Source organism: Opisthocomus hoazin, chromosome 1, assembly GCF_030867145.1.
Source record: "Opisthocomus hoazin isolate bOpiHoa1 chromosome 1, bOpiHoa1.hap1, whole genome shotgun sequence".
Lineage (NCBI taxonomy): Eukaryota > Metazoa > Chordata > Aves > Opisthocomiformes > Opisthocomidae > Opisthocomus > Opisthocomus hoazin.
In genome coordinates, this window is record NC_134414.1 from 2747842 (window position 1) to 2819089 (window position 71248).

At 44.3% G+C, this 71248-nt stretch overlaps 1 protein-coding gene across 4 annotated transcripts; it reads left to right on the forward strand.

The window, feature by feature from the left end:
• The first annotated feature begins 13595 nt into the window (after window positions 1-13595).
• On the forward strand, window positions 13596-48593 carry LCMT2 (leucine carboxyl methyltransferase 2). Of its 4 annotated transcripts, none has more exons than XR_012763233.1 (14): window positions 13596-13685; window positions 13992-14119; window positions 15687-15768; window positions 16102-16282; window positions 19996-20152; window positions 20579-20768; window positions 21187-21294; window positions 23313-23403; window positions 25462-25716; window positions 27150-27380; window positions 31504-31601; window positions 34591-34686; window positions 42568-42657; window positions 43596-43685. XR_012763233.1 is itself a non-coding variant. In XM_075414465.1 (14 exons), the coding sequence occupies exons 1-14, from the start codon at window positions 13647-13649 to the stop codon at window positions 48370-48372; spliced, it is 2052 nt and encodes a 683-aa protein (XP_075270580.1). In that variant the 5' UTR covers window positions 13596-13646; the 3' UTR covers window positions 48373-48593. The 4 variants fall into 4 exon arrangements, 2 of the variants coding, with proteins under 2 accessions (XP_075270580.1, XP_075270597.1); XR_012763234.1 differs by lacking the exon at window positions 43596-43685 and adding an exon at window positions 43483-43580; XM_075414465.1 differs by lacking the exons at window positions 34591-34686; window positions 42568-42657 and adding exons at window positions 43874-44009; window positions 48205-48593 and having other exon boundaries at window positions 43596-43783.
• Window positions 48594-71248: the final 22655 nt, after the last annotated feature.

A 71248-nucleotide genomic window follows, 5' to 3' on the forward strand; every position in this document is an offset into this window, starting at 1 on the left:
TCCAAAGGTAGCTTTAGCTTGTTTTGCTACAGTACCAAGTTTTAACTTGCTTGTTTTCTACCAGTGCAAACCATTTCAGCCCTTATTTTTCTGGACAGTCCCATAATCATGGAAATGCTATGCATTTGGCTCTGTTAAGAGTAACGTTGTTTGAGATGTCCAGTTTACTAGTTCATTGTTCCTTACTTACCTGTTTATCTTTCAGCCAGGGTTAGTATCATCTGGGAACTTTATCAGCAATGACTCACTTTCTAATCACAAAAAATATTGAAGCAACACTGAGCTTCAAATACTCCTTCTGACAACTTTTCCCTTTGATACATCTTAATGTATTTAACATATGTTTAGACAGATGCACTACTTTTTAACAGAAATGTCGTAGGTGTTATGGAGTGTAATATAATTTGACCTAATCTCTTGTTGTCTGTCAGAGAACCAACTGCCTTCAAGTAGAGGCCTAGCCTGCTTGTAGTTGACTGCTTTTGGGTGCTCACCATAAGAAGTCAGCGACACCATTTCACCATGCTTCATTCATTATTTGCCATTATGTTCCATTATACTATGCTTTGAAGTTCAATGCAGTTGAGTAGTCTGGTTCCCAAAATGCAACTAATTTAAAAGCAAGTGCCTTGTCACCGGATCAATGTTTTCTGTGTTATGATTGTATCTAAATAGGCCATGGACAGCTGATGAAACACTGGTGTGGTGGGTTAACCTTGGCTGGCTGCCAGATGCCCACCAAGCCACTGTCTCATTCCTGTTCAACAGGACAGGGGGAAAAAATAAGATCAAAAAGCTCATAGGCTGAGATAAAAACAGGGAGATCACTTACCAGCTCCTGTCATGGGCAAAACAGATTCGACTTGTGGAAGATAAATTTAATTTATTGCTGATTAAAAATAGAGTAGGATGGTGAAAAACGAAGACAAAACTAAAACCACCTTCCATCGAGCCCCCCTTCTTCCCAGGCTCAACTTCATTCCTTCACTTTTGGCACTTCTACCTCCACCCCACCCCAGCAGCACAGGAGAATGGGCAATTGGGGTTGTGGTCAGCTCATAACACTTCATCTCCTTCACTCTTTCCTCCTTTTGCTGTTTCCTTGCCCCAGAGTGAGGTCCCTCCCAGGGGCAGCAGTTCTTCAGGAATTGCTCCAGCATGGGGACCTTACCACAGGGTACAGTCTTTCAGCAAAAGACTGCTCCAGAGTGAGTCCCCTGCATGCCAAAATTCCTGCCAGAAAACCTGTTCCTGCAGGGGCTCCTCTCCATAAGCTGCAGCTTCCTTCAGGGCATATCCACTGCTGTGGCATAGGATCCCCTACAGGCTGCAGGGTGGCTGTCTGCTCCACCGTGGTCCTCCGTGGCCTGCAGAAGGACAACCTGCATCACCACAGTCTTCTCCACAGGCTGTGGGGGAATCTCTGCTCCAGTGCCTGGAGCACCTCACTCCTCCCTCTCCTCCTTCTCTCACATTGGTGTCTGCAGGGCTGTTCTCTCACTCCTCGCCACCGCAGCTGCTGCCCAGTGTTTTTTACCCTTTCTTAATTAATATATCAGAGAAGTGCCAATAGCGTTGCTGACGGGCTCAGTTTTGGGCAGCAGCAGGTTCATTTTGTAGCTGGCTGGAACTGACTGGAACCACCTGTCTCCGGCATGGCGCAAACCCGGCCTCTTCTGACAAAGGCCACCCCTGCAGAAGAAATTTTTTACAGTGAGGGTGGTGAAACACTGAACAGGTAGTCCAGAGAGATGGTAGATGCCCCATCCCTGGAAACAGTCAAGGTCAGCCTGGACGAGGCTCTGAGCAAGCTGCTCTGGTTGAAGATGTCCTTGCTCTTTGCAGGGGGGTTGGACTAGATGACCTTTGAAGGTCCCTTCCAATCCAAAGTATTCTATGTCTCTATAATTCTAAGTTCTTACATCTACCTATTTGGTTCTAAAACTGAAGGCAAAAAAACCCTCCAGAAAATCAACAAAATGACCCAAAGAGCTGTCATGCTCCCCATCAGTATTGAAAAGAGAAAAAAAATGTCCTAGGAAAAGTACTTACAAAGCTAAGAGGTGTGTATGGGGTGGTGGTGTGTGTGTGTGTTTATATATAGCATTTATAAATATATGTATACAAATATACATTATTCTAATTTATATGTATTATAACATATACATTGGAACAATCATGGAATGTTAGACTAAGGACCCATCTAGCCTAGTGTCCTCTCTTTCACAGCATACACCTAGAAAAACATGACAAAAGAGGAAGCATATCAGGACACTTCCCCAGAATGCCACTAGCAGCTTTGTACACAGACTAGGACACCTTTTCTGGCTTTTATGAGAAAGTGAAATGTAGTTTCATTCTGCCTCCATTTTTGAAACAACAAAATTACTGAGGATTTGAGCATAAATTTGCTCACATTAAAACGCTTTCTTTCATTATTGTCATCAGTTTAAGAAATGCCCATCACATGTGTATAGAGGTACGTGAAATGCATACCCCATAAATGAAGACATCAGCCCAAAAGGTAAAACATCCAATGAGTCTATTATTGATCTGGAGGTTTTGAGCTGGTACTGGGCAGAGGGAGGGCTAGCTTTAATTTTGTGGGTATATCCTGATCATTAATGAGGGATGGTCAGCTAAACTCTGATGATGCTGCAGGTATTACAGTAGTTTCTTTGCAGCAGTTTACAGAAACATTTGCTAGAGACAGAAGAATACACACTGGCCAGTGAATGATACCTACTGTCAACGTAGGGTGCTCTGCTGTTGCCAGTTTAGATGCTTTTGAGCTGCATCACAGACTCCTGTAGCAAGTCGTCTTCTACTTCTCCACAGTCCTTCCCTTTGCAAGAGACTGTTCTCTAACACACCTTGATTCTCTCTCTGTTCTTATGACCTAATTCCTCGTTATAATTCCACTGTGAATCCTAATGGTGTAGGTATTTTTCTTACAACAGCAGCTCTCCAATAGTTGCCTGTTACCATGTTGCAGAGCAAGATTAATTTTTACACACTCAGGTATTGATCTACTAGGATGCACGGCACTTAAGAACTTTCCTGTTTCTTCTCTTACTAAGTCTGACTTGTGCAGCTGACTTGAATGTTATATGCCACAGTTACAATTGTGAGGCTCTTGATCTAATGTGAGTGTGGCTGAGAAAATAATAGAATCACAGAATGCTTTGGGTTGGAAGGGACCTTTAGAGGTCATCTAGCCCAACCTCCCTGCAGTGAGCAGAGATATCTTCAACTAGATCAGGTTGCTCAGAGCCCCATCCAACCTGACCTTGAATGTTTCCAGGGATGGGGCCTCCACTACCTCTCTGGGCAACCTGTTCCAGTGTTTCACTAGCCTTATGGTAAAAAAATGTCTTCCTTATATCCAGTCTCAATCTACCCTCCCTTAGTTTAAAGCCATTACTCCTTGTCCAATTGCAACAAGCCCTGCTGAAAATATTTTCCCCATCTTTCCCATGGGCCCCCTTCAGGTACTGAAAGGCTGCTAAAAGGTCTCCCGGCAGCCTTCTCTTCTCCAGGCTGAACAGTCCCAACTCTCTCAGACTCTCCTCACAGGAGAAGTGCTCCAGCCCTTGGATCATCTTTGTGGCCCTCCTCTGGACCTACTCCAACAGTTCCATGTCCTTCTTGTGCTGAGGGCTCCAGAGATGGATGCAGTACTGCAGGTGTGGTCTCAGCAGAGCAGAGTAGAGGGGCAGAATCACATCCCTCGACCTACTGCCCACACTGCTGGTGATGCAGCCCAGGATACGGTTGGCCTTCTGGGCTGCGAGCACACATTGCCAGCTCATGTCAAGGTTTTCATCCAACAGCACCCCCAAGTTCTTCTTGGCACGGCTGCTCTCAATCCCTTCATCCCCCAGCCTGTATTGATAGTGGGGGTTGTCCTGACCCATGTGCAGGACCTTGCACTTGGCCTTGTTGAACCTCATGAGGTTCACACAGGCCTGCTTCTCAAGCTTGCCCAGGTCCCTCTGGATGACATCCTGTCCTTCTGGTATGTCAACTGCACCACTCAGCTTGGTGTCATCTGCAGACTTGCTGAGGGTGTACTCGATCTTGCTGTCTATGTCATTGATGAAAATGTTAAACAGCACTGGTCCCAGTACGGACCCCTGAGGGAGACACCACTTGTCACCGGTGTCCACTTGGACCTTGAGCCGTTGACCGCTGCCCTCTGGCTTCAACCTTCTAACCAATCTCTTATCCACTGAACAGTCCACCCATCAAATCCATATATCTCCAATTTAGAGAGAAGGATTTTGTGAGGGACTGTGTACAAGGCTTTAAAGAAGCCTTGGCAGCCAAGAGGTCAAACTGCATCCTGGGGTGCATCAAACACAGTATAATCAGCCAGTCAAGAGAAGAGAGGTTATTATCCCGCTGTATTTAGTGATGGTGTGGCTTCACTGCAAGTACTGCGTGTGGTTCTGAGCCCCTCAATTTAAGAAGGATGTTAAGGTACTTGAATGCATCCAGAGGAGGGCAACAAAGCTGATGAAGGGGCTGGAAGGCGTGTCTTGTGAGAAGCAGCTAAGGACTCTGGGTTTGTCCAGTTTGGAGAAAAAGAGACTGAGGGGCAACCTCACTGCCCTCGACAGCTTCCTGAGGAGGGGACGTGGAGAGCAAGATGCTGATCTCTTCTTCCTGGTATCCACGGACAGGACACGTGGGAATGGTTCAGAGCTGCATCAGGAGAGGTTTAGACTGGACATTAGGAAGCATTTCTTTACAGAAACGGTGGTCAAACACTGGAACAGGCTTCCTAGAAAAGTGGTTGATGCTCCATGCCTGTCAGTATTTAAGGGGCATTTGGACAACGCCCTTAATGCCTTAATGCTTTAACTTTTGGTCAGCCACGAAGTCATCAGGCAGTTGGTCTAGATGATCACTGTAGGTCCCTTCCAAGTGGATCTTCTAATATAGGGCAAGTATAATATTTTCTGGTTTCACTACTGTCAAAGGTGAAAGACTCGTATTAGTACTTTCCCAGGTTTGTCCCATCCAACGTCCAGATGTGCACTTCAAGAGACAACATAACCAACATCACTCACCTAAGAAACATTGGGATGTGCAGTGGCTTTAGCATCCTCTGCCACAGCCATGTGACAGAATGAACAATATGCAGCTTTTAGAACCCCATAATTCTGAGAAACATTAGCCCTCACCTACATTACACACAACTACAGGTCTTCTGTTTTATGCTTACTATTGATTCTTTATTTCTCAAAAAGAGATGCAAAATACAAGATTTAAGTGTCATTTACAGAAAATTAACACATCTCACAGCACTTTCTTTGTACCTGAGGATTTTGTGTATCACAAGTTTTATGTCTCACTCACATTGCATCCTGTAGCCTTAGAGGCTGAAGTCCAGAGCCCACTGTGCCGCAAACTCACTATTTGTTGTAAAAATGCCATCTACAAACTTCATCTTCCATTCTGCAGCAAACAATGAGAGAGTCACATAAATTCTTTGAAATGCTGCACTTGAAATCCTCAGAATGCGTTACCTGGGATTACAATAACAGAACAAAGTAGGTAACAAATTTCTGCATTTGTGATGGGGAGAAGAAAGAGAAGAATGAAAGCAAGGCAAAGAGAAAGAAGAGGCTATTTCTTGTTCCTTTCCTGTGGGAGGAAGAAGAGAGCTCGTATAAAGAAAGAACTGAAAGCAGAAGGAGCAAAGAGTTTGAGGAATGAGCTAAAACAGGCTAAAGAAACCTGAAATTGAGGACAAGAGAGAAAGTAAAACTTTGAACCCGCCCATTTTAAACTAGGAAGATGGCAAAATGAAAGCAGGAGGAAAGGCAGTGAAGTGGCAGTGGCAGGATTCAGACTGTTTATGTGAGTTTGTTAATACCAGCACAGGAGTTGGAAGAGATCGCAGGAGTGTGTAAGGGCTGAGGACTTCCAGGGCTGAGCTTGTAATGGAAGAGAAAGGAAAATTAATCAAGAGTAGAGGACAACAGAGTGTGAAGAGAATTAGCCAGTGGAGAAGCATGAGCAACGACTGTGAGCAGAAGACATGAAAGAGGCAGAAACTGAAAGAAGAGAGAAAGGCAGGCAGGCTGGACCTGGTGACAGCAACACTGAAAAGCTGAACACAGCACTGCTCTGAAGAGGAAAAGAGGGAAGGAAGCAGGGTAGAGGAAGAGGCAGCAAAGGAAAAGCAGCAGTGCAGCATTCCCCTACAGCCTGACCCAATTCAAGCAACTTGATCCATCAGGAGTTTAGACCTTGAGAAATGTCAAACAAAGGCATCAAAGTCTCTGAAGGATGGAGGACCTAGACAGGAAGGCCATGAAGATGCCAGGGACAGATGCATTTTTTACAGAGCGCATTTCAAAAACTGCAGAAGGTGGCAAGGTGATGTTAAAATCAGCAACATGACCCAGTGAGTCAGCAGAAAAGATGGAAAGAAATATTAATCAAACTAAGGGAGAGGGAAGGAAGTAGCAGCTCTTGCAATAGGGATGCAGGATTTAGATTTATACTTATAATGGGAAAGCAAAAACAAGGCAGAGAAAAGGTATTGTGAACCACTAATAGATAAGGGTAACAAGATGGAGAATTAGCATCAGCAAGACAGGAGGAATAAAAAAGTGTGAATAGCACATAAACAAGAACCCTCCCTCACAGCATTTGAAAAATGCTGAGCAGATAATTCTCACAGGAGGACCCCAAAGTGCTGGACTGTACCAGGCTACTCTGGAGGAAAAGAGCATGATTGCAAGGCAAGGCATAGAAACAAAGACAAGAACATCTTCCACATGTTTGCAACATTCCCTGCAACATTCCCTGCTAGGTTATGAACAGCTGTAGCCCAAGCTCTACACTAGTCCTTAGTACAGGTTAAAAGGACAAGCCCAGTGTGCCATTCTTCACAGTACAATGTAACCTCAAGCAGAGTTGAGGTAGGACAAAGGTGAGAAAAGCCTGTTATGCTTCCCTTTCAATTCTAATTAGTGTTTGCTTTGCTCTGTTGCTCTGAGTCTGGCAGAAGAAGTTCTCTCCTCTTGCGAAGAGCTCCATTCTGGATCTAAGAATTGGTCTCATCCTCCAACATGGACTTTTTCCCATGGGGTGAACATGCTCCATTCCTGCAGCCCTCCTCACTGTAATAGTCTGGACTGGGACTGCACTGTTCATCAACTCCTGCAACTACAGGCAGCCTGGCTGCTCAGCACTGACGGGAGATAATTAAAACCTTCCTTGGTACTGCTTTCTCCACTCAGAATAGAAAGTGCCTCCCTCTCCATGATGAAACCCATTCCCAGCCCAGAATAAAGGCTAGAAGTTTCTGGCAAGTACAGATCTCACCACAAGAAAGCAGGGGCCAGCATAATTTATATTGTTTCCTCCCTTGCTATCTATGTGTGGGGCCCCAAAGTGATGACTTTGTGGCTCAGATGCTATAAACAAGGCCAAATTCATGGACCAGAAACACCCTGGAGACTGACTAGATGTCTGTGTTAGGTTATGAGTTCCTGGGAGCAGAGGTAACAGCAGGATGAAGCTGAGAGAATGGGAAGCTGCAGAACTGGGGGTGAGGACAATGAAAAGATACTTTCCCTTTGCTAGTCCTGTTCATCTGAGCCTCCTAGAAAGAAATTGGAGAATGTGATTCTGGTTTTAACATCATGTGGATGTGGAATTTTAATTTGGGGAAAACAGCACTATGTCTGCTGGCAAACATGGCAATATAATACTGCTGATCCTTGAAACATTGGGAAATTGGTAAGAAATAATGTCACCTGCCAGAGTAACATAGAAGGCATATGTATCTGGGACCCTGACAAAATTTGCTCACAGTCGAAATACAGATTGGACTTAATTTTCTGAAAGTCCTGTTGTAGTTCCGTACTTGTTAATTTTACAACCATTTTAAAACTGAAGAGACTGTGTGGCTTCAATCTTTGAATATAGGGGAGACCTCAAACCAGAACTCCACTCAACTTGTAACCAGAATGTGTTTGAAACTCTGATCCCAGAACACTGACCTTATGGCAGTAATCATTATACTAATGAAATATACATATGTAATACCAATCTTCTTTGCAGTTGGACTAGATGATTGTTGTAGGTCCCCTCCAAAGGAAGTATTGTATTGTATTGTATTCTATTCTATTCTGTGCTATTCTATTCTGTGCTATTCTATTCTGTGCTATTCTATTCTATGATATTTTCCTTTTTACATACTCTTCAAAAAACCTTTTGGTCTAGCTATTTCATCAAACTGAGAACTCATATTCTATTGGCCGTCTAATTCAATCAATAAATCCTTTAATTCCTGCTTTCCAGGACTCAGCCTCCAATCTGTAACTGTGAACTGCTCTGTGGGACTCTCCTAGAAACAACCCTGCTGGCTGACAATCATCCATTGTAAAATACAGCAACAGAGTTTAAGTCAAAAGTTGATGAATTACTGCCCAGTGTTTAATCATCTCTTCATGTATTACTGACAAATGCCTCACAGAAATCCCCTCTCTCTCTCTGATATGCCAAAATTCCTTTTTTTTCCTCATGCTTCCCCCCTTGGAGATACAAAATTTGGTCTTATGCCCACTTTACAGACAGGGAATTCAGACAGAGATCTGAGGAGGAAACAATATAAGAATCAGATTTCTGAAGGCTTTGAAGTCACCAAAGAAGCTATGAAAGAGTCCGTGTATAATTTTTACATTTGGAGAGAAGAACAAGGCAGAGTCTTTATCTCTAAAATACAAAGGGAGCTCTGAGAGGCTTGAGTCTGCTGATTAAAGCAGCTGGAGGAGCAGCACCCCCATACATCAGGACCATGAACACAGGCAGAAAGGTTACTTTTGAAACTTCCCTCAGTGGAAGTTAAAGGCTCCTATCTTGTTCATACCTCTTTGAAAATAGTCTGCACTGGACAGTAACTCAAACTGGAGTTTGACCTGTTCAGAGAGAAAAAGTAAATTGAGACACTGCTTTGAATTGCAGAAACAGAAGTGTAATGCAGCATAAAGTGCCATATCAGTTTATCAGAAGTACCACGGGTGCTTTACTCTAATCCGTGTTTATTCACAAACTGTAGAGAATCACTGAATGTAAATGCAACAGATACATTTGGTAATGTGCTACTTAAAATGGGGAAAACAGCAGGTAGTACAAGAACTCTGTGGTGGGTAAGGAGATGAAGAGTGCCTCCCACCAAGAAGATGAAAGGCAGAATGGCGGTCTGTATCACTTGATGTGAATTGTATGAGCATCCTCCTGCAAGGAAAAGACTTCAAGACATTTTTTGGAAAGCTCTGGTAGTTTTTCAGAAAGAGTTGATCATAGCAGTGCCTAAGGTCAAGTTCCTGTCCTTCAACGTGGAATTGACAAAATCATTTAATGAAGTTCTGAATTATTAACAAGGAGATTTTAAAACACCACAATATTACCTGGGAATAAAACAGGGAAGCAAACCTCCTAGGATATCAACATATCTATACTGGTGGTATTCCAAACAGACATATGATTATCTTGCTCAGAAATCTATGATGGTAGTATAGTTAACGGCAATCATCATTCCCTCTTATGATATGCAGTCCACCCTTCCTCTGTTTTGCCCAGGGCTGATAATGTATTAAGTGTCCAACAATTTCACAAGACATGTAATTTTCATCCTATAAATATCAGTGCACTGGCAATTAACCAAGATCCTTTTGTCCAAGATCTCTGCAAAACAAAAACAAAAGAACAACAAAACTCCACCTCAACATTGTCTTCACATCTCCTCAGCTGTTTCTTTTCACCCTCCTGTTGATTCACAAATCTAAATCCATTACAATACCAATGCAATTGTTATCCCTCCAGGCTAGTATTTTGGCCATATTCTTACCTCAGTTCCCCCTTCTCTACTGCATAGTCTCTACACGTCAATAAACCACTTTTTTTTTAATCTTTTAAAAGTACTCACAACTCTTTCCTGCACTTCTTAATTTCTGTGACAAGGCACAGGATGATTCTTTCTTCTCTCCACTTCCAACATCACTGCCATTAGTGTCTAAGGGTATCTTCTGAACTTCCTTTCCATCACTTGTTTTGAAAGAGAAGAGATTCCACTGAACACCAAAGAATGAGAAAATCACAATATCTTCCTCGACAGTGATGGATTTTTTTTGAGATGTTTACATTCTTAACAATGACTGGGAAGTTGGTTCCTGTGATTGTGTTCAAAGTCAAGTCGGATGTGGCTTTAAGCAACCTGATCTAGTGAAAGATGTTCCTGCCCATGGCAGGGGAGTGGACTAGATGATCTTTAAAGGTCTCCTCCAACCCAAACCATTCCATGATTCTATGATTTTATCTTGCTTTGTTAATCACAGCCTCTTTGATGGCATAGATGTATTTTGTGCAGTATTTAGGTTGTAGACTCAAGACTTCTGCACACACATAAGACTTAGCAGTTATGTTGTTTATCTCTACATTTTGCTGCACTGGCCTTAGCCTGACAAGGCCTTGCCCTGTCACTGAGGCCTCTCTGTGGTATTACATTACAATAAAATGATCGAGATCTGAGACTCATACCATATGTTCTCCTGGATCCAATTCTTACCACTTTGTCCTAGATTCGCAGATGAATCCAGCACTCCACTCTTGCAGTGACTGGGAGCAACAAGACAACATCAGTATCATTAGAACCAAATATTTTGAGTAGCAATATTTTTAACACACAGTCCTACTGCTTAGCACGACACAGATCTGTAACCTTCTTATCCTTCTTAGAGCTCTTTCCCAGGTGTAAGCTGATATAGAGACCGTGCTGCAACTGATAACCTTCAGCATGCATCCAAGTGATTAAGACAGCGTAACAGGTATGGGAATATGCTTGTAGCAGATCAAAAGCACAGATTTTGTGTTGCTGAGTCAGTCCATAGAAAGATCCAAACTTTTTGGCCCACCTTCAATGGACGCCAGAGTCTTGGTACTGTGGATACAGAGCATCCTTCTGTGGAAGCAATCATCTCTTCTCTTGTTTAGTGGTGTTGGTGTCTCACCTTCCATGCTGGGCAACCCGGCTGCGCTTCTCCCTCTGGAGCACTCCCTGTTATTCATTTGGGGTTCTCTGACGTCAAGTCTGAGGTCAGGCAAGCAGGGCCACGCCTGTCCGTTGCCTGCTCACAAACACAAAAGACTATAGATAGCTGCTGCAGCAAATGCTTTTCATTATGTACTCCCCTCTCCTCAGACCACCCGCCCAGTTGGGGGTAGGAGCAGCATGGGGCCCCTAGATGCCTGTGCTGCTCTGCTATGTGTTTTCTGTTATTTGGGGTGAGCTGTGCATTCCTCACAAGCTTTGAATGTCGTGCAGAGCCCCAGGGGAATCCTCAGAGGAGTGGGAGGAGATACCAGGCAGGGGAAGGTTGCCCGTGTACACCAGGGAAGAGACATCCGCTCCCCCATGTTAGCCTCTGAAGATGTCCAAACCAGAGGGAAGTGCCAGGTCTATGACAGCATACCCTGCACACACAGCATCCGTCCCCTCTCAGAAATGTTTTTAAAAGCTTTTCACTTCTCACTAGCAGAACTTGCTTAGGTAGCCTTAGTCTGGCAAAATACAGACCAAGAAGTGATAAATCTGTCCGCTTGTCCACTCGGAGTCAGTGTCAGAAAGGTAAAGGAACAATTTCACATTAAGACTAACTGTGAATCAAGAATAAATGGATATAAACTGGCCATTAATTCATGTGACAAGAAATCTGGAGATTTCTAGCTATTACAACAATCAGGCTCAAAAACATCCTTCCAAACTAAAAACGACACAGAAGCAAAAATCCTATCTGCTTCTAAGCTAGAGCCTCATAAAATTATGAGTGATTACAGGGTTTTACGTCTGTGACAGCTAGGGATTGGACATGCAGACGCAGGAATTGCTGCACACCACCTTCTCATCCAAGGTAACCTGACAGACTCCTTTCCTCGAGCACACATGCGGTGCCTCGTACTTAAGAATGGGAAACTAACCTCCTACTCCCCCCTCCCCTTAAAAAACCTATTTGGGCCTGTGTTCTTCTGTTAAAGCCAAGATGCCCAGTTGATGTTTCAGTGTCAGCTCACAGAGTTTGTGTAGATTGTCATGGATATAGAAATGTAGGACTGCAAAGAATTTTCTGGGATGGCTGGATGCAGTGAATTCAGTGGCCAATCCCCAACTTGCTGCCATGTGTTTTGTTCCATCATAATTCTCAGGATGCTAATATAATTGGAAATCCTGCAAGATCTGAAGTGCCAACAGGATGGGGAAGCATTCCCTGTAAATCTTAACCTGTAACTAAATCAAAACATCATTTCCAGATCCCAGAGATGTGACAAGAGCAACAAAATGATGAGCAGCTAGGAAAAGGGAGCCTTGATGAATAGGAAGCCTCGATTTCTGCAGAAACTGTGCACACACCTAGAACACAAATAGAAATATAGGAGCTACCATAACGTACTGTATCCTGCGCTATAACTGCAGCAGCTAGGACTAGCTACTTCAGGTATGCCAGGAATCACCTAAAAGACAACATTAATAAAATACACCAGAGAAAAATTTTCATGTGGTTGTTGATAAAAGACTAGCACTGGGCTGAGGACTGAGTTTTACGGGTCCCAGTTAGAAATATGCATGCTGACCATTCTCTATAAAAGTGACATTTCAAGTTTGTAACTTATTCAATGCACAATATAGCAATTGGTGGCATGCAAGATGTGTAGAGACACTTTATAGGACAGTAAGTATAGTACTCATGACATGTTACATAGCTCAGGCTACCATGGCTCCTCTACAACTCCTAATGCAAACCCTAAAGAGAAGTAACATGAAACATTCATCTCCTCTACCACAGACACTCCCACGTCCCTGCCTGTTTGTCCTCAACACTGCCAACCCGTGAACCCCCAGGAAGCCATGTCCCAAAACACATGGAGTCACCAGTGCCAGCTCTGCTCTGAACTGCAGCACAGGGAACAGATCATAGGCAGAATTACTGTGTGTCCTTCTGCACAGTTCTGCACCCCCCCGAGCTCTGCACCCTGCCAGGGAGCTCTGCACCATGCCCCAGGCAGCTCCGCACCCCGCCTGGGAGAAGGGCACCCGGCCCCAGGGAGCCCCGCACTCTCCGGGCAGCTCCGCACCCGGCCTGGGAGATGGGCACCACGCCCCGGGGAGCCACGCACCCTTCGGCGAGCTTCGCACCCTGCTTCTGACGCAGCGCTTCTCCCCCCGCCCCTCCGCTTACCGCGCAGAGGCCGCCCGTTGCCATGGCGACGCGCTCCTGGCCCTCCCTCGCCAGCGGGCCCAGATACGGGATTGCGCTCGCGGGTCCGCCGGCTGCCGCAGCAGAGGCGCTGGGAGCAGGGCGACCAGGCCGCGATGCCGGGGGCCAGGATCCCAGGGGCGGCCGGGCCGGGATCCCAAGCCAGGGGGATCCCGTCCAGGCCAGCCGCCCGGGGGCGGGACCGGCACCGGGGCCGCAGGCGGGGCGGGTCCGCCAGGGGGCGCGCTCCCCTGGCAGCTCCCCGCCCCCGACACTCCCCGGCCGGGCGCCGCGCGCGACGCGTCACTGGTTGCGCGCGGCGGTGCGCTCGCGGTTCTCGTCGCCGCCGCGCCGTGCCTCGGTGCGCGCAGGATGGGCCGCGGGCATCCGGGCGCCCCGCGCCCCGCCGCCGTGAGTGGTCCTCGGCCGGGCGCCGCTGCCCCTCCGCGCCGGGCGCCCGTCGGGGGTCTCTGCGCAAGCGGGACCCCGGCCCGGGTGGCGGGGCCTGGACCGGCTTCGGGGGACGAGGGGAGGCAAACGTGGCGGGTGGCAGCTGGGACGTGACCGGGTTTGGCGGCGCCGGCGGGAACTGCTCTTCCCTCCCCTCGGAGCCCCCTTGGCGTTGCCTGGCGCCGCTGTCCCGCCCCGGGAGGCCCGGGCGCTTCTCGGCCTGCGGTGTCGGTCGGAAGCGCCAGCGCTGTGTCCTTGTCCCGTCAGGTCCAGGGCACCGGCAGCAGCAGTGCCGTCAGCAAGTGCTCGGCGGCGGCGCGGGGCTACATCCAGGACCGGTTCGTGCGGCTCCTGGTGGGGCCACGGCGACGGCGGCGAGCCCCACTTGTCCACCGGTGAGGGGCGGGCGCTGCGCGGGGCCCTTGGCCTCCGTGGCTGCAGAGCCCTGGTGCCTGCGCCAGCGTGTTGCGCCCGGCACACGGGGCCCACAGTTTCCCACCTCTCAGGCTGCAGAAGGGCCCTGGTGACCCCCAGGCCCCTTGACTGGCACTTCTGTTTAGGGCACAGCTTTCTGAAAGGTGTTGAGGAAAGTAGTGCAGTGGCAGGCAGCGTGCAGAGCACTGTCAGTAATGTAACCTTTTTAGACTGTTAGTGTAATTTTACATGGCTCGTGGGCCAAAATTGAAAGCATTATCCTGTGTAGAATATGTCACTGCACTGGTTCCTAACTCCATTATTCAATGCTGCTGAAAACTACTTTAGATAAGATTTGAAAACTAACGTACTTAAAATGTTAGCACGTCAATAGTTTTCTCATTAATTCTCAATAATATTACAATTTTAGCAAGGTATATGGTAGCTCAGGGAAACAGTACTATCTTTTGAATCGGTCGTGTCTGAACAGTAGGTCTATTCTGGAGCTCTGCAGGACACAAGCATGAATATTTTAATGTGTATGTGTAGAGGGTTCTGTGCTGACATGGTAATGGAGCTTACATGATACGAGGGTAATAGTTTTATGCAATCAAAATGCCTATGAATTGCCATAGGAGTTTAATTCAGGGGAAAGAAAATGTATTCAAGCAGAAGCTTGCAGGCCTATGAAGATGAGTGTTGTTCGTCAGGTCAGGAAGCTGAGTTTGTGTTGACTTGTCACAGGACATCGCCAGGCCAGACTAAATTAATAGAAGGAGTTATGTATTGCTGTTGTCAACACAAGATGAATTTTGGGACATCTTAGAATATCTAGTGATATCTTTAGTACCTGTGAGGCATGGGGAGGATAACATGCTTGTTAAAAGGGCGAGATAGGAACTGGTAAGCCTGGTGGGGACACGTTGAAACTAATTAAAAGAGAATGACAGGGAAAAAGAGGCACCAGTCCCTGCCAGATTAGGCAAATGGTAAACATTTTCCAAGAGTTAGACTTCCTTAGTTCCATTCATTCAGAAAACAGAGAATGAAATTCCTTTCCTGACTTTGCTTCTCTTCCAATTTTTGTTTCCCTCTCACTGCATTTGCACATAGACATTTGCTTTGTTACACCCTATAGCCTCCTGTAAGTAAAGGAGTTAATTTCATATTGTTATGGTGTCTGATTTGGGGCAGGAACTCAGGTATTGGCCACCCACATTGCAGAGGAGCATCCTAGCTCTCTGGAATCATACTTTTTCACCCAGTGACTATTTATGCAAACCAGAACAGGACCAGCTAGGATATCTACACGTTTTTGCTGGGTTATCCATAGTTTTATTGGTTAATACCTTTACTGAATACAGGAGTTCTGTATTAACAAGCTCTAGACATGAGCAAATCATCAGACATCTCCCAGGGCAGGTCTATAAATGTGGGGTTATTGGGTAGAAGCTGAGAGAGAAAAAATCAGTTTTTTGAAATGGAGGATGCCAGTGCTGGAGAAATACAGTTCCTGGACAGTGATTACAACTGCATGTCATTCCACAGGGGTTATTACATCCGCACCCGTGCTGTAGATCACTGTGTTGAAGACTTCCTGCTGAAGACCCAAAGCCACCCTAGGACACAGGTGCATTTTCTTTGGATGTACTGGCAGTTTCCACCATAAGTGTCTAAAGTCTTTTTGGCATCTTGGCACTGCAGTGGCTTGTTAGTGCACCTGTTGTGATCCTTTCCCACAAGAGCACAGGGCTGGCACTACTGTGGCTGTCCATTTGTCACTTTGACAGAAATACCTGGGAGGGGGCAATACCTACACAAAATTCTTCTGCTGCTTGTAGGAGATTCCCTGATTTTGACACTCTGCAGGGGATGTTGTTGAATATGTTATGAATATTTCATACCTAGATGCTCAGGATGCTGCTAGAGTTGAGTATAAATTTTTCTGGTCCTTTCTCTGCAGATCCTGTCTTTGGGTGCTGGCTTTGACTCCTTATACTTCCGTTTGAAGGACATAGGTCTTCTGCATCACACTGTGGTATATGAGGTGGATTTCCCAAATGTGGCATGCCAAAAAGCTACTCTGATCAAAAGAATGAAAGAGTTGTCAGTACTGGTGGGAGATACTGGAGGGGAAGGATTAGGTATGATATTTGTGGAAGGTTTTCCAAGTACTAAATGTTGAGAAGAAGCAAACATAGCTTCAGCCTTTAAAAAGTGAGATATAATGGTAGAGGAACTACAGAGTTGTAGATGAAAAGCATGTTCATTTTCTGAAAAAATTTGGAACAAATTAATTTGTAAGCATTGGGAGATAACAAGAAGATGTATAGTTGCCAGAATGGATTTGTCAAGAGCAGGTTATATCAAACCAAGTTCAGTTTCTTTCTGTTAAAGTTTCTGAAGTACTATGTCCAGCTTTGGGCTCGCCAGTACAGTGGCAAACTGCAGAAAGTCCAGTGAGAGGTCACAAGAATGACAAAGTGGTAGAGTACATGCCATAGGAGGGGAGGCTGAGAGAACTGGGTTTGTTCAGCCTTAAGAAGAGGAGGTTGGGAGGGAGGTGAATCTTACTGCAGTCTTCAACTACTTGATGGGAGAGTGTAGAAAAAACGGAGCCAGACTTTTATTTCATGAAGCAAACAATCAAGGGGCAGTGGTTGCAAGTTGCAACAAAGGTAATTCCAGTTACGTGTAATGAAAATGTTGGGTTTTTTTCCTGCTATGTGAGTTGTTAAAAACGGCAACAGATTGCCCAGAAAGGTGGTGGAATCTCCAGCGTTGGAGATAGAGATTGACTGGAGAGTCTTGAGCAACCTGATAGCGGTAACTCTCCTGTGAGCAAGGACTTGTACTATATGACCTTCAAAGGCCCCTTTCAACCTGAATTACACTGTGATTTATGGACTTTATGGGTAGGAGAGAAGGTATGACTCTTAGGTGTCTTGACTATACTAAACATTAGTTGTTATGTTGCCTGACCTTTTTTTCCTCTCCAGGGCAGGAAACAGTGAGCCTTATGAAACTACTGTAGAATATAAGCAGAGGTGAAAGGATTATTATGCCAGCTAAATGTGAAGGGGCAGTTCAGTGGCACAACGGAGGAATGTAAAGTATGGGGTTTACTGGAGGTTTCTCCTGCGTCTGATTTCCTTCAAGGTTTCCATTAATGTTATGGATGATATGCTGTAGAAGGTGACAATGTAATAAACCAGCAGGAAACAGGGAGAGTTGCAATATGGTGGATGAGAGTGGAATTTTAACAGAGTACGTGAATGGTCTGGAAAATGTGGAATGAAATACAATAGGGACATACATAAACTGCTACATTTAGACTGTAATAATTGATTTAAATGCAGATGGAAGACAGCTACAGAGCTAGGTGCAGAGAAGAAGTTCCTGGCTGGCATGAGCAGTTTAACAAATCTTAGCGAGTAGCTCTTCCATGAGCTTGTTCAGTTTCTTCTTGAATCCATTCACATTTTTAATATTGGCAGCATCCTGTAGCAAAGAATTCTATCCATACCAATAATTTTCAAGTACTTCAACTATAAGGCAGGTGTCAAAAGAGCTGGGAATATCCTATTCTCTGTTTCCAGAGGGCAGGAAGTGATGGATAGACAAGTTAGTTGTTAGAAGAAATTAACAGGGAACACTGGGATGGGCTTCTGAAGAAGCCCATTTTTCCTCCAGTAGTGGATGCTTTTGAGAACAGTGTAGATTAACAGTTCTCAGGACAGGTGTAACTATTGTATTGCACTGGTACAGAGACATAGAGCAGGTGATTTCTAAAGGTACTTTACACTTTGCTTTGTTTATGATTTGGTTTTGGTTTAAACAGGTCAACAAGCTATAGCTTATGATATTTTTATGGAGTACAGAGGTATGCCGTGCTAATGTTTGCAGATCACAATTTGGGACTGATTTCTGAGAACAGTGATCTGTGAGACTAGTCCTGGTGTTTGCAGAGAGTTAGCATGTGCTGGTTGAGGATTCAATGCCATTTTACAGAACTGAAATCTAGTTAAAAAACCAAACAAATGAACAAACCCCCCAAAACTTGAGAATGGTTTTATGGTTGCAAGGCAAACCATTCAAATTCTATCCAAGCAACGGTATTTTCTTAGCTTAAACTGATAAGTCTATAAATGAGAGCCTTTGATTTGGAATTATAGTGGTTCTGTAAAAATGTTGTTAAAGTAAATATGCTAAAATTTTGTTGTTACAGTAAATGTGATAATTCTATGAGAAATCTGTATGTGAAAATTGCATTAGGAATAACGGAGTTTTAGATCTGCATTTAATGGATTGCATAGAATCATAGAATGCTTTGGGTTGGAAGGGACCTTTAGAGGTCATCTAGCCCAACCCCCTTGCAGTGAACAGGGACATCTTCAACTGGATCAGGTTGCTCAGAGCCCCATCCAACCTGACCTTGAATGTTTCCAGGGATGGGGCCTCCACTACCTCTCTGGGCCACCCATTCCAGTGTTTTACCACCCTCATTGTAAAAAATTTCTTCCTTATATCCAGCCTAAATCTACCCTGCCTTAGTTTAAAGCCATTACTCCTTGTCCTATCACAACAGGCCTTGCTAAAAATATTTTCTGCATCTTTCCTGTAGGTCCCCTTTAAGTACATAAAGGCTGCTATAAGGTCTCCCTGGAGCCTTCTCCTCTCCAGGCTAAACAGCCCCAACTCTCTCAGCCTTTCCTCACAGGAGAGGTGTTCCAGCTCTCTGACCGTTTTTGTGGCGCTCCTCTGGACCCACTCCAACAGTTCCATGTCCTTCTTGTGCTGAGGACTCCAGAGCTAGACACAGGACTCCCGGTGGGCTCTCAGCAGAGTGGAGTAGAGGTGCAGGATCCCCTCCCTCGACCTGCGGGCCATGCTGCTGGGGATGCAGCCCAGGGAGTAGTTGGCCTTTTGGGCTACAAGCGCACATTGCCGGCTCATGTCCAGCTTTTCATCCACCAGCATCCCCAAGTCCTTCTCTGCAGAGCTATTTTCAATCCCTTCATCCCCCAGCCTGTATTGATAGTGGGGGTTGTCCTGACCCATGTTCAGAACCTTGTGCTTGGCCTTGTTGAACCTCATGAGGCTCACACAGGCCTGCTTCTCAAGCTTGTCCAGGCCCCTCTGGATTGCATCCTGTCCTTCTGATATGTCAGCTGGACCACTCAGCTTGGTGTCATCTGCAGATTTGCTGAGGGTCCACTCGATCTTGCTGTCTGTGTCATTGATGAAAATGTTAAACAGCACTGGTCCCAGTACGGACCGCTGAGGGACACCACTTGGCACTGTTGTCCATTTGGACATTGAGCCATTCACCACTCTGGCTGTGACCATCCAACCAATCTGTTCTCCACCGAACAGTCCACCCATCAAATCCATATCTCTCTAATTTAGAGAGAAGGATGGTGTGGGGGACTGTGTCAAAGGCTTTACAGAAGTCCAGATAAATCACATCCATAGCTCTTCCCTTGTCCACTGATGTAGTCACTCCATCATAGAAAGCCACTAGATTGGTCACGCAGGACTTGGCCTTGGTGAAGCCGTGCTGGCTGTCTCTGATCACCTCCCTGTCCTCCAAGTGCCTTAGCATAGCTGCTAGGAGGATCTGTTCCATGATCTTCCCAGGCACGGAGGTGAGGCTGACCTCTGTGAAGCTTCTTGATGCTATGCCTTTATAGTTCATATAGTGATGGGGATTTTCTTGTACATATCCCAAAAGAAACGGAGTTGATGGGCACAGCCTAGTGAGCAATTGCCTGTTGGATTGATTTTCCTGTTTGTCCCTTTTGGTCTCAGTATTGCATCAGCACTGTAGTGAGTTTGTATCATTTTTGTCTTCCAGGAGTCATTACCTTTTCTGGAGAGGATTATAAATTACTGGGAGTGGATTTATCAGAGCTGTCTGAGCTGCAGAGAGCCCTGAAGGAAGCAGGACTGGACAATGAAATCCCCACCCTCTTCATAGCAGAGGTGGTGCTCACCTACATGGAAAGCAGCAGGTCAGTTGAGTTATATTCTGTTAGCTAGGTGGTAAAATGAAAAGAATAAGCTTCTTTGTATGTATGTCACCTGGGGCTGGGAGACCTGCTGTCTTACAACTAAAGCCTCAGGAATTCTGTGGAAGTTCCCAACAGCTGTTTACATCATAATTGTGGTAGGGTAATTGATGTCCACATGACATCTTAAGAGGGAGGAATAAAAGAAGAAGAAAAACGTCGAATGAGTGATTTTGAGTTTTTTGTTCTCATCCCCTGAGTTCTCTGCACAGACTGGGCAGGAGATGCACAGGATTCTCTTCTGTGTATTACCTCTGTCAGGATGTGTTAATAGTGTGCTTTATGGTGTTGCAGGGAGATATATTGCATCTACCATAAGATAGGTGGGCCCTCAACTATTTAATTTCTTATGCACAATTTGCCTGACAGGTCAGATGCCTTGATTCAGTGGGCAGCAGAGCATTTCTCTCAGGCATGCTTTCTGCTGTATGAGCAGATGCACCCAGAGGACCCCTTTGGACGTGTCATGCAGCACCACTTTAGCCAGCTGAACTCTGCACTTCATTCTTTGACACAGTACCCTGATTGTGAGGCACAGCAGAGGCGCTTTTTTGGAAAGGTAAGTACCTGCACCTCTAGGGCACACATGAAGCGTGATTTACCTGGGAAAGATTGTAACATTAAATAATTTTGGAAGTCATCATCTGTGTCAGTTAATGGGTTAAAGCAGACAGGGCCACGGCTGAGACGCTGCCTTCTCTAGTAGCATGACTAGTCATTTGAAGGTCCTTCCAGCCAACTTGCAGCCTAATTTCTGGTGTGGGATTAAGGCAAGATGGGTTCCTCTAAGATTTTTGATATAATAAATTAAATTCTTAAGAGCTTTACAGGTGAGGGATCTATCCTCACCAGATTCTGGGCTGCTGTTGTTCCTGCCAGACAGTCTTAAAGGCTCACGCAGGTGTTTAGTTTAGGGTCTTTGTTTTCTTATGGGAAGTCCTTCCAGAGGTAATAGTTTTGAGGTATTTTTGTTTTAGGGCTGGACTGAGTGCAGCGTCATGGATATGAATGAGTTTTTCAGCTGTTGTACTCCGGAAGATGAGCAGCAAAGAGTGCAGGCTCTGGAGCCTTTTGATGAATATGAGGTAAGCCTCGTTTATTCTGAACACCAGTGACCTGGCTTTGGTGTGATAAGGTGTCTGCAATTTCTTGTGGTCACAGTTCTGTACAAGAGCTGCTGAGGCATAAGCGTTCACGTAGGCAGAAAGGATCTTGAATCAGACTTAGTTAATGCAGAGCCCGCAGGAAGCTCCATGTGAAGCTGGGACAGGTATCACTGGAAGAAGACCCTCTTTGGTGTTAGAAAAGCTTCTTGTTCCTTCTTTAGTGAGTGTTCTCTCAAGGAGACAGTCTTAGCATTACAAACTAGCTGGTGCTATAAAAGATGGTGCAGATGCTAAAAGTTTGCATGAGTTCAAGGGGCAATTATTTTAATGAAAGAGAAATCCATTCAGGGTTACTGAGTACATAAAAATACACCTGACATGAGGTTCCTGACTGCAAATAGTTGGGAGCATTCCTGGGGGAAGCAGATGCACTTGTCATGCTCTCTTGCATTTCTGTAGGCTTTTACTGTTTGTTGTTGTTGGATACAGGTTACTAGTTTCAGATATTTTTTGGTCTAACTTAATACAGCCATTCCTACATTAACGATTTAACTATGACTCTGTTCTTTGCCATTTTTATGTTAACTGCTGGCAAAGTTTGTGACTATCTGAAGTGGAGAAGTCAAAGATACTGAGTAACTTAAGATAAATATCCTATAGGATACTTACTAGAAGTTTCCCTTTTGATTTTGTGGTTCTCTGTAATTCTCTCTAGAAATGTAACAGCCTGCAGTATGAAAAGAATTTAATGTGCTTGCATTTATTTTGCCAACATGCATGATCTGCTCTGCTACATGAATGCAAAAGCGATGACAAAGATGCTGGCAGATTTGCAAAGTGGTATAGGAATGTCTACAGGAATTATTGTGGATCAAGGCAATTGCTCATGCAGTGAGAAAGTAAAGACATCTATCATTTTACTTGTAGAGGAGGTTAACATGTACACAAGCCCAAGCTGAAAAATGTGCATAGGAGTAAGATATATGAACAGAGAGCTCTACAATTAGCTTTTGAGATAGAGATAAAGTAAGATCCAGGTCTTACTGGAAACAAGCTTGACTGAATTAGATAAAAAATGTAAAATACACACTTAGTGCTGAGGGCGACTCATTTTTACAATAATTTGCCTAGGGATGAATTCTTCCATTTTCAGTATTTGCATTAATTTTTGCATATCACTTTTCAAAAGACGCTTTTTATTTCTGGTAGAAGTTGGGGCAATGATGCTAATTTTGTGGTTTCTTGTGCCTCATGTTTATGCCTTCTAGTCATGTAGATGGCTGAATGTATCCCACCCACGGGAATGAACATACTTAATTCTCTAATGTCCGTAAAAGCCAGGGTGGACTCCAGTATTGCTACTGACTTCCGGTACAGTCCTTTTGCTTGTGCTTCTGCCTCTTAGTGATTCCAAGGCCAGGCTGGAAATCGTATTTATGTATTATCACCCAGCAGAGACCATGTTGCACCTTTGAACATTTGTGATTTCTTTGGGATCACTTATATTCCATGACCTGTAAAAAACCTTAATCCCTCTGGGTGTATAGCCCTCACTCTTTTCTATGATCAGAACTGGGAAGCTTAAAGGGCAGCTGATTCAAAAATAAAAAAAAGTTCCTCATGCAACATGTAATTAAGCTATGGAACTCCTCGCCACACCTTTTTGTGTTACAAAAGATAAATGCTGATGTGAGTTCAAAAGCAACTGGTAGGTTCATGAATCAGAAATCCATCAAGGACTGTTCAATAGAAAGACACAGCTTCTTGCTCTGAAAATCCCTGAGCTGTAAATTTTTGAAGTTGGGGTGAAGAAGGTATTTATGCACTTGTTCTTTCTCAGATTCAACTTCAGTCTTCTGACTTTGGCCACTGTTGGGAACAGTGCTAGACTAGGTTGATCTTTGATGTGATCACCCTGGCCATTCTGAGATCCTTACTACTGCTTGCTCTAAGATTTTGAGGTGGATTGTTTGTTTTCTTCTTTGGGCTTGCTACAGGAATGGCATCTGAAGTGTTCTCATTACTTTGTGTTGACTGCGTCAAAGGGGATGGAACCTTCCTGGACTCCATTGTTACCCAATATGACAGGTACATAATAACTAGTTTTCGTAGTATTCTTTTATCTCATGCAGGCTTCTCCGAGAGATTTTAGGAGACAGTAAAACCCTGGAAGGAACAGATGGGATGCTGCCATGAGTAGCTTTCTTCATCCTTCTAACAGTGGTTCTGCTGTCCATAGCAAGGGCAGGGCCACGTCACGACTCTGGTGGTTCTGATCAGTTTCATTCTTTCAGTTTATTGAACCTTCCAGTCTGAACAGCTCTTCCTTCTGTTTATATGCGGGGCCTGCCAGTGCATGGCTGCAGTGCCAGTCTACCTTGTTCCTCCTCTCATTTTTGTGATCCCACAGACTCTCAGGTTTCAATTTATTCCTGCTTGCCTGTGTACATTGCTCTCTCAGCCTTTCTAGCCTTCCAGTTCCCAAAAGGCTGTTATGTTTTACCTACTGCACTGTCAAAGTATTGTCCAGCAGAGCACTCAAGAGCATGTCACGAAGTTTCTGCTGTGTTTTGTTATTCCCTGTGGGTGGAATCGTACATCTAGTATTTCTGTTTCTGAAATGCTTTTAAATCTGCATGCTGCTTTTTTTTAGATGGGGGAAAAGTAGTACAGCTGGGGAAAAGCCAAGACCAAGACTGTGTTTTCATGATAAAAAGGACTTGGCAGCAGTAGCAGTCCAAGAAATTCCTGCTTTTGCCTGCTTGCTTCCTTTTTCAGGATTGAAAGCAGAAGGATGTTTTTAACCTGTTTCATTTCACTAGTCTTGTTCACAGTATAGCACCACAAGTAGTTGTCTGCAACTGAAAGTGAAAATCTGTGTTCTAGGGAGCAGAAAAAGCAGCTGGATAAGGGTAAGGCAGGATGGCATTCCTTAAGCCAACAAGGCCACTGAGTCCATTGTGTTGTGTCTTGTTTAGATCTGAAAGCATGTAGTGAAATCAAAGCTAAATGAACATGGGTGTGGTTAAATACACTGTGTTATTGTCACTGGTCCTTATGTTAAACCTGTGAAGGCTCCTAAATGCATAGGATCTATCCTTAAGTCAACACCCCCCCCCCCGACATCTGCTTAACTGACTTTAATACAGTGAAGACACTTCATTCATTAGAAGCAGGAGTAGGGTCTTTCTGCTGCTGTCTCTGTTGTATTGAAAACTGATAGCAAGAGCCTTCAAAGTCTGGTAGATTATCCATACGTAGATATATTTTACTGGGAATGGCAAAAGGCATGTCTCAAATAACAGTATGTGTGCCCACCTATCCTCTCAAATACATTTGGATCGCTGTTCAAAAGAGTGCAAGTACTAAATCTTCCAAACAGAGCAAGGTAAATATATTTTCTGAAATAAAAAACCCCCTCAGTCTTAAAAAGATCCATCTGTAGAAAGACATTTAAGCCCAAGGAGATGAAAGTTTTTTTGTCCTCAAACAATAGAAAGTAGGGTCTTGTACTAAACAACATTCATTACAGGCAATTTTTCTGGGTATGGCGTAGACTGAGAGCTACTTCTCCTCCACCTCATAACCTTTTATAACACAAGAATTAGAAGATTTAGATAACTGAAAATGTTTTTTTGTAGTGGGACCACTGGAATTAACACAAATTATTTGTCATGCTTTAGAACTTTGTCTCAATGCATTTGTGAAGGTAGAATCAAAATATAGCAGGAAACTTCGAAATCCATCTTCCAGGTGTTTGTTCTTTTTCTGCTCTTCTTTGCTGTTTAAGTAGCCAAATACTGACTTGATCAGAAAGGTACTCGTTTTGAAGGAATTGCAGTGATTCCTATCTTGCTACAGCAGTTTAGGACACTGTAGTCTCTTAGCCAGTGTTATTTCCACCCCATTAAAGCAGTCTCAGAACTGTGTCAGGATTTGAGGGAGCAGTAAACAGAGGTTGAAAGTTGGCACAGTGGTAGTTTAAATCATTACAGCTTGATTTCTAGGGCATGTCAAATTCTCTGTGTGCTCTGTGAACTTGCTTCATTATTTTTTTTTCCTTGAAAAGCTGAACAGACTTCCTTAATCTCATTTAAAATGTAGTCCCTGATTCTTGTTTGTTCTTTGGTTTTCTTTGGCGTACAGTTCCTCATCGTGATGGTCCTGTCAGGATGGCTGGGAGTATCACTGCAGCAGTGTGTACAATGCACTCTGATATTTCTGGCCTGAGACGTTATGGTCACCACTCTGTTCTTATAAAACCCAATGTGATTCTAACCACTGGAGGTTTTGGGGAGGAGGATGGACAGCACTGTCGTATGAGAAGTTTTCATGTGCTGATTAAGCATGCAGGCTACTGGAAAGCTGGCTGTGTGAAAAAAGAAAATCCTGATAAAAGGGGTGAGTTCCCATACTGATGGCAAGTGTAAGGAGGACATTTTTGTGCTAACAATGAAATAATGTCTAGTGGAAAAGTGATGTCACAGCGCAGTTATGCTGCCAGTCAAAGAGGTCTGAAGGTTCTGAATGCGAAGTGCCGGGTCCTCCATTTGGGTCACAGCAACCCCATGCAACGCTATAGGCTTGGGGAAGAGTGGCTGGAAACCTGCCTGGTGGAAAAGGACCTGGGGGTGGTGGTCGACAGCCGGCTGAACATGAGCCAGCAGTGTGCCCAGGTGGCCAAGAAGGCCAATGGCATCCTGGCTTGGATCAGGAATAGTGTGGCCAGCGGGAAGAGGGAAGTGATTGTGCCCCCGTACTCAGCACCGGTGAGGCCGCACCTGGAGTGTCGTGTTCAGTTTTGGGCACCTCACTACAAGGACACTGAGGTGCTGGAGCGTGTCCGGAGAAGGGTAATGAAGCTGATGAAAGGTCTAGAGAACAAGTCTTATGAGGAGCGACTGAGGGAACTGGGATTGTTTAGTCTGGAGAAAAAGAGGCTGAAGGGGGACCTTATCATTCTCTACAGCGACCTGAAAGGAGGTTGTAGTGAAGTGAGTGTCAGTCTCTTTTCTCAAGTAACAAGTGATAGGACGAGAGCAAATGGCTTCAAGTTCTGCCAGGGGAGGTTTAGATTGGGTATTAGGAAAAATTTCTTCGCTGAAAGTGTCATCAAGCATTGGAACAAGCTGCCTAGTGCTTGAGACACTTAAGGACATAGTTTAGTGGTGGACTTGGCAGTGCTAGACTTACGGTTGGACTTGATGATCTTAAGGGTCTTTTCCACCCTAAATTATTCTATGATTCTGTAGATTTAATGGGAGAAAGATTTGTTATAGATGCTCGCCTCCCGTGACGAATCCAAATTGAGGAGCCAATTGTTAATTAATCAAGTGTGAATTTATTAGCAATAGAAATTATTTAAGCAAGTGATGAAGCAGGCAAAACAGCACTGGGCAGACTGGGGAGTCTCTTGCTCCACCAACGGTCCGCACCCCACCTCCCCCAGAGTCCCTTTTTATAGTTCAGTAGTTCCAGTGCCACGTAGCACATCCTGGTCTCCTTCTGTGGCTGCGCATGCTGTTGCTAGGGGGTCGCTCTGGTCCCTCTGGTGGTCGTGAGGATGAAGGCCGTAGTCTTCCTCCACGTTGTGGATCAGTTCCTTTCCTTATTTGGTCATGTTGACCCAGTACATAGAAATCCCCGCTTTATTCTTTCGACAATGATTAAGGAAGTGGTTATGCAAGGGTTGCACATTAACAATACAGCAAATACCAAGGTAAGAGGGAAGGGGGGGGGGGCCTCCTTCACCTTCCAACCAGTTTGAGAACAAATCTTATATGCTTTGGTTTATTACAGATTGGTGTGAACCGTGATGTTTTGTATCTCTGCAGATGAGCGGTTGCACCATACTGTGTCATGTCTCTCCAGCAGTCTGGCGCTGGTGGTAGGAGGACGAACATCCCCATCAAGTGCAGGCTTGGGAATGTTGTGGTTAAAGTTCCCTGAAATGTGTAATGCCTTGGACCCAGATGACATTACAGTGGAGCTTGTACGTCTGCAGTCTGCTGCTGAACCAGCTACTTTGCGTTGGAGACACAGTACAACTGAAGTAATATTCAAAGGTAAAAAGCCTGGAAAGAGTGGAAATGGCTGTAGATATGCAGAGGTATACAAATTCAGGAATATATGGGGCTGTCCTTTCCAGACAGTGAGGTCTAGAAGGCAAATTGTCATGATATAGCCTTACTTTTTTGTAGTACAGACTATACAGTTAATGTTGGTGCATTGTATTCCTTTGTCTGAAACAGTAGATTTTTGCTGAACGTTTTGGAAAGAATATGATCTCAATAGATTTATCACCACTTCAGAGAATCCAATTACTTTTCATAAAGATCCTGTTCCAGTGGTGATTTTTTTCCCTGGGCTTAGAGACTTAATGCTTAAACTTCATTTGAATTTATTTTTCTTATCGTATCTATCCAGTTCTTGTTGTGCCTTTTTTGTTTGTCAGGCTTTACTAAATCTGACAAAAGGGAAAGACTGAGCAGTCTCAGCTGAGTTTCCTGAACTGAGCAACTGAATTGGTTGATGTAGTGGTTGAGCAGGATTTCAACTGTCTATGCCATTAATACATGGTTGATTCATTACAGAACCTGTAAAGCAGATACCTTGTTATAATGACTTTTCTTATAGATGAGCTGCAATCTTGTTAGTTTTCTAGATGCAGGGCAGGAATGAAAATATATGTGACTGTGTAATGCCAAAAAAGGCTCAAAATGCATTTTTGAAAATGCTACAATATATACTTGCAACTGCATTTTGGTTGGCTCCCTTCTCACAAACACACCTACTCAGAAATGAAAAAACTCGTTTTCAGCTGCTCTTCTTCGAGGTGCAGGATGTGACCAGACAGGCATACTGACCAGCAGCCTGTTTACATGTGACTAGCCCTTTTTATCTTTTTATCCCCCTATCTTTCTGTGTTTGTACCTCCCCAGACACCTAAATCCATCCCTTTTCCTGCCTCTGGTTCCTCTCCGGAGTATCCTGTAGTAAGTCTTACGCAAACCTCAAATGCTTTTCCCTGCATCTTATGTGTCCCATACCTTTAGGCAGTACCCCCTCAAAGGTGCTCCAGAAAGTGGTTCTTATGCACTCATTTTGATGGGTTTCACAGCTGGACAGTGGGGCTGATAGCTCTGGGACAGCCCTGGGAGGAGCCGGGACAGATTGTCTGAATCTATAAGCCTGTAATTGGGATTCTTTTGCCTGCATACCTGCCACTGCCTCTCTGTGCTCTTCTTGAGGAAATGAGCCTTTTACCACTTGATTGCTCCACTGGGATGGGTCTGGAAGTAGCTGAGGCAGAATATTATTTGAGCCCCGCCCCCAGCCCTGTTTTGCCTCTATGCTCCTAGCACTGTTAGTGAGTGAGGCTTTGTAAATCTAAACGGATGCTTAAAAGAAAAACAAAGCAAATGTTAAGAATTCTTAGCGTTAAGAATTACTAGTAAAGGAACAAAAACCAGAATGGAGAATACTGTTCTGCCATTATGTAAATTGTGGAATCATAGAATGGTTTGGGTTGGAAGGGACCTTTAAAGATCGTCTAGTTCCAGCCCCCCTGCCATGGGCAGGTACACCTTTCACTAGATCAGGTTGCTCAAAGCCCCATCCAACCTGACCTTGAATGCTTCCAGGGATGGGGCATCCACAGCTTCTCTGGGCAACCTGCTTCAGTGTCTCACCACCCTCACAGAAAAGAATTTCTTTCTTACATGTAGTCTAAATCTACGCTTTTTTAGTTTAAAACCATTTCCCCTCGTCACTACAGGCCCTGGTAAAAAGTCTCTCTCGGTCTTTCTTATAAGCCCCCTCTAAGTATTGAAAGGTCACAGTAAGGTCTCCCCAGAGCCTTCTCTTCTCTAGGCTAAACAATTCCAACTCTTTCAGACTTTCCTCATAGGAGAGGTGTGTCAGCCCTCTGATCATTTTCATGGACTTCTCTGGACCCACTCTAACACATCCATGTCTGTCTTGTGCTGAGGACCCCAAAGCTGGATGCAGTACTCCAGGTGGGATCTCACCTTCCTTGACCTGCTGGCCATACTTCTTTTTATGCAGCCCAGGATATGATCGGCTTTCTGGACTGCAAGTGTACATTGCTGTGCTGGCTCATATCTAATTTTTCATCTGCCGGTATCCCCAAGTCCTTTTCTGCAGGGCTGCTCTCAATCCATTCATCCTCTAGTCTGTATCGGTACTCGGTATTGCCCTGACCCAGGTTTAGGACCTTGCACTTGGCCTTGTTGAAATTCATGAGGTTCATATTGGCCCACTTCTCAAGCCTGCCAGTAGAAAAGAAATCAAAAGAAGCTTTGAGATCTCTTCTTGACACTTGAAATATGTGAATTTCCTATGTCATATACCACTTAATCCCCAGTGGTATGTAGAATTGAAATTTAGGGATGTAATCTGTTCTGGAAGACTGATTCTTTGAGATCATTTATGGTTAAAGTTATTCATGCTTGATCACACCAGAAAGAAGTTTCAGAACTTCCTCTCGAAGGATAATATTATAATTCTGGAGCATAATGGAGCAGGATCCCTATCCCTTTATCCAAGAGAAGTACCTCAGGAGAAATGCTAACCTTCTAGTAGCAATTGCCAAATATTCAGTAGTTCTGAATAGGTCTAGAATCAAGCGCTGAAGTGGCACGCTGAAGGTTTGTCTAGTAAAAGATATTGACTGTAAGGGGCAAAAACTTCAGCAGTTGTTGGCAAGTCAGTGGTGGGACTAGTGGAATTCAGCAAGTGAAAGCTGTCCTTTCTTAAGCTGTTTCATTCTCTACTAGCTGGCAGGGAGCTATTGAACGGGAACACCAGGGGTATTGTTAAGCACTTGTTAGTCTAGTCTGGAACATACTGTGCATTTGTGGAGCAGTGTTTCATTAACATCATAATACAGTTTAGGGTTCAGCTTTCCAGTCAAAATTTTATATTGAAGCAAATGTTAAATGAGTAAATAAAATTTTATAAACAATACATTGTTTTTTTGTCTTTGTCAGACTATTTTATAACCTTATTTTTGCCTTGAATTTGCTTTGTAGCTGAAGTAAGTGACCAACACTTATTTTATTTGCACAGTCCATTATGAAAAAGTTAGCTGACAGGGCATAATGCAGTTGACGCACATTCTTGAAATTTACCCAAAGTACTTTTGCACCTTTTGTACCTCCTTTTTGAGGCTTCTCCAGATGAACTCCTGCACACTTAAATTATCATTATCTCCCTTTTGTATGAACAAATACATGTTGTCTTATGAGGATTTATCTGTTTTCTTGGGATAAACAGACATCATTGTGTTGCTGTGATTTATGTACTTAGGGTTTCCTAGTTTTATTAATCGTACAGTTGTAAGCTTTCCATTGCCTAAATTTTCATTACTTAAGTCTGTTACATATATTAAAAAACATGTTTTCTCCTTTTGGTTTTGAGACTATAATGTGTGATTTCCATTCAGACCTTAAACATTCGAAAACTACAGAATATGAGTGGATGATGGGGTGTCCTGGGTTCGGCTGGGATAGGGTTAATTTTCACAAGAAGCTGGAAGGGGACACAGCAGGCACAAGGCTGACCCAAACTGGCCAAACAAATGGGATATTCGATACCATGTGACATCATGCTTGCTGTTTAAGTGGGGGAGCTGGCCAGGGGAGGGTAATTGCCCTGTGTATTCCTTGCTCTGTATTTTCTTTTTATCAGTATTATTGTTGTTATTTTTCTTCTTTACTGTTCTGTTAAACTGTCTTTATCCTAACCCATGCGTTTTGCCTTTTTTTCCCCGATTCTCCTCCCATCCCACTGGGGGTGAGGGGAAGACCAAGGAACATCTGCCTGTTTGCTGGCTCGGGCTAAACCACGACATGGGGGTCTTCTGAATGACCACAAATGTGAAGAATACAGCTTCTTAGTAAAAATATCTAGTCTTCTATGTGTCTCATAAAAGATCTCGATACAAGAGTAGTTCCTGTATCTGTGAAACAATTTGCATTTGTTGCTGAAGTCTGGAAATGGTTGTCAGGTTGCAGGATGTCTTAATATAAACAGCGTATAAAACTTCTGCCTGACTGCATTAGTTTCTGTCTTTGGTCAGCTCCCCTTCTATGCAAACAGGAATTTTTGCTTTTGTGACATACCAAATTCTAACTTCTCTTTTTGCTTGGCTGTCTTTTTCTGTAGGTGAGAAGTACCTGTTTCTATATGGTGGCCGCTCTGCTATGGAGCCTGTGCTAGGGGATTGGTATTTCCTGCACGCTGAAGAACTTTCCTGCACTGTGGTAAGAACTTAGGGAGGCCCTGGGTAGTAGAAATTGCCTTCACTTCATAGGGGCATGCTGCTATATTGGAAGCCCAACTAAATCACAGTGGTATTACCATACTGAAGCGATGGCATTGCCAGTACTGTCAGACTCCATGGTGATTAGAGTTAGAGCTAACTTCTAAACACCGTGCTATTTAGTGGAATACAGTCTTCACAGAAGAGCTGAGGCTGGAAGGGACATCTGGAAAGCATCTAGTCCAGCAGCCTTGCTTAAAGCAGGTCTAACTAGAACAGGTTGCTTAGGATTTTGTCCAGTTATGTTTTGGTTATCTCCAAAGATGGAGACTCCACAACCTCTTTGGGCCACCTATTCCAGCGCTTGACCACCCTTATGGTAAAATGTGAGGGGTTTGTATGTTTAAGTGGATTTTTTTTGTATTTCAATTTGTGCCGGTTGCCTCTTGGCCTGTCGCTGGATACTACTGAGAACATTCTGTCTCTGTCTTCTTTTATCTCCCCCATTAGGCATTTATACATGTTGATAAGAGTTCCTTGCGATTGTTCTCCGTCACCAAGGCAAGCAGCTCTGGTTCTGGTAGAATCCGCAGTGGATGCCGTAGCATGGTGTGCAGGGGGTTTTCCTGAACCAGGGAAGCCTCAGGGGAGCACAGAGACGAGGCCGGGAGCACAGAGATGAGGCCAGGAGCAACCGTAGCCAATCGCCCCACATCTATAAAAGAAACCCCTAGGGTTCACTAGTGACCAGGAGCGCTGCGACCAGGGCAGGCAGGGCGTGGCGTGTCAGCCAGGGTGTGGCAGGTTGCGTGGCGGTTTGCATGGAAGGGTGCTTTAACTTTGCCGGCTCAAACAGGGAGCGATGGTATCTGTCTGGCGGAAGTCTAGGTCCGGAACTGACACAGCTTCCCAGGCAGAGCTCCAATGGGAACCTGCTGCTACCCAGGGGTCAGGATGCAGGCTGTGCCCTACACGTGTACCAGTACCAGACAGCAGCAGTGAGCAGACCTGTGAGAGGTGCACTCAGGTAGAGGAACTCCTCAGTTTAGTGCAGAGCTCTGGGAGGAGGTGAGTAGGTTGAGGAGTATCAGGGAGTCTGAGAAGGAGATTGTCTGCTGGAACCGCACCCTGCCTTTCCTGGGACAGGACTTGTCAGGCAGACAGGACACATGATACGGAGGATTCCGTATCCTCTCTCAAACCAGTAGAACGTGATGATTTAAGGGATAAAGGAGAATGGTGACAAGTTCCTGCATGGTGCAGCAGGTGCATATCCTCCATGAGTACCTCACCTTCCCAGGTGCCCTTGTACAATAGGTATGTGGCTGTGGAAGTGGAACCAAATGATGAGGATGATAGTCCATATAGGTTGGAGTTGTTGCCAAGGTTAAGTTGGCCTATGCCCTGCATCAAAACCACTTCCATTAAGAAAAAAGAGGGTCATTGTCATAGGAGTCTCTCTTCTGAAGGGAACAGAAGGCCCAATATGCCGACCAGACCCACTTCTTAGGGAAGTCTGCTGCCTCCTTGGGTCCCTGGTCAAAGATGTTACAAGAAAACTTCCTACCTTCGTATGGCCCTTCGATTATTATTGTTATTGCCTTTTTATGTAGGCAGCAGTGAGGTTGCAATAAGAAGTCCAAGGGTGATTAAAAGAGACTTCAGGGCCTTGGGACGACTGGTTAAGGGTTCAGGAGCACAAGTAGTCTTTTTCTTTATCCTTCCAGCTGCAGGGAATAATGTTGGAAGAAACAGGAAGACCCAGCTGATTAATACCTGGCTCCCTGACTGGTGTCACTGGGAGAATTTTGGATTTTTTGATCATGGGTCAGTCTACATGACACCAGACCTGCACATCATCAGCAGACACAAACAGGTCCAGGAAATTCCTGAAGCACGTTGAAGATTAACTTCTTGGTGCAGGTACTGAAGGAGCCAACTAGGAAAGGTGCTATCCTAGGTTTGTTGTTTGTAAACAGCGAAGGACTTGTGGTCAAAGTGGTGATTGGTGGCTGTCTTGGTCACAGTGACCATAAAGTAGTTGAGTTTCAAATCGTTGGCGAAAGGAGTCAAACTGCCAGCAAAACTTCAACTTTGAGGGTGACAGAGTACTGGAACAGGTGGCACAGAGGGGCTGTGGAGTCTCCTTCTCTGGAGATATTCAACACCCACCTGGATGCGGTCCTGTGCAGCCTGCTGTAGGTGAACAAGGGTTTGGACTAGGTGATCCCCAGAGGACCCTTCCAACCCCTGCCATTCTGTGATTCTGTGATTCTATGACTTTGGGCTGCTGAAGGAACTAGTTAGTAGGGTCCCCTGGGAATCTGCTTTTGAAGGCATTGAGGTCCACGAATGCTGCTCACTTTTTAAGAGCACAGGAGCAGGCAATTCCCAAGTGTCGAAAGTCAAGCAAGCGGGGCAGAAGGCCGGCTTGGTTGAGCAAGGATCTTCTTCTAGAACTTAGGTGGAAAAGGGAAGTGTATGGACATTGAAAGCAAGAACAGGTGTCACGGGAGGACTACAGGGGTGCTTTTTGCCACTACAGGGAGAAAATCCATACGGCCAAAGCTTGATTAGAGTTCGAGCTGGCCAGTACTATGAAGGACAACAAAAAGGGCTTTTAAAAATATGTTTACAACAGAAGGAGGATCATAAACGAATGTCATTCATTTACAATGAGTGTCATTCATTTACAATGTCTGTTACTTGATGACATCAGTCATCTCACAAATAGGGACACAGGAAAAATGGAGATTTTAATGCCTTCTTTGCCTCTGTCTCAAACACCAGTCGTGGGCTCTGGGACCCCTGGAGCCCACTGTTGGAAGACCGTGACTCAAGGAATGGTGAACTCCCAGCTGACTCAATTTGTTCGAGACTTGCTGCTCCAGCTGGATGCACATAAATGTATGGGGCCCAATGGGATTCATACGAGACTGCTGAAAGACCTGGCTAACGTTATTGCCGGACCTCTTTCCATTATTTTTCAGTGGTCTCTGGAGTCTGGAGAGGTCCCGGTCGTCTGGACCTCTGGCAAGTATCCGAATTTTCAGGAAGGATTAGAAGGAAGACCCTGGTAATTACAGGTCTGTCAGTCTCACTTCAGTGCCTGGTAAAATTATGGAGAACGTTATTCCAGGATATATTGGCAAACATCCCAATTTTCAGGAAGGATAAGAAGAAAGACTATGGTAATTGCAGGCCTGTCAGTCTCACTTCAGTGCCTGGTAAAATTATGGAGAAGGTTATTCTAGGATTTATTGAAAAACACTTGAGAGACAATGCAGTCATAGCATTGGTCATAGCCAGCATGGATTCACGAGGGGAAAGTCCTGTTTAACTAACAATTTCCTTTTCACAGAATCATAGAATCATTAAGGTTGGAAAAGGCCTCTAAGATCTAGTCCAACCGTCAACCGAACACCACCATGCCTGCTAAACTGTGTCCTGAAGTGCTATATTTACACATTTTTTTAACACCTTCAGGGATGGTGACTCCTCACGACTTCCCTGGGCAGCCTGTTCCAATGCCTGACCACTCTTTCACTACAGAAAATTTTCCTAATGTCCAATCTAAACCTCCCCTGACGCAACTTGAGGCCATTTCCTCTCATCCTATCGCTAGTTACTTGGGAGAAGAGAGCAACACACGCCTCACTACAGTCACCTTTCAGGTAGCTGTAGAGAGTGAGAAGGTCTCCCCTCAGCCTCCTCTTCTCCACACAATCCCAGTTCCCTCAGCTGCTCCTCATGGGACTTGTTCTCCAGACCCTTCACCAGCTTCGTTGCCCTTCGCTGGACACACTCCAGCACCTCAGTGTCCTTCTTGTAGTGAGGGGCCCAAAACTGAACACAGTATTCGAGGTGCGGCCTCACCGGTGCCAAGTACAGTGGCACGATCCCCTCCCTGCTCCTGCTGGCCACACTACTCCTGATACAAGCCTGGATGCCATTGGCCTTCTTGGCCACCTGGGCACACTGCTAGCTCATGTTCAGCCGGCTGTCGACCAGCTCCCCCAGGTTCTTTTCCACCAGACAGCTTTCCGGCTACTCTTCCCCAAGTCTGGAGCATTGCATGGGGTTGTTGTGACCCAGGTGCGGGACCCAGCACTTGACCTTGTTGAATCTCATACAGTTGACCTTGGCCCATCCATCCAGCCTGTCCAGATCCCTCTGCAGAGCCTTCCTACCCTCGAGCAGGTTAACACGATTAACACTCCCACCCAGTTTGGTGTCACCTGCAAACTTACTGTGGGAGTACTCAACCCCCCTCATCCAGATCATTGATAAAGATGTTAAACAAGACTGGCCCCAAAACTGAGCCCTGGGGAACATCACTTGTGACCGGCCGCCAGCTGGATTGAACTCCATTCAGCACAACTCTCTGGGCTCAGCCATCCAGCCAGTTTTTTATCCAGCGAAGTGTACAGCCATCCAAACCATGAGCAGCTAGTTTTTCCCAGGAGGATGCTGTGGGAAACAGTGTCAAAGGCATTACTAAAGTGCAGGTAGATAACATCCATGGCCTTTCCCTCATCCACTAGGCAGGTCACCTGGTCATAGAAGGAGATCAGGTTGGTCAAGCAGGACCTGCCTTTCATGAACCCATGCTGGTGGGGCCTGATCCCCTGGTTGTCCTGTACATGCCCAGTGAGCACACTCAGGATGAATCACTCCATAATCTTCCCTGGCACCAAGGTCAGGCTGATAGGCCTGTAGTTCCCTGGATCCTCCTTCCAGCCCTTCTTGTAGATGGGTGTCACATTGGCAAGCCTCCAGTTATCTGGAACCTCCCCTGCTAGCCAGGACTGCTGATAGATGATGGAGAGTGGCTTGGCAAGTGTCGCGTTGATTTGGCAGAAAATAAACCCCCTTGCTCTCTAAAGCTCTTCACCGAAGTGAGAGGCTGGGTGTGGCTAGGTTTAAATTCTGAGTGATGTCCAATTTACCACTACCAGTCCAGTCGCGTTTAATATGTATATTAAACTACCACGATTCTGGATACACTAATAGCAGTCTGTACCTTCAGTCCAGTCGTGCTCATGAACTGGCACGGCCGCATTTGGTCGCGTTCAGTGAGAAACTGTGACAACTGGCTACTGAAACAGTGCAGTTTTATTTGTGCAACAGGTAGAGAGGTTTTTTGAATTGCCGGTGATAGTGACTGTCTGCAAGAAAGCACGTGCAAATATAAAACGCGTGAAAAGGTTATAAATAATACAGCCTGGCTATAAACATTAGGGAGTAACTATTCCCGAGAGAAAAGCGCTCAGTTTAAGTCTCACCCAAGGCGTCCCAAGGCGGGGAGAAGCGAGGCTCAGCCTGTCCGCCGATCCCGGTTGTCGGAGGCAGTCTGAGGTGGAGTTTCCCTTGACTTGCTCGTGGTGATATCTTCTTTTCCTCCGAAGATGATCTTCTCTGAAAATCCCCCATTTCCCTGGCTATTTTTATATCCTTTCTACCTTTAAGGTGGAGTTTGAGTGACTGTAGTCATACATACTTTTTATCGTGATTGGTGTAAAATTTTCTCGCTTCACATTTAAAGGTATAGTTTACGAAAAATCGAGAGCGCAGACTCGAAGAGGGGTGGTCGCACCTTGGAGGCGGGGAGCCTTTGGGATGGAGGTGTGTTTTGGTATTAAAATGATATTAAAACGAGCAAAGTTCACGAGAGGGTAGCACTTTGGCAAGGTTTCGAAAACGTGTTGGCTCAGGGGGCCAGATGAGCTGCTTATCAGTCCTAGAGAACCATTTCTTCCCACTTTATCATCACGGAGCAGGGCCACGGAGTCTCCACTCAGTTCCGTCCTCTAATGGTACATTGCAGGGAGTTGCTGTGTGAGTGGATTCCTCGCATGCCTGCTGCAGCTGTGTCCCATCCTCAGAGCTCCTTTAGATTTCGTGCTTTTCCTCAGTGGGTGAACACTGCTACGTTTTTCATGTAAACCTTAATTTTCAGATGTAAAACCTTAATTTTACTAATAATTCCACAGCAAGCTGCTTCACCAGCTCCCTCAGTACTCTTGGGTGGATCCCATGCGGCCCAACAGACTCATGAGTGTCCAGGTGGCGTAGCAAGTCATTAACTGCCTCCTCCTGGATTATGGGAGGTTTATTCTGCTCTCCATCCCTGTCTTCCAGCTCTGGAGGCTGAATACCCTGGGAATGTATGACAAGGCGACCCATTTTGTTGACCAAGGGAAGCCAGTAGATCTGGCTTTTTTTTGGATTTTAGCAAAGCTTTTGATACAGTCTCTCACAGTATCCTTCTGGACAAAATGTTCAGCATACAGCTAGACGAGTCCATAGTATTGTGGGTGAACAATTTGCTGACAGGTCAGGCTCGAAGAGTTGTGGCAAACGGGGTTACATAAGGCTGGCAGCCAGTCTCCAGTGGGGTTCTGCAGGGCTCAGTTATAGGGCCAGTGCTCTTTAATGTTTTGTGAATGATCTTGATGCAGGAGTTGCATGTATATTAAGTAAGTTTGTTAATGATACTAGATTAGGAGGAGCTGTGCACTCCCTCGAGGGTAGAGAGGCCTTACAGACAGATCTGGATAGGCTAGAGAGCTGGCCAGTCGCCACCCTTATGAAATTCAACAAGAGCAAGTGTTGAATTGTGTACCTAGGATGGAGTAATCCTGTTTATGCATGCAAATTCAGGGACAAGTCTGGAGAGCAGCCCTGCAGAAAGAAATCTGGGGATTTGGGTTGATGGCAAGTTAAACATGAGTCTCCAGTGTGCCCTGACAGGCAAAAGTGTTACCGGAAAGCAGCAAAATAATTCACTCTCTAAAACTGAAGTTGAAGTTTTAGAAAGTAGGCATTCTTTATTATAGTGTTGGACGCACAGGGGATAGGTCCACCCAAATATGTGTGCCAAAAAGACATAACTACTAAACATTTATACTACGTTTACATACATATTCATGATTTTTCCAGGAACACATTAAAATATGTTAATATCCTTTGCGCAGGTCTGTTAGCACCTCCGGGTGGTCATCAGGTGTCTTCAGATGAAGGCTCACACTCTTCATCACGGTGTCTGCTAGCTGACTTTTTCTTCTGCGCAAACTCAGTTCTAAGATCACGTATACTGTGTCCTTCAAGGCTGCTGGGTAGACGAAGGGAGAGCCGTGGATGTTGTCTACCTAGACTTCAGCAAGGCTTTCGACACAGTCTCCCATAATATCCTCCTTGGGAAGCTCAGGAAGTGTGGGCTAGATGAGTGGTCGGTGAAGTGGATTGAGAACTGGCTGAATGGCAAAACTCAGAGGGTTGTCATCAGCGGCGCTGAGTCTAGTTGGAGGCTGGTAACTAGTGGTGTCCCTCAGGGGTCAGTACTGGGCCCAGCCTTGTTTAACTTCTTCATCAATGACCTGGATGAAGAGTTAGAATGTACCCTCAGCAAGTTTGCTGATGACACCAAACTGGGAGGAGTGGTGGACACACTGGCAGGCTGTGCTGCCATTCAGCGTGACCTGGATAGGCTGGAGAGTTGGGCAGAGAGGAACCTGATGAGGTTCAACAAAGGCAAATGCAGGGTCTGCACCTGGGGAGGAACAACCCCATGCATCAGTACAGGCTTGGGGCGGACCTGCTGGAGAGCAGCTCTGTGGAGAGGAACCTGGGTGTCCTGGTGGAGGACAGGTTAACCATGAGCCAGCAGTGTGCCCTGGCTGCCAAGAAAGCCAATGGCATCCTGGGGTGCATCAAGAAGAGTGTGGCCAGCAGGTCGAGGGAGGTTCTCCTTCCCCTCTACACTGGCCTGGTGAGGCCTCATCTGGAGTACTCTGTCCAGTTCTGGGCTCCCCAGTTCAAGAAAGATGAGGAGCTACTGGAGGGAGTCCAGCGGAGGGCTACAAGGATGGTGAGGGGACTGGAGCATCTCTTGTACGAGGAGAGGCTGAGGGAGCTGGGCTTGTTCAGCCTGGAGAAGGCTGCGAGGGGACCTAATATATACTTACAAATATCTGCAGGGTGGGTCTCAGGAGGGTGGGGCCAAGCTCTTTTTAGTAGTGCCCAGTGACAGGACAAGGGGCAATGGGCACAAACGGAAGCAGAGGAAGTTCTGTTTGAACATGAGGAAGAACTTCCCTCTGAGGGTGCCGGAGCCCTGGCCCAGGCTGCCCAGGGAGGTTGTGGAGTCTCCTTCTCTGGAGATATTCAAGACCTGCCTGGACAAGGTCCTGTGCAGCCTACTGTAGGTGACCCTGCTTCGGCAGGAGGGTTGGACTAGATGACCCACAGAGGTCCCTTCCAACCCCTACTATTCTGTGATTCTATGGTTCTGTGATTCTGTGATTCTGCTTTGTTCCAGTGTTGCAGTGATCCCGCACCTTGCTTATCATTATAATTCCACACGTCTGGCCACCCAAGGCCGAGCTGTCTACAGGGGGATTATTGAAAAACTTTTATCTTAAAACTATCCTAGCTATTCACAAAATGTACTTTTGTTTGGTGCCGTCTAGCATACAACGATTCTAACAAATTAATAGCTTCTCATCTATATTTGCAGGTATCAGAAGGGCCAACCATGTCCTGGGGTGCATCAAGCACAGCATAGCTAGATGGTCAAGGGAGGTGATTGTCCCACTCTGCACTGGTACAGCCCCACCTGGAGCACTGTGTGCAGTTCTGTGTGCCTCAATATACGAAGGTTATGAAACTATTAGAGTGTATGCAGAGGAGGGTGACCAAGATGGTGCAGGGTCTCAAGGACAAGACTTACGAGGAGTGGCTGAGGTTACTTGGTTTGTTCAGCTTGGAGAAGAGAAGGCTGAGGGGTACCCTCATCACAGTCTACACCTTCCTCAAGGGGGGCAGCAGAAGGGGAGGTGCTGATCTCCTCTCTCTGGTGACCAGCAATAGGACATGAGGAAACAGAATGAAGCCGCATCAGGAGAAGTTCAGACTGGACATTAGGAAAAGGCTCTTCACTGAGGGGGGTGGTCGGTCACTGGAACAGGGTCCCCAGGGAAGTGGTCACAGCACCAAGCCTGTTACAGTACAAGCAACATCTGGACAATGGTCTTAGTCATATGGTTTAGTTTTAGGTAGTCCTGTGAGGAGCAGGGGAGTTGGACTCAATGATCCTTATGGGCCCCTTCCAACTCAAGATATTCTCTGATTCTGTGATTCTGTGATTCTCTTCTTGAGGGCAAAGATGGGAAGGGTCTCGAGAGCAAGACTTGGAGATGCACACTCACATGCATGCAAGGTCCAGGGAAAATACAAACAAACTGGTTCCCCCTACAGGAGCTGGCATCCAGGCACATGGGCACTATGACCTATGGTCTTATTCCAGCTGCTGGTGCTGAGATTCTTACTTGATTAAGTTGCTCCTGTCACCCAGGTAGTTGCATCTGGGACATGCACACATCCAGTGACCTGTGGTGGTCTTGTCCTGGTTGTGTGGCACTGAGACTTCCACTCAAGCCACAGGCCCAGAGATGCTTACATCCCCAGTCTGAGGCCAGTTCATTGTCCCACATTCACTCACGCTGGCCCCTCCAGTAGCTGGCACTCTGGACACAAGGTCTTTGAGAGCCGTGAAGATGCTTTCCAAGATCTGTGGCCCCTCCAACTCCTAATCCTGAGACCCTCACTTGCTCCAGTTGCTGGCACAAAAGTTCCAGGAATGCTTCCCCCCTCCTGCTCTGACTCCATATTCGCTAATACTTGTCTCTGCAGTAGCAGGCGCCTAGTTTTTGCGTGACTCACAGACATGGGGTAGAGAGTGATAATACACAGAGAGATAGTTAAGAAAGGATTTAACCAGTAAGATAGATTGATCAGGTGCAGAGCTCAGTCAGACAAGTGTACTGACCGGTGGCTGTTTACATGTAACTGGCCCCTTTTATACCCTTCTTTGTTCCTTCCCTCTCTTTGTTCCCTAACAATCCCCTTCTCCTAAGCGTCCATTAGTAAGTTTTGTTTAGTCCTACAGACCCTCCCTAGAGTCTTCCGAATCCTCTTGTTCTTCACTTTCCCCTTCTTATCAGTTGCAAAGTCCAGGTTAGCCGTCTTGAAAGCTGTGCTTGGAGTTTCTTAATGGACCATGGGTTAGTGATTGGAGACTTTTGGTCTTTGGCATTGTCTCCATTATCCCTTGTCTGTCAGGTTTATGTCTCTGTCTGGTTTTGTTTATCAGTTCCCCTTTCACTTATTATTCCATTAGCACTGAACATGACTGTGATTCAAGAAACTTAATGAAACAGTTGCTCTCACCCTCCATAAATGCTTTGAGCTTCTTTTATGGAAACCAAACCAACTTCATCTCAGGTCCCCAAAAATACAGAAACTAATAGTAACAGACTACAAATACCTGAAGGTAATTGGGAGATAAGTGACCACCAATGAGAGTTCAATAAGTAATTTGTTTCACATTTTTCTATGGCATAGTGGTAGATTTTGTCCTGAAGAAAGGGTCAGTAGGACTTCAACACATCTTGAGTGATGCTTTCATAACAGACTAAGAAAACATGGTTTAAACATGAGTATTGCAGGGTAGTGCAAAATTAGGAAAAATCAGACTTTGAGAATGTTTAGAAATCACGCTGTATGGAAATGGTGGTGTTGCACAGGATCAGTCCTGGGGTCCAGGTGTTAATGACAAGAATGATGAAGCAAAGAGTATTTATATTATACAGGCAGTTAACATCAGGCAGAGTAGCTTAATAGTGCAGTAGTGGACAAGGTGAAAACTCAAAATTACTTTGACAAGAGTATTACTTTGATAAGAAATACTTGTGGAAAAACAAATTACAATTTATTAAAGATAGACTGAGTTTTAAAATAGTGCATAGCACACTTACAGTGTGAGGATTGCATAATTACAGGAGATCACAAGCTAAACATGAGTAAGCAATATCAGGCTGTTGTGGTAGGCCTAAACTATGTGTTCAGGTATGTAACCAGGAATGTTATCTGTAAGACACATGAATTGGTTCTTCTATTCTCTTCAGTGCTCTTGATCTCAGCAGGACCTTTGTAAAATACCCAAAGCTAATTCCTGAGAAAAAGAGGTGGACAGGATGCCATACAGCTCTATAAAGGTATGCAACGAGAATGAGCAGACCACATACCTTGCTGGGGAAGATTTTGAAGGACTGGTAGCTATTGAGTCTGGAGAAGACTCAAGATACAAATAAATCTTCAAATATGTAAAATGTAGCTGCAGAGAGGAAAAAACGAATTGTTCTCCATTTTTACTTTGAGTAGTACAAGGAATCTATAGAAAGGGCAACTTCAGTTGGACACTGAGAAAAGCTATTAATTGTGAATATAGTAAAGTGCTGCAATAGACTGCCTAAAGCAGTGAGAAACTCTTGTCACTGCAGACTTTCAGAAACTATTAAATAACCTTCTCTCCAGATGATAATAGATGTAGTTGAATTTGCTGTAGGAGAAAGGGATGGACCAGATGGCCTCTGGAATTTCCTCCACAGCCTGTTTGCTGTGATATTTCTTTAAACCCCTCATCTTACATTTTTTCCATTAGTGCTTGCGCTAAAGGTTTTCTTTCTGCATATTAGTACTGTAGTTCAGCATTTTATCTTGTTCTGTGGTTTGAGCCACTGATCACCTGCTTTGCTGGTCACTGCATTAGTTCATGTGTTTGTAAACTTGTGGTTCTCAGGTGCATGTCTTGAACAGAAAACAGCATGCAAGAATGCAAATAATAAATAATAAATGTGCAGAAATAAAACCCTCTAAAGACAGGATATATACTGAGGGCCAGAGAAATACTGCAGATAGTGTAAATGGAAACACTTCTACTTAGCCATTCTTAGAGGAACATGGGTAGGTTGGATTTTTTTGATTGTTCCCGATCATGTTTACTCTGTTCCCCTCCAGCACCTGTTTCTGTCTCATGGCAGGAAAGAATGTTACATCCCACAGGACATGCAACAGGAAGAGGTCATTTAAGAGCCTGGACATGAAGAAGACACTTATCCTGGCAATCTTCAGCCTTGGACTTTTGTTTTCCTAGATTCCTGTTGAGGGTCCAGCACCAGAAAGCCGTCACTCTCACAGTGCCTGTAGCTGGAAAGGAGGAGTGCTAATTGCAGGAGGTCTGGGAGCAGTTGAGCAGCCCTTAGGTTCAGTTTTCTTTCTGAGGGAGCTTGAACATGGCTTTCAGTGGCAAACAGTAGACACACACCCTCCTCTCATCCCAAGGTAAGTAGAAGGCATTCAGCAGTGAATCTTTGGCCTGTCTCTACCTACCTCTCTTACTAACAAGAGTTCAATTTAATTTTGAACTCACAGGTATTCACATACTGCGCATGTGCATGATGGAAAACTTCTGCTTGTTGGTGGAGTGTGGTTTCACTCATCCTCTGTGCCAGGCATCACTGTCATTGACTTAAGAACTGGTCTCTGCTTGGACTATATGATTGATGTGGTAAGTACTGAAATTTTTCTTTCAGAGTAAACATTGTTGTGAGAAGCAACGTGGTAACTTTAGGGCTATTCCTTGAAACAGAGTAGAGAATGCAATGTAGGCAAATTTGTGAGTGGAATAAACATTCCCTGGTTGAGGTAGAATCTAATTTTGAAGTGCTTTTACCATCCCAGAGAATATAAATGGGTTAAGAGAGGGAGAGTCTGAGTGTGCAGAAGACTGGAGGGCACAGAGCTGCTCTATTCCAAACAGGAGGAGCAGAACTGAGATGGGCACAGGCATAGTAATTTCAGGATGCTTACTGAAGAAGAGAACAGATCAAACCAGAAACTCAGTCTTAATGGAGGTCTGTGGTATAATTTCATTAAAACTTCATGGTGGAAATTGCTGTGTGCTGTAGAGGCTGCCTGCAATACAAGAAGAAAACAGCGTGGAAATACTGGAAACTCCACTTAAACACAGGAAAACTTTTTACTGTAAGGGTGATTGAACACTGAACAGGTTGCTCAGAGAGGCTGTGGTGTCTCCATCATTGGAGATACTCAGGACCTGACTGGGCAAGGTGCTGAGCAACTGTCGCGTTTATTTGGCAGAAAATAAACCCCCTTGCTCTCTAACGCTCTTCACCGAAGTGAGAGGCTGGGTGCGGCTAGGTTTAAATTCTGAGTGATGTCCAATTTACCACTACCAGTCCAGTCGCGTTTAATATGTATATTAAACTACCACGATTCTGGATACACTAATAGCAGTCTGTACCTTCAGTCCAGTCGTGCTCATGAACTGGCATGGCCGCATTTGGTCGCGTTCAGTGAGAAACTGTGACAACTGGCTACTGAAACAGTGCAGTTTTATTTGTGCAACAGGTAGAGAGGTTTTTTGAATTGCCGGTGATAGTGACTGTCTGCAAGAAAGCACGTGCAAATATAAAACGCGTGAAAAGGTTATAAATAATACAGCCTGGCTATAAACATTAGGGAGTAACTATTCCCGAGAGAAAAGCGCTCAGTTTAAGTCTCACCCAAGGCGTCCCAAGGCGGGGAGAAGCGAGGCTCAGCCTGTCCGCCGATCCCGGTTGTCGGAGGCAGTCTGAGGTGGAGTTTCCCTTGACTTGCTCGTGGTGATATCTTCTTTTCCTCCGAAGATGATCTTCTCTGAAAATCCCCCATTTCCCTGGCTATTTTTATATCCTTTCTACCTTTAAGGTGGAGTTTGAGTGACTGTAGTCATACATACTTTTTATCGTGATTGGTGTAAAATTTTCTCGCTTCACATTTAAAGGTATAGTTTACGAAAAATCGAGAGCGCAGACTCGAAGAGGGGTGGTCGCACCTTGGAGGCGGGGAGCCTTTGGGATGGAGGTGTGTTTTGGTATTAAAATGATATTAAAACGAGCAAAGTTCACGAGAGGGTAGCACTTTGGCAAGGTTTCGAAAACGTGTTGGCTCAGGGGGCCAGATGAGCTGCTTATCAGTCCTAGAGAACCATTTCTTCCCACTTTATCATCACGGAGCAGGGCCACGGAGTCTCCACTCAGTTCCGTCCTCTATGGTACATTGCAGGGAGTTGGTGTGTGAGTGGATTCCTTGCATGCCTGCTGCAGCTGTGTTGCATCTTCAGAGCACCTTTTGCTTTTCCTCAGTGGGTGAACACTGCTACGTTTTTCATATAAACCTTAATTTTCAGATGTAAAACCTTAATTTTACTAATAATTCCACAGCAACCTGCTGTAGTTGAGCCTGCTTTGAACAGGGGTGGTTAGACTAGATGATACTCAGAGGTCCCTTCCAACCTCAACTATTCTGTGGTTCTGTTGTATGGTTCAGTGAAGAACAATCATACAGATGACGTCACATGGCAGGATTTTGGCATACTCTGGGCAAAACTTAGTCTGTGAGTAGCCCTCATCTGTGGTAATACTGCCTGGAGTACGAGACAAACATGGCCCTGTTGGAGCAGGTCCAGAGGAGAGTGACAAAAATGATCAGAGGCTTGGAACACCTCTCCTATGAGGACAGCTGAAAGAGAGTTTGGGTTGTTTAGCCTGGAGCAGGCTTGTGGGAGACATTTTTGTGCTTTTCAGTACTTAAAGAGGGCCTGTAAGAAAGGTGGGGGCAGACTTTTCATCAGGGCCTTTTCTAATAGGACAAGGGGTAATGGTTTTAAACTAAAAGAAGGTAGAATTAGACTAGATATAAAGAAGAAATTTTTTACAATGAGGGTGGTGAAACACTGAAACAGGTTGCCCAGAGGGGTTGTAGATGCTCCATCCCTAAGAACATTCAAGGTCAGGCTGGATGAGGCTTTGAGCAACCTGCTTTAGTTGAAGATATCCCTGCTTGTTGCAGGGAGGTTGGACTAGGTGAGCTTTAAAGGTATCTTCCAACCCAAGCCACTCTATGATTCTATGAGAAAGCTTCTGTTGCTTGACAAGTTTTTATTTGTCTTCTTCATAAAGGAACAAATTTCTTTAGGTATCTGGGCATGTGGATCCTGTCCTTGGTGAAACTGGAATTTGTGACTGGTCTGGTTTTTATAATAGGCAGTATGTGTGCATCTGGCTGACCTTGCAGCATTTTCCTGAGGGCATAAAGCATGAAGTATGCTTCAGTCTTTCTGTAGTAGCAGTTGTAAGTGGCCTAGTATCCTTTACATAAAATAGGCCGTATAGCAGCCTTTCAGTATCTGAAAGGGGCCTATAGGAAAGATGGGGAAAATATTTTTAGCAAGGCCTGATGTGATAGGACAAGGAGGACTGGCTTTAAACTAAGGGAGGGTAGATTTAGGCTGGATATAAGGAAGAAATTTTTTGCAGTGAGGGTGGTGAAACACTGGAACGGGTTGCCCAGAGAGGTAGTGGAGGCCCCATCCCTGGAAACATTCAAGGCCAGGTTGGATGGGGCTCTGAGCAACCTGATCCAGTTGAAGATATCCCTGTTCACTGCAAGGGGGTTGGGCTAGATGACCTCTAAAGGTCCCTTCCAACCCAAAGCATTCTATGATTGTATGTTTCTATAGAAGAATAGAGCTTTTCTGTTTACATTGAATAAGTGGACGCAGATGGATTGGTAGCTGCCTTTGCTTATGAGCTGTTTGCTTTGACTTAGGTGAAACTCTGTAGGCTTTTGAACCTACCAGTACTGTGCTAAAGTATTGATAATATTGTGCAGTGTATGTGGATCGGTCCCAAGTTTTGAAAGACTGGAATTGTCAGTGATTTTCTGTGCAGTACTGGATACTGTTAGTATTACTGCTTTGATACATGTCTTAGAAGGTGATAGCACCAAAACCATTGGCTGGCAGCTTTCTCTGTGCTTGAAAAAGCCATGGAACAGTTACATGGGCAGATATATCTCTCTTAATTACTATCCCTTACCCTTTCTCCAAGAATATAGACAAGGGTACCCTCATAAAAGTTGCCTTCTGACTTGAGCAGTTTACAAGGGAAGCCTCTACAACCCGTCCTCTTCAGATTCCAGTGGCCTCAACCATAACTAAACTGCCAACACAGCAGTTTTGTTACTGCTACAGTCTGTTATCTGCAGAAAGTGTGTCTCCAAGGTTCACTTTCCTCAGCTTTTGAATATTGGAGGTCAGCATGAAAGAGCTGCTTTTCAGATTATCAGATATCACATATATACAGGTTATAAATCAGGTGTTTCTTGGACCTCAGATGTATAAGTATGTACTTGAGGCTTTCTCCTCTGTGGTGAAGAGGGCACGACTGTTTGTTTTTTCTTCTAATGTAAGAACTAGGAGACATCAAAAGAAGCTGGCAGGCAATATGCTTCAAAAGAGTGCTTCATATGAAATATACGTAAGCTGTGGAACTCCTTGCCACAGGATATGAATGCCAAAGTTTTACATGGATTCAAAAAGTGACCAGCTATGTTCTTGGAAGGGAAAACATTAAGGTTCAGGGAACACAAAGACATTATCTCTCATTAAAAATGACTGAACTGCAAGTTGTTGGGTGGGTGGGGTATACTAGAGAAGTATATCATGGTTTCCTTGTTCCTGTGTTCTCTAGCTATGTATTTTTACACACATTTGTGGGTGGTATAGTGGACTAGATAGGACCCAGTGTGGCTGTTCTTAAATTTCTAATGAGGGTAGCAAATTAAATACCTCTACAGCATTGTATGAAGTACACATGTGTTGAAGTCCTGTATGTTCAAAATCTCCTTTCCTTTTTCAGGAGCATCTGGAGTGGCCATTAATGCTGCATAATCATAGTAGTGTCTTTCTGCCAAATGAGAAGGAGTTGTTGCTTATTGGTGGTGGTGGGAACTGCTTCTCCTTTGGGACACACCTGAACCCAGAGCCTGTCTCACTGAGCCTCAGCAACATCCTGCCCAATCACTGACTGGGACCAAACAGGACTGAAACATGGTGCTGTATTGTGGTGAGACATCTATTCACTTGTAGGTGCAAAAGCAGCAAAATGTTTCCACAAAGGTTTTGAATCCAGAATGCATTTCTAAAGGTGGGATTAGGAGGGACACTTATGACGAGGGGTTGCATACCTGATCTGTCTTTTTTCTGTATTGCTCTTTGTGTTGCTGTAAATAAAGTATCTCTAAAGTAGCTCTGTGGTGATAGCAGTAATCATTAGAGGTGAAATGAGGAACATTGGTGTGTTCAAAAGGAACATGACTTCGCACAATGCTGACTTGGAGGTAAAGTGAAGTCACTGAGTCAAAAAGCCATCAGAAATGTTCAGTGAAGCATAATTAAATAAAGTGAAAGGAAGAAATACTTGAGTATTTCATAGATCATACATGAATATTTCAAAAGGTCATGTCTAGTCTAGATATGACAAACTCATGCTCCTCTGATTCTTGTTGCCAGAAGCTCAGACCCTGCTAGCTGTAGCCCTTGCTTGTTTCCTAGGAGGGTAATGACATACCCATAAGAGAGGCGGGGGGATGCTACATGAAATCACGAGTCAGCCTCATTGCTAACATTTGAACTCTTTTTCTATGCCTGGGAAGGTGCCATGGTGAGGAGGCTGTGCTTGGAACAGTGTTTGAGCACAATGTTCAAACTAGGATTATGTTCTTGAGAAGAGACATACACTTCTGTCTATATGTATTTTATACAGAATGACCAAATCAGTTCAGGGAGGTTTTTATTTTGGGGAAAGCCCCGTGGAAAACTACTAGAGAGAGACTCCTTGGAGTATAAATTAGAAAATGAGAAAGGGAGATCTCTAAAGCTATTGCAGTACCAAAATTGGTTGAGGCTGCTGATTGGGATCACTTATGTAGGCATCCAAAAATCAGATTGCCTTCTGAATTCTTCAGTGAGAAGAGTGTCTATAAACCTGTGAAATTAAGGAGAAGGTGCGATAACCTCAGTGGTTCTTCATGGCTTCTACTAACTGTAATAAGGAAAGGGGTACACAAAGCAAAGCGCCTTTGAGAGCACCTGCTAGGCCTGGAGTGTATCCAAGGAGCTGGCAGATGCTGGAGCAGGAGTAGGCCTTGCAGTCACTCTGCTCCATTTCCCATCAAGCTCCCTCCTCCTGAATGGCCAATGTCCAGGATCTGGAGGAGACTGGGGAGGTCCTGTGACTTGTCAGGGCCTCAGGTGAGGAGCGTGTAAATAAAAAAGATGAGAAGTGCAATTCACCAAGGCATTTGGGAGGAGCCAGAAGAGGAACTGCAACTCTATGCAGTTGAACATGGTCTTCCTGCTGCAGAAGGCACATAGAATCAGGTCATGCTAGGAACTGCATTATGAAGCCGTGAAGGACTTTACATCCCCAGCAGGCTGCAGAATTAACTCAGGTTATAAGCTGGATCACTTCCATTCCTTGTGGCCCTTTTCTTACGCTAGAGGTGCTGCTGCTTTGTGTCAGGACAGGATGCAAAGATAAGAAAACAAAAGATGCTGAATGGGTTCGCTGAAGTAGTGCACTGGAGCTAGTTTTCTTTGTGATCCCAGTAAGAAAAGCACTCAGGCTGTGTAAGGTATTGATTAAAACGCCATTTATTGAAGCTAAGACCAGAAGGAAAAAGAGGACCTGTACTTGTGCAAAGCACTTGGAACTGTCCCCTGTGACATTCCTCTCTAAATTGGAGATACATGGATTTGATGGATGGACCACTCAGTGGATAAGGAATTGGCTGGATGGTTGCACTCAAAGAGTTGGCATCAATGGCTTGATGTTCAAGTGGTGAGTGGTGTTCCTCAGGGGTCAGCAGTGGGCCCAGCAATGTTTAACATCTTTGTTGGCGATATGGATGGTGGGATTGAGCGCATCCTCAGCAAGTTTGCCAGTGACACCAAGCTGTGTGGTGGGGTCAACACACTGGAAGGAAGGGATGCCATCCAGAGGAACCTTGATAGACTTGAGTGGTGGGACTATGTGGACCTTGTGAAGTTCAACAAGGCCAAGTGCAGGGTCCTGCCCCTGGGTCGGGGCAATCCCAAGCACAAGTACAGCCTGGATGGAGAATGGTTTGAGAGCAGCCCTAAAGAGAAGGACTTGAGGGTGTTGGCTGACAAGAAGCTCAACATGACCCAGCAATATGCGCTTGTAGCCCGGAAAGCCAGCCGTATCCTGGGCTGTATCACAAGCATCATGGCCCACAGGTTGAGGGAGGGGATTCTGCCCCTCTACTCTGCTTTGGTGAGACCCCCCCTGGAGTCCTGCGTCCAGCTCTGGACCCCTCAGCACAGGAAAGACATGGACCTGTTGGAGTGGGTCCAGAGGAGGCCACAGAAATGATCAGAGGGCTGGAACACCTCTCCTATGAGGAAAGACTGAGAGTCTGGGTTGTTCAGCCTGGAGAAGAGAAGGCTCTGGGGAGACCTTGTAGCAGCCTTTCAGTACTTCAAGGGGGCTTATAAGAAAGGTGAGAACAGTCTTTTTAGTAGGGCCTGTTGCATTAGGACAAGGGGTAATGGTTTTAAACTAAAAGAGGGGAGATTTCGACTAGCTGTGTTACCTGCTCTAACTCAGCTCTGAAAGCTGAGGGTGACTTCATACCCTTCTGAGCTCAAACTTCTTAGTCTCCACTATAATTAATCTCAGTAATTCTGAACTTAAAAGATCTCCCTGCCAGAAGTGGTTCAGTTCACAATCCAAGGAATCCTTTGCCAGCACTGTGAGATTCCATGTCTAAGCTGAACTTTCATCTCATCTTCACTTTCAGAGAAGACTTCAGACAGCACACGCAGTCCCTGTGTGGGCTCTTTGCCCATTTAGTACCCAGTTGACCAAGGTTGTGATTTTTCTGTAGTACTAATGACCAGTCCATCTGTTTGTCTCCTTTGTATGCAATACTTGTGCTACCACAACTGTGTTGCTTGGTCAGTTCCAGCTTTCCAAGCAAGACATTCGTATCACTCTTCTAGTATTTCAGTAGAATACGGAAGTCAGTATTTCCAAAAATAAGTAGGATAACCCCAAACTGGTAAAATAATCAAATAAGACATTCAATGGTTAGTAGCCTTGGTTGCATTTGGCCTTTGTCCACATAAAAATTCTGCCTCTGAAGTGTGGTACATTTGAAAGGCCCCATATAGGGTGCTCTGATCTTTATTTAGCTGTGTTCCTCACCAATGCTTGTTTACAACTTACTTTTGCTTCTTCACCAAGCTGGGAAATGATACAGTTGCTGGAGTCTGAAAATAGAAAAGAATGTCAGCACATGCTTTGTTATCTGTTTGGTAATTTTAAAAGGTTACATTTTGATTTAGCTAGGTTACTGAATAAGCCACAAACAGGTAAGACTTCTACAAATGTGTTGTTCTTTAACATTTTCTTGGTAACTTCAATATTTCTGCAAAATTACTTTACAAAATTTGATTCCATAAATTAATTATAAATTATTTAATTTTAAAATTAAGCATGCCATCATGCCAATCTCCTAAACATACCACTTCTGTGATTGCTTGAGTAAATCAAATAACCCCAAGTCTCTCATTCAGCTGTCTAGCGTGCGAGCGACTGATTTGTCCTGACTATAACCCACAGCCCACAGGCAACTTTGCAAGTTTTTGGGCACTGACAAAGAACGGTAGTTAGATCCCTGCTTAAACCGTACAGATCTAAAAGCAGAAGCATTTTTGCTGGCATTTGAATCAACCTGCTTATAATAGCTGGTTGTGCTGTATAACATATTGGAAAAAAAGGAAGACAACAAGAGACAACTCAGCATGAACAGGGTAGTGAGGGAAATCTAGCCAAAATATTATGACATCCAAGGTATCATCAAAAGATCCCTCAAAAATTCCTTCAATTAATAAAGGGAAAAAGCCTTGATCAGCAGGATTGTTTGATACAGAAGAAAATTTGTATGTCTCATTTAAATTTGTTATTTGGTTATGGATTTATTCTGAAGGAAATGATGCTTCTGCCATCATTCTCCCCCATTCAGCCAACTCTGCCACAATGACAAGTTTCCCTCCTCTTGCCATGCCTGACACAGAAACACTGACCACCTTTTGTAAGCTCCAGGTTCATTGTGGCATGTGCAGTTTGCAGAAGAACAAACAAATATGGGAAACAGGAACGCTTTTGTAAAGGGAGTAGCTAGAAATCTGAAATCGGTCCTGAAGGAAGGATCACAAGAACGGCAATTATGCTAGGATTTAGGCATGGCTATGGTGAGTTATTTGGGAATAAGGAACAGACTTTAGGAAAATTTACCTTTAATTTTGACAATCCGGAGCTTCCCCCTACCCCGGAGTGCATTAAATGCCACTTAGCTCCCTTATAAGCAGCTCCTTTCACATCAATAGACTGAGAATCTAAATGAGATCAACCAGAGGTTTATCCAAGATGCTTGCCCTTATACTGATGTTTAATACAGCACATTTTTTTAATCAGCTGCAAAAGACTCAATAGCAATGGGCATTGTGTTTGCATATCAGTTCGGGAATCAAGCATTAATGGTTATTTGCTAGCTGAAGTCTCCTCTGAAAAGAATTTATGCTGATGGAATCTTTCCCTATTATTGTTGTGTCTTCCTTACCCTGAATACCACTGTTGTCAGTTTCCTCCAGGTAAGCAGAGGCTTTAGTAACGGCACATGCAAACTAAAGGCCTTTAATATTTCATTACCTCTTCAGCTACCCTCCATTCCTGTTGACTGATACACCAGCCAGAGGTCTGGAGGACCTCAGCGCTTGCTTCCTCTCACTGTGGAAGTGAGAGAAGGGCTAAAAAGATGTGACAAGAACCCGCTGTCATACTCAGCTCAGCTTTCAGTTGTGTGCACTGTTGCTCCAGTTGGGCAGTTCTTTCCTCCTCCTCTTGCATCCTCACTCGGGCTAGCTGGACATCCTTCCGTAACTCCCGGCAGTCCTACTGTAGTGTCTGCACCTGCAACAACATCACAGGTATCAGATGCAGAATTCAGTCAGGAAAACTTCAGCAAATTTCAGAGCCTGAAAAGTTGATCTAACTGGAAAATATATAGCCTGATCAGCTTCTCTTCTTTCCGCTTGTCCCAATCTTATGCAGAGGACCTTTATGGCAAGCAGCTTGATTTCTATAGGCAACACGGTGTATGTGTGCTTATAATCATCTTTACATGACAGGCAGAATCTAACAAGTTTGCACAATTAAAGATTATAGAAAAGATCAAGCTGTAAAAGATGTGAATGCAACTCTCAAGGCACTTAACAAGTCTGTCTCGTGCCTTTTTGTGAGGAATTTATTTTTGTTTTAATGTTAAATATACCACAGGGCCAACTATACCCATCAGAACATGACAGATGAATTAAACTAAGCCTTAGCTTCCCACATGATGTATAGTTCATATGGTTCAATAATGTATCCATCATTTTTCCACTTCTGCTGTAGAAGAACACAAAGATGATAAAAGACATGCAGGAAAAAGAAAATCTAGTAATATCTAATAGAACTTTGTATGTTTCAGGAACAGAGACACCTTGATGATCATCAAAAAATTGAGGGAAAAAACCCCCAACCCTTGGTTATTCAGGTTTTGAAATTTTTGCTGTTTGCTTTCTTTTATCCTTACTAAACCGTTGCTATGAATCCAGAGGTATGCCAGGCTTCCCTCCCCCTGAGCTAAACAGCTAACACGTAGAGATCCCACAGAAATAAAAAGTGCCACTGATCACAGAGGAGTCTGCAAACAGCTCTGTTGAAGCAGGTCAGAGTGCAACCACCTGAAGCTAGGTTGTAGTGAAACCATGTGGAAGAGTAAGCCACAAGGAAGACGAGCTGATCCTGAAGTCGAACAAGCATGAAAACTGTCTGTGTCATAATCATCATCAACATATTCTAATGTAAGTCATTTGCTTCAACTACTCTTTCCCCAGTCAGCAGGAGAAGTTGACTAAATTCCACTAATTCCTGTGGAGGTAAGGCGATGTGTGGCGTAACATCGCACACCTAATGAATGCCTCATGTGCTCCTAACACAGCCTGAGGCTCGTGTTCTCTCATGACCCAGGAACCATCTACCATTCGAAGCAGCCAGCCCCGCCAGTTCCTCCCTGCCCTGGCCACGTCAGCATCCAGCCGCAGACCTGTGACTCTGTCCTCAGTAATTCCCCTGAACCCTCTGCAAGCCGGCCGGAGGTTGTTTTGATAGCACCTGCCAGGCCTAAGTCTGAAGCTGGTAAAAGAAAAGCCATGAAGGCAAAGATGTAGCCTATCAACAGCATATAGCTTACAGTAATGACAGATACAGAAGAATAGTTTTGCTGTAAATAGTTGTTAACATCAGCCTTGCAACGCAAAGCACCTGAGTCAAAAAGACAAGGCGAGAGGTACGAGTTAATCCAAAACAGAGTTTATGATTTAAACCAGGATTCCCAGCTCCCCTGTGTAAGGGTGCTCTGTGAGCACCTCTTCTTTGCAAGGCTGCCTCAGTGACACAGACCTGCCTAACGACGCCAGCTCAAGTGAAGTTCTGGGTTCCTCCAGCACCCGGCTGCCAGCAGGGAGTCTCCCAGCGGCAGGTGATGCTCTCCCCGGGCTGGGAATCGCACGGTCACGTTGGCTCATTTCCTGCCCTTCCTGGTGCGGAGCTGCAGGCGTCGGGTCTTTGCCCCGCTGTCCCGCGAGGCATGAGTGGGAAGCTCGTCCTGCTTTTTCTCCTGGGAAAAAAGATGCAACGTTTTGTGAAGCTGGCGACTGGAGAATCCTTGTCTTTACTAAATAAGAGATTGAAGTTTTAACCGTTTGATACATACATCTCTAACAAACTAATTACACAGCTACACAGGAACTACCAGTTATGGAGAAGGCTGATGAATCTACACAAACAAGGTAAGCACGGCTTTTGAAAAGGTATCTGAAAAAGGTACGGGGAGGGGAAGGGGAACCACTGAAACAGGTGAATGCAGAGAAGAAAATATACTAGCTTTCAGACAAGTATTTAGTTCGTGAGCATCAACAAAACAGAGTATGTGCCACAGAACTTTTCTAAGTTCAGAAACAGCCCCTTGAAGCTGTCTTGTACCTGTAATATTCTTTGCTGCTTAAATACGTCCTTTGGCAAAAGAGGAGGAAACAAACTGAGTTAGAAGAGGGGTCTGTTTTCAACCCCCATGTAAGGAACTACAAAAGAAATTTTAGGAAACTGAAATCCTGACCGATAATGAGCTACCAAATACTTCCCCCACTTACTTTCTTTGCTTTCTCCTTTGAAATGAACGTGCCTGCTTTCTTCACCTTCCTTTCTGGAGCTGCTCTCTTCAGGGTTCTTTGGCTGGTGGCTTTTCACAGCTTCTAGCTGCAGGCTGTTAAACTTGGATTTGACCCAGCATTGAGCTTCTTCCAGGCTAGTTGTGATCTAAGGAAGACCGTGCAATTAGAACTGCAGAGAGAACAGTTTCTGCATGCTGCATTCCAGTTCTTGAGCTCTGTGCGAGACGGGGCAGAGCAGCTTCCAATTCTGATCTTTCTCCTATATGCAGGGGTAGGAGCTCTCCATGATGCCCTCTTCCATTGCTGCGCAAAGGACATATTGGAGAGGTCCTCACTGCAAAGCTGCCGCTCTTTTAGGGGGGTGATAAAGTCAACATGGGGCCCCAGCACAGCGTAAAATACAGAGGCATTGGGAAGGGGGTGAGGGGAATGTATGCCTAGCACCACAAACTCCTCTGAATGTTCTTCTTTGCCTGAAGAATGCTGCAGCCATACTCTTGCTGTTCAGGTCTCTTTCTAATCACAGCACAGTACTGGGACTGATAAGCAGTGGCAAGATATTGCTGCCCGGCTAGAGCAGTTGGTTGTAAAAGTCCGTCACGTGGATGCCCACGTCCCTAAGAGTCGGGCCACTGAAGAACATCAGAACAACTACCAGGTGGATCAGGCTGCTAAGACTGAAGTGGCTCAGGTGGATCTGGACTGGCAACATAAGGGTGAACTCTTTATAGCTCAGTGGGCCCATGACACCTCAGGCCACCAAGGAAGACATGCGACATACAGATGGGCTCGTGACCGAGGGGTGGACTTGACCATGGACACCATCGCACAGGTTATCCATGAATGTGAAACATGCGCTGCAATCAAGCAAGCCAAGCGGGTAAAGCCTCAGTGGTATGGAGGACGATGGCTAAAATATAAATACGGGGAGGCTTGGCAGATTGACTACATCACACTGCCACAAACCCACCAAGGCAAGCGCTATGTGCTCACAATGGTGGAGGCCACCACCGGATGGCTGGAAACCTACTCTGTGTCCCATGCCACCGCCCAGAATACCATCCTGGGCCTTGAAAAACAAGTCCTGTGGCCACATGGCACTCCCGAAAGAATTGAGTCGGACAATGGGACTCACTTTCGCAACAGCCTCATAGACACCTGGGCCAAAGAACACGGTATCAAGTGGGTGTATCACATCCTCTACCATGCACCAGCCTCTGGAAAGATCGAGCGGTGCAATGGGCTGCTAAAAACCACTTTGAGGGCAATGGGGGGTGGGACTTTCAAAAACTGGGATACTCATTTAGCAAAGGCCACCTGGTTGGTTAACACCAGAGGATCCACCAACCGGGCTGGTCCTGCCCAGTCAAAACCTCAGTGCCCCGTAGAAGGGAATAAAGTCCCTGTAGTGCACATGCGGAACATGTTAGGGAAGATGGTTTGGGTTAGTCCTGCCTCGGGCAAAGGCAAGCCCGTCTGTGGGATTGCTTTTGCTCAAGGACCTGGGTGTACCTGGTGGGTAATGTGAAAGGATGGGGAAGTCCGATGTGTACCTCATGGGGAATTGATTTTGGGTGAGAATAGTCCATAAATAAATAAATTGTATAAAGTTAATTGTTAAATAACCCTGTCACTCTCTGTTATCACTGTTATAATTGTTATGTGTTGTACCAGTAGTATCGTAGTAAGAATCATCCAGATTAAAGAAGGATGGACTTTTTGATGAAAACCTAGCAGAGCACAGTGATGATGGGACTGGACCTGGTTTTCAACAACTGGCACCCAGCAACTTCATCGAGATCAACGGCTCCAACCTGCAGACTGTGGGCACGGGCCGCACCAGATCATCAGCCGTGAGCTCCGGATGCAGCAAGTGACCGCCCATCACCACACATCACCTCTCCTGCCACGGAAGACCATTACGACAGATGGAGCCCGAAATCATGGATTAAATGAACTCAACGGACACTTTAGAGTGATGATCCATAGACTAAGGGAATGATATCTGGAGACAGGAGAAGTGGTGGTGATCAACTGGACAATGGGGGACCTGGGCATGACGTAGATGGTATGGAGTAAGAGGTGGATAAAATTAAAATTAAAATTAAATGTTCTGGTTTCGGCTGCAGCCGGGGTGCGGAGGAGAATGGAAATAAACAGGCAGAAAACCGGTGGGTCAGGATAAGGGCAGTTTAACAGAACAGCAAACAAAGGGAACAGTAACCACAACGATACAGAAAAGGGGAATATACAAAACAAACCCACAGAACAGAACCGCTCTCTTGGACCGCACCGCCTCTGAGCCCTCCCGAGCCGCGAGTGAGTTCCCGCCCCCCAGCTCCCCCCCACTGGAACCCAGCATGACGGCACATGGTATGGAATACCCTGCTCTGTTTGGCCAGGTGGGGTCAGCCCCCCCGGCTGTGCCCCTTCCTGGAGTCCGGTGAAAATTAACCCTGTCCTGGCCAAACCCAGGACACTGCTCTCGTGTACCTTCTTTCTCCATCTCTCTCTGACTTGTCCCCATCTTTTAGGTCCTCTCTCTTTTTGCTCTGCAGCCCGTGGCATTTTTTTCCTTCTTCCCTTCTTTCTGTTCAGCTCCCAGTTACTAGTATTGCTTTCCTCCTTCTCTGTCCCGTAGCCTGTCAGTATTTTTGCTTTGGTGCTATCTGGCTCCTTGTCCTTTGATTGTAGGCCTTCCTTCTTGGCTCTGTAGCATGTCACAGATCTACTGCTTTCTCCATGTCTATTCTGTTCTATTCTATTTCCTCATCTCTCTTTGTCCAGGTCCCTGCCCCTATTCTTTTTTCCTCTGTCATGCTGCAGGGTTTTTTTTTTTTCATCTCCTTCCTGCTTCCAGTTCTTCATTTTCGGTCTCTGTCCTGCTCCCTCTTCTTCTTTCTGCTGCCGCTCTTCCTTTCTCCATGCTGCTTCTTTCTCCATCTCTGTGGGACTGCCTGTCCCTGTCCTTCTCTCGCTGTCCCTTTCCCTGCTTTATGCTTTCTCGTTACACTACCGCTGTCCAGCCACCTGTCATTTTTCTCCTGTCTTGTAGCATCCTGCACCCTGCTCCTCATTTTTGGCAGCCCTTGCCCAGCAGCACATAGCTCCAGGAGCTGACTGACCGACTGTTCTCCGCTGGACTGATGGGCGCAGCTGCGGGATGGACTGCTGAGGTGTCGGAGGGGCAGAGGGAGCGTAGGGGGCACCGAGGCTCAGAGCAGACCCGTTCCCCAGACTCATTCGGTGTGTGACTGAATAAACACCCATCGTCTCTTTTGCCTTCCTGCCTGTGTTTGTGCTTCCTTTGCACGGGACAAGGGGCTGCGAGGGACCCCAGGGGAGGAAGAGACTCACTTTGTGGCTCGGGAGATGGCCCCCTGTTCCTGCTGGGCTCCAGCTGTGGGCCGGGGCTGGAGAAGCCGCAGGTGTGGGCAGCGGGGCTGATGGCGAGAGCCCCTCCCTTTAATGCGGTGGCTGCCGGTGGGTGGGCCGGTGCTGCTGTGCCCCAGGTGGCTGTGGAGGGGCCAGTGCGAGCCGAGGGAGGAGCGGAGCCGTCGCCGAGCTCCGGCTGCAGCAAAGGAGAAAGTGACCGGGGGGGGGGGGTAGGGGGGATGACCGACCGGTGGGTCTTGGGGAAAGCCCCCAGGAAGGCCGCAGTGCCTGCCGGGGGCCTGCTGGGCACCGTGTCGGAGGTGAGGAGCGGTGGGGGTGTGGTGCCCCGTCGGAGCCGCCGGCGGCAGATGCCCGCAGCTGCGCGGCTGCACTGGCTGCTCGGGGAGCTACCGGGTGCGGCGGCGGCTGGGGCGTGGTGTCCCCGCCAGCTGGGGCAGAAGGGAAGGTGCCTTTCGCGGCATGCTGGGAGCTGTAGTCCTGGGGCGCTTTAGCTCCCTATTGCGTATTGCTTTTAAAATATTCTTTCTACACCTACCTTTTTTCCATTTGCTGTCTTTTAAAAATTATTCCTCGCATTTCAGTAGCGCCCTCGATGTTTAAATTTTCTGTCCGTGTCTTCATTTATTTAGTTTGCTCTCCCTGTTTTTTAATTCTTACCCCCCTTAATCCCTTGGGTTTTCAAATTTAGTTTCTATGTCTGCTGTTATCAAGCTCCCTATCCCTATATTTTATTTCTTTTCTGCGCACCGTGTGCCCTGTTGCTTTTATAATATACTTGCTATGTCTCTATTTAGTTTGCCATCCTTATTTTGTAATTTTTTTCTCTCTTAATCACATGGATTTTAAATTTTTTTTACATCTACTTTTATTTAGCTGTTTCTCTTTTTTAATCTTTTCCTCTCTTAATCCCCATCACTTTTAAAATTTATTCTCTATGTTTGTTTGTTTTGTTTACTATCCTTATTTTTAAACTTTTTTCCTTTGTTTTCATAATTCCTGTCACTTTTAATATTTTCTGTGTTTAAGGAAGGGGATAAAGGGATTTTAGTAGAAGCAGCCTTGCCTAATAGTTAAGGAATTTAGTAGAAGCAGCACTGCCTGATAGCTGCTGTGCAGAGAACTGACAGTGCTTATCTATTGTAATTATATATATATAATTATATATATATAATTAACTGAGGTAGAGTCTTGCATTTCCTTACAAAGGGGGTAGTTTCTGATAAGGGCTGGGGAGTCACCTGGAATCGGCTAAGACTGACCTTGCAGTTTGGAAGGAAGCTAGAAGAGAACTGAGTTTGCCCAGAAACAAAAGTCAATCAGCGAACACCGTGATGAAGAGGATGAGCCTTCATCATGGGACCCCCGACGACCACCACCAGAAGGCATTGTGCAAGCGCGGCTGGGAGGAGTCTATGGAAATTACTCTCTGGAACTGATTTTAATACGAAGTGGGGATAGGTCATGCATATGTATAGGCGGATTGGGAATTTGATTAATATATAATATTATTTATTTCTTGTCTGTCATGTACCCTGTCGGTTTTAATTTTTTTTTTTTATGTCTCCATTATAGTTCGCTGTCCCTATTTTTAATTTTTCTATTATTTTCTTAATCCAGTCACTTTTAAACTATTCTTTCTGTGTCTACTTTTATCTATCTCACCATCGCTTTTTTCAATTTTTCACTCTCGCATTCCTATTAGATTTGAAATTTTGTTTCTAGGTGTACTTTTATCTCATTGTCTCTCCCTCTTTGTTAATTTTTTCCTGTTTCCCATATCCTGTCTCTTGTAAAATTTTTGTCCTAGGTCTGCTTTTATCAAGATATCTCTCCCTGTTTTTTGTTTCCTGTCTGCTTGGTACCCTGTTGCTTTTAAATTTTCTTTCCTAGTCTATTACTACCCAGTTCGCCATCTTTCTTTTTCAGTTTGTTCTTGTCTGTCCCGTACATGGTCACTTTTGTAATTTTCTTTCTATTTCTCTTTGCTATTTAGATTTTTTTGCTGTTTTAAAATTTTTTCCTCTCTCAGTGTCTTCACTTTTGAATTTTTGTTTCTGTGTTCACTTTCATGTTTTTTTCTGTCTCTATTGTCTGCTTTTTTCCTATCTATCCTCTACGCTATCAATTTTAAAAATTGTTTTTTAAGTCTGCATCCTGGGTTCAGCTGGGCTAGCATTAATTTTCATGACAAGCGGGTCGGGCAAACCCAAACCAGCCGATTGAATGGGACATTCTGTACCGTGTGACGTCACACTTGGTATTTAAGGGGGCGAGCTGGCTGAAGGAGGGGGATTTGCTAGTCGGGACAAAGCTGAGCATTGGGCAGCGAGAACATAGCATGCTGTACATTCTTTTTATTGATATTATTGTTGTTATTTTTCTTCTCCCTTTGCCATTGTTACACTGTTTTTATCACAACCCACGAGTTTTGCCTTTTCCTTCCAACTCTCCTCCCTGTGCCACCGGGGGTGGGAGAGGAGGGAGAGAGCAACTGCATGGTGGTTTGTCATCGGCAGGGACTAAACCACAATGCTGCCTTTTAGTTTGGGCTTGCTGTTTTTAAGTTCTTTCCTCTCTTCATCCCAGGGCTTTTAAAATTTTTTATTTTTATCTCATTTGCTGCATTGGTTTATTAATTATTTTGTCTCCTTATCCCTTGGCACCATCGCTTTTTAAATTTTCTTTCTGCATCTCCATTTTAGTTTGCCAATGTTTCTTTTTATTTTTTTCTATTTATTTCCCTAATACCCCCCACTTTTAAAGTTTCATTCATTTATCCCAGTTTATTGTCTTTATTTTGCTGTTATTTCTTTTAAATATTTGTTGTATTTCCTTAGTGCCGTCACTTTTTAAGTTTTCTTTCTCAGGCTTTTTGAGTTTGCTGTCTCTATTGTTTAGCTTTTCCCTTTATATTCTTAATGCCCCTCGTATCAGAGTGTTCTACGTCTGCTCTTTTGCCTTCGATGTCTTTATTTTTATTTATTCTCTTTCTTTAGCACCCTTTCCTTTTAGATTTTCTACGTCTCTGTTTTAGTTTGCTTTCCATAATTTCTAATTTTTTTATCCTTTATTTCCCTCATCTCCATCATTTTTTAAATTTCGTACTTTTCTCTCATTCGCCACCTTTACATTTTAATTACGTTTTCTCAGGTTTCCTTAGCACCATTGCTTTTTAGATTTTCTTTCTTTTTACATCTCGGTATAATTTCTCATCACTCTCTTAATTTTGGCTTATTTCCTTAATTTCTTTTATAACGTTCTGTATAATTTTATCCCGGTTGCTGTATTTATCTCCCTGTCCTTGTATTTTAATTATTTCCTGTGTTTCCTTAGCACCCTTGCTTTGTAAGTTTTCTTTCTGTGTTTCTTTTAGTTTGCTGTTCTATTTTTTCATTTTTCCCTTTATTTCCCTAATCCCCTCCCTTTTTAAATTTTCTTTTTACACCTGCTTTTATTCCTTTTGCTGTTTTTTAAAATTATTTCTCATCCTTCCTTTGTGCTATCGGATTTTAAATTTTCTTTCTGAGTCTCCATTTGTGGAATTATTAGTAAAATTAAGGTTTATATGAAAAACGTGTTCACCCACTGAGGAAAAGCATGAAATCAAAAGGAGCTCTGAGGATGGGACACAGCTGCAGCAGCCATGCAAGGAATCCACTAACAGAGCAACTCCCTGCAATGTACCATAGAGGATGGAACGGAGTGGAGACTCCGTGGCCCTGCTCAGTGATGATAAAGCGGGAAGAAATGGTTCTCTAGGACTGATAAGCAGTTCATCTGGCCCCCTGAGCCAACAGGTTTTCGAAACCTTGCCAAAGTGCTAAACTCTCGTGAACTTTGCTCGTTTTAATATAATTTTAATACCAAAACACACCTCCATCCCGAAGGCTACTCGCCTCCCAGGTGCGACCACCCCTCTTCAAGTCTGCGCTCTCAATTTTTCATAAACTATACCTTTAAATGTGAAGCGAGAGAATTTTACACCAATCATGATAAAAGGTATGTATGACTACAGTCACTCAAATTCCACCTTAAAGGTAGAAAGGATATAAAAATAGCCAGGGAAATGGGGGATTTTCAGAGAAGATCATCTTCGGAGGAAAAGAAGATAACACTGTGAGCAAGTCAAGGGAAACTCCACCTCAGACTGCCTCTGACAACCGGGATCGGCCGACGGGCTGAGCCTTGCTTCTCCCCGCCTTGGGTGAGACTTAAACTAAGTGCTTTTCTCAGGAATAGTTACTCCTTAATGTTTATAGTCAGGCTGTACTATTTATAACCTTTTCACATGTTTCATATTTGCACGTGCTTTCTTGCAGACAGTCACTATCACTGGCAATTCAAAAAACCTCTCTACCTGTTGCAAAAATAAAACTGCACTGTTTCAGTAGCCAGTTGTCACAATTTCTCACTGATCGCGACCAAACGCGGCCGTGCCAGTTCATGAGCACGACTGACTCCTATTAGTGTATCCAGAATCGTGGTAGTTTAATATACATATTAAACGCAACTGGACTGGTAGTGGCAAATTGGACATCACTCAGAATTTAAACCTAGCTGCACCCAGCCTCTCACTTCGGTGAAGAGACTTAGAAAGCAAGGGGGTTTATTTTCTGCCAAATTAACACGACACCTTTTTAGTTTGCTATCTCTATTTCATAATTACTTCCTTTACTTTCTTAATGCTTATCAGTTTTAAAACGTTCTTTGTATGCCTGCTATTGTTGCTTTGATGTCTTGAGTTTTAGCTATTTCGTCTTTCTTTAGCGCCCTCGCTTTTTAGATTTTCTTTCTGCGTCTGCATTTTAGTTCACTGTCCCAGTGTTTCAGGTTTTTATCCTCCCTTTTTTTCCAAGGTGGCTGCAGAGAGGCAGGGGAGGGGGAGATGTGCTGCAGAGCTGGAGCCAAGGCCCCTGTTCGTTCAGGATGGGCTCCAGCTGTGGGCCAGGGCAGCCCAGGTGGGACCTGTGAGGTAAGAATGAGGTCAGGCCAAGGTATTAAAAAAGAGGTGGGCAGGGATGGGCCAGGGCAGCCCCTGGTGCGGCTGGTGAGGCTTAGGACGGGGCTGGCCCTGCTGTGCCAAGGGGCTCCTACTGGGAAGGGGGCTGCCTGGGCATGCCTGCCTGCAGGAGCTGGCCAGGAGCAAATCGAAGGGCATTCCGCAGGCAGCTGCCTTCAGCAAGAAACAGCCAAACCCGTGGCAAGGAAGGATTGCTCGGAGCCATCCCTGACACGGCGCACTGCTGGCACATGGCTCCGAGAGCTCACTGCTTCTGTCGGCTGCATGTGCAAGCTGCCACGCGTCTGGGAAGCCTCGCGGGACAGAAGCGTCGAGGCTAGGATTGGGCAGCTGGCACTGTGGAAGAGGAAGGTGGCAGAGATGGAGAGAGAAGCGTCAGGGTAGCAAAGGTCTCTTGCCAGGAGCTGTGGTGAGTCATGAGTCCGGGCCCATCCCTGCTGTGCTTCTCCAGATCTCTGCCTGCCTCCGTCTCCTTTTCAGGCTGTTTGTCTCCCTGAAGCGTTACTTTCTTGTGCCCACACTGCCCTGTTTCTTGTTGCCTTCTACGTTTCCTTTCTATGTCTCTCCTGTTCTGGCTGCCCAGCTGTTACTATTTCATTCTTCTCCCACTGCCTTCTTCCCTCTTTCTTGGGAAAATTGCAGTTCTAGGTCTCCCTCTACCCAGTGACCTACATCTGTTTTCAGTGACCCCTTCTGCTCTGCTCCCTGTCACTCTTGCAATGTCCTTTCCCTGGGACCGTCTATCAGGTTCCCTCTCCTGATGTTTAACTTCTTGCCCGTACAGCCAGCACCCTTTTGCTTTCTAAATTTGCTCCTTGTGTCTACGTTTAACCGGTTCCCCATCCGTGTGTTTTATTTCTTCCTGCCTGTCCTCTACTTTATCGCTTTTTGAATTTTGTTTCATTTATTTAGTTTGCCGAGCCTATTTTTAGGCATTTTTCCTCTCTGTTCTTAATCCATTTGCTTTTTAAATTTTCTTAATATGTCAACTTTTATCCAGTTTGTTGTCCTTATTTTTCAATCTTTTTCCCGTCTGTCCTTTACCCCGTCACTTTTGAAATTCTCCTTCTGCATCTACTTTTATGAAGCTACCCATCCCCGTTTTTAATTGTTCTTTGTCGGTCATGTAGCCCATCGCTTTTACTATTATTATGAAGATCGTTATCCCTATATTTAATTTATTTCTTTAATTCCCTAATCGCTGTTGCTTTTTAAAAGTTCTCCCTGTCTACTTTTATCCTGTGTGCTGTGTTTGTTAATTTTTTTCTTCTCTCTTTAGCCCCATCGCTTTTTAAATTTTCTTTCAGTGTCTCAGTTTTACTTCGCGATCCCTATTTTTGAATGTTTTTTCCTTCCTTTTCCTAATCCCCGTTGCTTCTAAAATCTTCTTTCTGTGTACCTTTTTCCCAATTGCCATCTTTAGTTTTAGATTTCTTCTCTTTCCTTAGCGCTGTCACTTTTTAAATTTTCCATCTGTGTTTTAGTTTGCCATTGCTATTTTTTAGTTCTTCCTCTTCCTTTTTTAATTATTTTGTTGTCTTTTTTTCCTCGGTGCCATCGCTCTTTACATTTTCCTTCTGCGTGTCCATTTTAGTTCGCTGTCACTAATTCTTAATTATTTCTTTGTTTCTGTGGTCACCATTGGTTTTAAAATTGTCTGTCAGTTTTTATTTCATTTGCTGTTTCTTCACCTATTTGTCCTTGTTTTTTCTGTAGCGCCCGTTGTGTTTCACAATTTTTTTCTACTTCTTTCAGTTCAATGTTGCTATGATTTAATTTTTTACATATTTCCTTGATCCTATTTGCTTCTAAAATTTTATATCTCCTTTTATTCCATTCCCCATCTTTATTTGTAATTATTTCTCATCTTCTCTTAGTGCCAACACTCTCTAGATTTTCTTTCTACGTTTCCATTTCAGTTCACTGTCCCTATGTTTGATTGTTCCCTTTATTTCTCTAAAATGGCTTGCTTGCAAAATTTGCTTTCTATGACTAATTTTATTCCCTTTGCTGTTTTTCCTAAAATTATTGCTTTTCTTTCCTTAGCGCATACGCTTTTTAAATTTGTTTCTATGTCTCTGATTTAGTTCTCGGTCTCTTTTAAAATTTGTTCCTTGTTTCGTTAGTCTCTGTGGCTTTTAAAATTTTTTGTCTTCTTTTAGCCCATCCTCTGTCTTTTAATTATTTCTTCTCTTTCCTTATCACCCTTGCATTTTAGTTTTTCTTTCTATGTCTCTTGTTTTAGTTTGCCATTTTTCCATTTATTTGCCTAATCTCCTTTGCTTTTAGACTTCTGTCCCGTTTGCTGTCTTTATATCGCTGTTTTTTTAAATTATTTGTTGCATTTTCTTAGCGCTGTCGCTTTTTACGTGTTCTTTCTACATCTGTTTTAGTTTGCTGTCCCTATTCTTTCATTTTTTCCTTTATTTCCCTAACGCCCATTGCTTTTTCAATGTTCTTTCTATGTCCAGTTTCCCCCTTCAACGTCCTTATTTCTGGACTTTTACTAGCGCCGTTACTTTTAAAATTGTCTTTCTATTTCTCCTTATAGTTTGCCATTGGCATTTTAAAGTTTTTTCCTTCCTTCCTTAACTGCCGCTGGTTTTAAATTTTTCCATCTACTTGTGTGCCTTTTGTTGTCTTTATTTTATCTTTCTTGTCTTTCCTTAGCACGGTCACATTTTAAACCTTCTTTTTATGTCTCTGTTTTGGTATGCTGTCCGTATTTCATAATTTTCTCCTTCCCTAACAGCTATAGCTGTTAAAATGTTCTTTTTATGCCTACTTTTGTTGCTTTTGCTGCCTTTTAAAAATTGTTTCTTGTCTTTCTTTAGTGCCGTTGCTATTTAAATTTTCTTTCTGTGCCTGTGTTTATCCCATTTGCTGTTTTTATTTTGCTATTGGTTAAATAATTTCTGATCTTTCCTTCACGCCCTCGCTTGTAAAATTTTCTTTCTGCATTTATGTTTTTGTATGCCATCGCTTCTTTTTTTGCCTTTTATTTCCTTAATCCCCATCGCTTTTTAGATTGTATATATTTATCCTGGTTCGTGGTCTTTATTTTGTCGTTGGCGCTTTTGAATATATGTTGCATTTCCTTAGCGCCGTCGCTTGTTACGTTTTCTTTCTATACCTGTTTTAGTTTGCTGTCCCTATTTTTTAGTTTTTCCCTTTATTTCCTTAACACCCATCACTTTTAAAATGTTCTTCCTGTAGGCTTTTTCCCCTTAGGTGCCTTTCTTTTTTGTTCTTTTTTTTCCATGTCTCTGTTTTAGTTGTCTGTCCTTAAGTTTTAATTTTGCCTTTTATTTCTCTAACCTTTGTCGGTTTTTTAATTTTCTACTTCTGTGTCATTCGCCACGTTTAGTTTTTAATTAACTTCTCATTTTTCTTTAGTGCTGTGGAGTTTTACATGTTATTTCTACATCTCTGTTTTAGTTTGCTTTCACCACTTTTTAGTTTTTTATTTTTGTAATCCTCATTTCCTTTAAAAACATCTGTCTACTTTTATCCTATTTTCCTCCTTTATATTTACATTATTTCTCGTCTTTCCTTAGAGCCCTCAATTTTTAGGTTTTCTTTCTACACCCGTTTCGGTTTGCCATCCCTATTTTTGAATTTTTCGCTTTATTTCCTTAACTCCTGTCATTTTTTTCAGTTTCATTCATTTACCCTATTCGCTGTTTTTCTTTTGCTGTTATTTCTTTGAAGTATTTATTGTCTTGCCCTAGCGCTCTCACTTTTAAAATTTTCTTTCTACCTCTTAGTTTGCTGTTCCTCTTTTTTTAGCTTTCCCCTTCATTTTCCTAAGCCCGCTCGCTATTGTAATGTTCTTTCTACACTAGCGTGTTTTTGTTTTTGACGTCTTTTAGTTATTTCTCATCTTTCCATAGAGCCCTCACTTTTTAGGCCTTCTAAGTCTCCATTACAGTTTGCCATCCCTATATCTTTTTTTTCCTCTTTATTTGCCTAATCCCCCTCACTTTTAAAATTTTTTGTCTACGCCTGCTTTTATTCCCTTTGCTTTTTTTAAAAATTATTTCTCGTCTTTCCTTAGTGCCGTAGATTTAGAAATTTTCTTCTAAATCTCCATTTTCGTTTGCCATCTCTGTTTTTAAATATTTTCCTTATTTCTTTAATCCCCGTAGCTTTCAAAATTTTCTGTCTACTTTTATCCTGTTTGTATTCTTTGTTTGTCTACCTTTAATTTATTTCTTGTCCTTCCTCAGCACCGCCGCTTTTTAGCTTTTCTTTCTAGACCTCTGTTTTTTACTTTTTTTTTTGCCATAATTTTTTCCCTTTATTTCCCTAATGCTCATTGGTCTCTAAATCATCCTTTCTCTCCGCTGTCTTTTTTTAATCGTTTCTTCTCTCACTTCTACGCTGTCGCTGTTTAGATGTTCATCCTATGTTTATTTTTTAGGGTGTCATCTTTGCTTTTTAATTTTTCCTTATTGCCTTATTCATCGTTGTTTTTAAAAACTCTTCCTACTTGTATCCCATTCTCCGTCTTTATTTTGGTGTCTAAATTTTTACATTATTTCTTGTCTTTCTTTAGTGCCCTCTCCTTTTACGTATTTTTTCTACAGATTTGTTTTAGTTTACTGTCCCTGTTTTGTATTTTTGCCCTTTACTTCCTTAATCCTCCTCGCTTTTTAGAAGTTCTTTCTACGCCTACTTTTTTTTTTCTATTCACTGGCTTTTTAAAATTATTTCTTGTCTTGCTTTGTTGCTATCCTTTTTTAGATTTTCTTTCTACATTTCTGTTTTAATTGCCCATTGCTATTTTAAATTTTTTTCCTTATTTCTTTAATCCTCATCGCTTTTAAAATTTTCTGTCTCCTTTTATCCCATTTGCGGTCTGTATTTGATAACCTTTATTTCTTAATTCTTTCTCATCTCTTCTCGACGCTGTTGCTTTTTGATTTTTCTTTCTGCAATTCTCTCTCGGTTTGCAGACCCTCTTTCACAATTTTCTGCTTTATTTGCGTTAACGCTTGTAGCTCTTGAAGTTTTAATTCTATGCTTACTTTTTCACTTTACTGCATTTTTTCATTTATTTCATCTCTTTCTTGCTGCCTTTATTTTTTATTTTGCACTGGTCTGTGCTGTGCCCCGTGTCTTTTGAAATTTTGTTTCTGTGTCTTTGTGTACTTAATTTGATGTTCCTGGTTTGTTTTTTTCCTTTATTCCCTTAATCATGTTGCTTTTTACAGTTTCTTTGTACATTTGCTTTCATCTAGTTCCCGTCTCTACGTTTTAATTCATTGTCATCTGTCACATACTCTTTGCATTTATCAATTTCCTTTCTGTGTCTCCATTTATTTAGTTTGTCGTCCCTATTTTTAGGGTTTTTTCTCCTTGAAAGACTTCATTTTTTTTCCCACGTCTACTTTTATGTAATTTTCTGTCCCTACGTTTTAGCTTTTTTCTCCTCTGCCTTGTAATCATTTGCTATTTAAATTTGTTTTCTACATTTCCTGTTATCAAGCCATCTATCCCTATTTTTTCTCATTCGTCACATACTCTGTTGCTTTTTAAGTTTTCTTTGTATCTATTCCCCTCCACCCCCCCCCCCCCCCCTTCTCTCAGTTCATCCCGAGGGTTTAGAGGGTCTCGTTGGCATACTTTTATCTCTGAAGTGTCATTCGTACCCCTCTCGGTTTGCTGGAACGTCCCCTGTTCTTCAGAGCGGTATTTTTGTCCTCTCCTCTGTCTCGCTCGTCTCCAGCGGGTCAGTGTCTCCCTCGGAATGTCCATAGTCTGTTCAGATCCCCTCCCAAGTACCTTTGTGCCCTCGAGCCGCCATTCATGTCTCTGGCCACGCCTGCACCCCTCTGTTTCCATCACAATTCTTCCTGCGAACGTCCTTGCATTGCACAGCCATCCTTTAGGTCTGCAGCGGGCTTCGTACCTTTCTTATTCGAAAGCAAATCCTCCTCTAGCTTTCATTTCTCTCCAGAACACGTTTACATTGTCTTCAACCACGTCAGATGCCTCTGGTCCTCGGTCCCTCGGGACATCCATCCTCCATTCGGATCCATTCCCGAGTTCCTATTTGTGTCGGCGATCCCCTATTTGAATAAGCGTCTGCATTCCTCTCGCTCCCATCACAACACTTCCTGAGATGGTCCTCATGCCCCTCGGCACCCTTTGAGCTCTGTTGCCTTCTTTGTATCTCCCTGATTTAGACAGAACCCTTCCTTGGGCTTTCCCTGCACCCCAGAGCTCTCTTACCTTATTCGCTGCCACCTAGGATGTCTCCATTCGGGCGCTCATCCCCTGAGGACATCTGTACATTGCTGGAACACCCTGTGGAGTTTTGCATTGTGTCCGCTCGCCACATCCTGGAGACTTTATCAATCTCTCTGGCTCCCTCAGGACCACTCCGATCCCTGTGACAACACCTCCCGTTCTACTGGATTGTTTTTCCAAAGCCATCTTTGTGCCCCAGAGCGTTATTTTTCTTTTCTGCCTTATCGTATGCTTCTGTTTGGTAGCTGGCACTGTAAAGATGTCTGTCATCAGCTCCTATCTCCTCTTTGGTTTTTCAGAGAAAGCGATAGCCTTCATCTGTTTTTATTGACCCATCTCCCATGGAGTTTTTTTGTTGAGTTTTGCAATTTATTTTTCTTCTATCTACTTAGGTGTTAGTCAGGCTGCTTTTGTACTGTTTCCAATACATTTCTGTATTTTCACTTTTTTTTTTTCCTATTTTCTGTCCTTTGGGACTCACCCAGCTGTCTTAAGGCAGTCAGCCAGAGAGACCTTCGAAGCAGCTCTGAATTATCTGCCGTTGATGGTAAGTAATTCACATTGCGACCAGAGATATTTTTGAGAAAAGATTCTTACAGAATCAAATTCTGCTTTGTTATTCAGTCCTATCCAGAAAATAGTTCTGGCGGAAGTTAGGTCGTACACCTGGTCTCACTAGAAACAAAGAATAAACCCATAGCATTTTGGTTTTTTTTTATAGGAAACCAAAAAGCATAAATTTCGGTAATAATATTGTTACTGTGTTTAGCAAACTACATTCTTACACAGCTTAGTAGGACCTCTTTTTCTATCCACACCACAGAAAAATTAAGTTTAATTACTTACTCAGTCACATCGCTGCTGTGACAGATGTAGTTACAGCAGAAGACCAGGCATTGTTTTTTCCAGTAAGGATCACTGTCTCCTGTCA

Excerpts from the sequence above, each read along its gene's own strand:
- LCMT2 (XM_075414465.1), top strand. The coding sequence starts at position 13,647 with ATGGGCCGCGGGCATCCGGGCGCCCCGCGCCCCGCCGCC. Across the intron at positions 20,769-21,186 it reads AGAGGCGCTTTTTTGGAAAG|GGCTGGACTGAGTGCAGCGT; the intron begins GTAAGTACCTGC and ends TTTTTGTTTTAG. Across the intron at positions 44,010-48,204 it reads TGGACTATATGATTGATGTG|GAGCATCTGGAGTGGCCATT; the intron begins GTAAGTACTGAA and ends TTCCTTTTTCAG.